The sequence below is a fragment of the Hyla sarda genome, unplaced genomic scaffold (assembly GCF_029499605.1).
Source record: "Hyla sarda isolate aHylSar1 unplaced genomic scaffold, aHylSar1.hap1 scaffold_1832, whole genome shotgun sequence".
Classification (NCBI taxonomy): domain Eukaryota; kingdom Metazoa; phylum Chordata; class Amphibia; order Anura; family Hylidae; genus Hyla; species Hyla sarda.
This window is the reverse complement of record NW_026608480.1, coordinates 6093-67145: the sequence shown is the minus strand read 5'-3', so window position 1 is coordinate 67145 and position 61053 is coordinate 6093. Positions and strand designations below refer to the sequence as shown.

Genomic DNA, 61053 nt, shown 5'->3' with positions numbered 1-61053 from the left:
TATGTATTGGGGGTCTCCTGGGTCCTCGTCCTCTCATATATTGGGGGTCTCCTGGGTCCCGTTCTCTCATGTATAGGGGGGTCTCCTGGGTCCCCTTCCTCTCATGTATTGGGGGTCTCCTGGGTCCCCGTCCTCTCATGTATTGGGGGTCTCCTGGGTCCCCGTCCTCTCATGTATTGGGGGTCTCTGGTCCCGTCCTCTCATGTATTGGGGGTCTCCTGGGTCCCCGTCCTCTCATGTATTGGGGTCTCCTGGTCCCCGTCCTCTCATGTATTGGGGGTCTCCTGGGTCCCCGTCCTCTCATGTATTGGGGGTCTCCTGGGTCCCCGTCCTCTCATGTATAGGGGTCTCCTGGGTCCCCGTCCTCTCATGTATTGGGGTCTCCTGTGTCCCCCCTCCCCTCATGTATTGGGGGTCTACTGTGTCCCCCCTCCCCTTATGTATTGGGGGTCTCCTGTGTCCCTCTCCCCTCATGTATTGGGTTCTCCTGTGTCCCCCTCCCCTCATGTATTGGGGTCTCCTGTGTCCCTCTCCCCTCATGTATTGGGGGCTCCTGGTTCCCTTCCTGTATTGGGGGTCTTCTATGTTAGCTCTGGATGTGTATTTCCTCAGCGTGGCTCAGACTTTCAGCAGGTTTTCCTGGATCGGTTGGATGTGGACCTCGGGGGACATTACAGGGCAGTCCAGCTGTGTATGAGCTGCAGGAGCGGATCCAGCAAGTGAGCGCAGGACAGCACGAGCAGAGTAAGTTTGAGGGGGAGTGGCTGTATATTAGGGGAGGGGGGGGGAGCGGTGGTCGGAGCGGCTGTGCCTGGTGTATACTGGGGGAGCGCTGTGCCTGGTGTATACTGGGGGAGCGGCTGTGCCTGGTGTATGCTGGGGGAGCGGCTGTTCCTGGTGTATACTGGGGGAGCGGCTGTACCTGTTGTATGTAGTGGCGGGTAGCGTCTGTACCTGGTGTATGTAGGGTGGGTAGCGGCTGTATCTGGTGTATGTAGGGGTGGGTAGCGGCTGTATCTGGTGTATGTAGGGGGCGGGTAGCGGCTGTATCTGGTGTATGTAGGGGGCGGGTAGCGGCTGTATCTGGAGTATGTGGGGGCGGGTAGTGGCTGTAGCTGGTGTATGTAGGGGTGGGTAGCGGCTGTATCTGGTGTATGTAGGGGTGGGTAGCGGCTGTATCTGGTGTATGTAGGGGGCGGGTAGCGGCTGTATCTGGTGTATGTAGGGGGCGGGTAGCGGCTGTATCTGGAGTATGTGGGGGCGGGTAGTGGCTGTAGCTGGTGTATGTAGGGGTGGGTAGCGGCTGTATCTGGTGTATGTAGGAGGTGGGTAACGGCTGTAGCTGGTGTATGTAGGAGGTGGGTAGTGGCTGTATCTGGAGTATGTAGGGGGCAGCAGCGGCTGTATCTGGTGTATGTAGGAGGTGGGTAGTGGCTGTATCTGGAGTATGTAGGGGGCAGGCAGCGGCTGTAGCTGGTGTATGTAGGGGGCGGGTAATGGCTGTAGCTGGTGTATGTAGGGGTGGGCAGCGGCTGTATCTGGAGTATGTAGGGGGCAGGCAGCGGCTGTAGCTGGTGTATGTAGGGGTGGGTAGCATCTGTATCTGGTGTATGTAGGTGGCGGGTAGCGGCTGTACCTGGTGTTATGTAGGTGGCGGGTAGTGGCTGTACCTGGTGTATGTAGGTGGCGGGTAGCGGCTGTACCTGGTGTATGTAGGTGGCGGGTAGCGGCTGTACCTGGTGTATGTAGGTGGCGGGTAGCGGCTGTACCTGGTGTATGTAGGAGTGGGTAGCGGCTGTACCTGGTGTATGTAGGGGTGGTAGTGGCTGTACCTGGTGTATGTAGGGGTGGGTAGCGGCTGTACCTGGTGTATGTAGGTGGCGGGTAGCGGCTGTACCTGGTGTATGTAGGGGTGGGTAGCGGCTGTACCTGGTGTATGTAGGGGGTGGTAGCGGCTGTACCTGGTGTATGTAGGGGTGGGTAGCGGCTGTATCTGGTGTATGTAGAGGAGGGTAGCGGCTGTATCTGGTGTATGTAGGTGGCGGGTAGCGGCTGTATCTGGTGTATGTAGGTGGCGGGTAGCGGCTGTACCTGGTGTATGTAGGGGTGGGTAGCGGCTGTACCTGTGAATGTAGGGGTGGGTAGCGGCTGTACCTGGTGTATGTAGGGGTGGGTAGCGGCTGTACTTGGTGTATGTAGGGGTGGGTAGCGGCTGTATCTGGTGTATGTAGAGGTGAGGTAGCGGCTTTATCTGGTGTATGTAGGTGGCGGGTAGCGGCTGTACCTGGTGTATGTAGGTGGCGAGTAGCGGCTGTACCTGGTGTATGTAGGGATGGGTAGCGGCTGTACCTGGTGAATGTAGGGGGTGGGTAGCGGCTGTACCTGGTGTATGTAGGGGGTGGGTAGCAGCTTTATATGAATCTTTTCTCTCCTCCGCAGCTCTGGTCGGGGTTCGCTCCTCTTTTCATTTATCCTCCTGGAGATTCTCCCCTCAGGATCCCCCCAAACCTCTGAGTATCCTGAAGACGAGGACCCCAGCACCTGCATCAGCACCAGGTACATTACACAGTGTGACGGGAGGGGCGCTCTGCAGCGTGACGGGAGGGGGGGCGCTCTGCAGCGTGACGGGAGGGGGGGCGCTCTGCAGCGTGACGGGAGGGGGGGGGGCGCTCTGCAGCGTGACGGGAGGGGGGGGGCGCTCTGCAGCGTGACGGGAGGGGGGGGCGCTCTGCAGCGTGACGGGAGGGGGGGCGCTCTGCAGCGTGACGGGAGGGGGGGGGCGCTCTGCAGCGTGACGGGAGGGGGGGGCGCTCTGCAGCGTGACGGGAGGGGGGGCGCTCTGCAGCGTGACGGGAGGGGGGGCGCTCTGCAGCGTGACGGGAGGGGGGGCTCTGCAGCGTGACGGGAGGGGCGCTCTGCAGCGTGACGGGAGGGGGGGCGCTCTGCAGCGTGACGGGAGGGGGGGCGCTCTGCAGCGTGACGGGAGGGGGGGCGCTCTGCAGCGTGACGGGAGGGGGGGGCGCTCTGCAGCGTGACGGGAGGGGGGGGCGCTCTGTAGCGTGACGGGAGGGGGGGCGCTCTGCAGCGTGACGGGAGGGGGGGATGCTCTGCAGTGTGATGGTTCCGTCCCCTATATATACACGTTCTGCTCTTCTCTTACAGTCCCCACATGGAGGCGGAGTTCTCTGTGTGCACGCGGAGCGGTTCTCTGTACCTGTGGGACGTGGAGAGTGGGTAGGTAGGGTGGTGCGGTTTTCTGATGTGGGGGGGGGGGTCTCATCTTGTGGCCCTCATTGTACAGGATTCCATTGTGTTCCGCAGGTTACAGCGCGTGCGGCAGGATGCAGAGAACCTGATATTCCGTGATGACTCTGGGTGGTGGTGGAGCGACTTCACATCTCACCCTCGGGTGCTGACCTTCGCGGACAGGACGGGGTACAACTGGTGGATGTCAGGGTGAGGGTTGGCTGTCCTACAGGGGGTGCAGCTGGCTGACTTCATGGTGAGGGGCGGGTGTCCTGCAGGGGGTGCAGCTGGTGGACATCAGGGTGAGGGGCGGCTGTCCTACAGGGGTGCAGCTGGGGGACATCAGGGTGAGGGGCGGCTGTCCTTCAGGGGGTGCAGCTGGGAGACATCAGGGTGAGGGCGGCTGTCCTACAGGGGTGCAGCTGGCAAACTTCAGGGTGAGGGGTGGCTGTCCTACAGGGGTGCAGCCAGCGGACTTCAGGGTGAGGGGCGGCTGTCCTACAGGGGGTGCAGCTGGTGGACATCAGGGTGGGGTGTGGCTGGTGGACATCCGGGTGAGGGGCGGTTGTCCTACAGGGGGTGCAACCGGCGGACTTCAGGGTGAGGAGTGGCTGTCCTTCAGGGGTGCAGCTGGTGGACATCAGGGTGAGGAGTGGCTGTCCTTCAGGGGGTGCAGCAGTGGACATCCGGGTGAGGGGCGGTGTCTTAAAAGGGGTGCAGCTGGCAGACTTCAGGGTGATGGGTGGCTGTCCTACAGGGGTGCAGCTGGTGGACATCAGGGTGAGGGGTGGTTGTCCTACAGGGGGTTTAGCTGGCGGACTTCATGGTGAGGGCGGCTGTCCTACAGGGGGTGCCGCTTGCGGACTTCAGGGTAAGGGGCGGCTGCCCTACAGGGGTGCAGCTGGCAGACTTCAGGGTGAGGGTCGGCTGTCCTACCCCCTGTAGGACAGCCGCCACTCACCCTGAGTCCGCCAACTGCACCCCCTGTAGGGCAGCCGCCCCTCACCCTGAAGTCTGCAGCTGGCGGACTTCAGGTTGAGGGCGGCTGTCCTACAGGGATGCAGCTGATGGACGTCAGGGTAAGGGGGTGGCTACCCTACAGGGGGTGCAGCTGGCGGACTTCAGGGTGAGGGCGGCTGTCCTACAGGGGGTGCAGCTGGCGGATAACAGGGTGAGGGTCGGCTGTCCTACAGGGGGTGTAGCTGACGGACATCAGGATGAGGGCGGCTGTCCTAAAGGGGTGCAGCTGACGGACATCAGGATGAGGGGCGGCTGTCCTACAGGGGGTGCAGCTGGCGGATAGCAGGGTGAGGGTCGGCTGTCCTACAGTGGGTGTAGCTGGCGGACATCAGGGTGAGGGCGGCTGTCCTACAGGGGGTGCAGCTGGCGGATAGCAGGGTGAGGGTCGGCTGTCCTACAGTGGGTGTAGCTGGTGGACATCAGGTGAGGGTCAGCTGTCCTTCAGGGGGTGCTCTGTCCTATGTGCGCTGCACAAGATTAACCCTTTATCTCTCCAGGTTCCCAATTCAGAGGGACGGGACCTTTTCCGCATTGGGCAGGAGAGTAAATATCAGTGCGGAGAACGAGTGATGATAACACGGAGCCTGCGGGAGACCGATCCGGCGCACTGCCTGGTGACCACTCAGGTACAGAGCCCCCCCTTATTATATAGCCCCTGTATTATCTCCCCCCAGTATAATAACCAGTGTACTGCCCCCCCCAGTATTATAACCAGTATTATAACCAGTGTACTGACCCCCCCCCCAGTATAATAACAAGTGTACTGACCCCCCCCCAGTATAATAGACGAGTGTACTGACCCCCCCAGTATAATAACGAGTGTACTGACCCCCCAGTATAATAACGAGTGTACTGACCCCCCCCAGTATAATAACCAGTGTACTGACCCCCCCCAGTATAATAACAAGTGTACTGACCCCCCAGTATAATAACCAGTGTACTGACCCCCCCAGTATAATAACCAGTGTACTGACCCCCCCAGTATAATAACCAGTGTACTGACCCCCCCAGTATAATAACCAGTGTACTGACCCCCCAGTATAATAACCAGTGTACTGACCCCCAGTATAATAACCAGTGTACTAACCCCCCCAGTGTAATAACCAGTGTACTGACCCCCCCAGTATAATAACCAGTGTACTGACCCCCCAGTATAATAACCAGTGTACTGACCCCCCCAGTATAATAACCAGTGTACTGACCCCCAGTATAATAACCAGTGTACTAACCCCCCAGTGTAATAACCAGTGTACTGACCCCCCCAGTATAATAACCAGTGTACTAACCCCCCAGTATAATAACCAGTGTACTGACCCCCCCCCCCAGTATAATAACAAGTGTACTGACCCCCCCCAGTATAATAACGAGTGTACTGACCCCCCCCCAGTATAATAACGAGTGTACTGACCCCCCAGTATAATAACAGTGTACTGACCCCCCCCCCCAGTATAATAACAAGTGTACTGACCCCCCCCAGTATAATAACGAGTGTACTGACCCCCCCAGTATAATAACAAGTGTACTGACCCCCCCCAGTATAATAACGAGTGTACTGACCCCCCCCCAGTATAATAACAAGTGTACTGACCCCCCCCAGTATAATAACGAGTGTACTGACCCCCCCCCAGTATAATAACGAGTGTACTGACCCCCCAGTGTAATAACCAGTGTACTGACCCCCCCCCCAGTATAATAACAAGTGTACTGACCCCCCCAGTATAATACGAGTGTACTGACCCCCCCCAGTATAATAACGAGTGTACTGACCCCCCAGTATAATAACCAGTGTACTGACCCCCCCCAGTATAATAACCAGTGTACTGACCCCCCCAGTATAATAACCAGTGTACTGACCCCCCCAGTATAATAACCAGTGTACTGACCCCCCCAGTATAATAACCAGTGTACTGACCCCCCCAGTATAATAACCAGTGTACTGACCCCCCCCAGTATAATAACCAGTGTACTGACCCCAGTATAATAACCAGTGTACTGACCCCCCAGTATAATAACCAGTGTACTGACCCCCCAGTATAATAGTGTACTGACCCCCAGTATAATAGCCAGTGTACTGACCCCCCCAGTATAATAACCAGTGTACTGACCCCCCCAGTATAATAACCAGTGTACTGACCCCCCCAGTATAATAACCAGTGTACTGACCCCCAGTATAATAACCAGTGTACTAACCCCCCCAGTATAATAACCAGTGTACTGACCCCCAGTATAATAACCAGTGTACTAACCCCCCCCCAGTATAATAACCAGTGTACTGACCCCCCCAGTATAATAACCAGTGTACTGACCCCCCCAGTATAATAACCAGTGTACTGACCCCCCCAGTATAATAACCAGTGTACTGACCCCCAGTATAATAACAAGTGTACTGACCCCCCAGTATAATAAGTGTACTGACCCCCCCAGTATAATAACCAGTGTACTGACCCCCCCAGTATAATAACCAGTGTACTGACCCCCCAGTATAATAAGTGTACTGACCCCCCCAGTATAATAACAAGTGTACTGACCCCCCCCCCCCCCGCCCCCGTGTATGTAATAAGCACTAACTATATAATAAACCGCCCAAAAAAGCACCAGAGCAACTGAAGGTTTTCTTACCTTTTGTGACGGAAAAGACAGGAAGCGTCACATTATGCTAAAACCTTCTTCACTGTTCTCCATAGCAGCAAAGTTTTTAATATAATAACAGAAAAAACATGAAAAAACTTGATAAGTACAACCAAGAGTGCTGTATAATGCTCAGCCAATCAGAGCGTAGTCCAGGGAATATGTCACTTCCTGGTACACTACAACTGTACACAATGGTAAACGTGAAAAAAGTCCTAAAACATAGATAATAATATAAAAGTCCTATAATGGAAGGGAAGGGTTAAAGGGCGGGATAGTGTTCGCCTCCGGTCTTTCATGAAATCTATATTTTCCATCCACATTTTATATCAAGACAGGAGGCGAACACTTTGTTTAAAGCTAAACCATAAATACACTAATATAATACAACAAAGAAATAATCCGAAACAATTAAAGGGGCACTCCGCTTGGAGTAAATCAACTGGTGCCAGAAAGTTAAACAGATTTGTAAATTAAAATACAATTCTGTGCGCAGTTCACACCCGGTCCCCACCGGCCCAAAAAAACAAATCTAAAGAAGAAATGTCACCCACCCCTGAAGAATACCCCCCTGCTGGGTACACAGTAAGTGAAGGGTTTAGGAAACAGTTAGTTTGAAAAAAACACTAAAGATTTTTATTAAAACACAATGGATAAAAAAGGTAATTTTATCCAATAAAAAACATAAGTGACCGAGCAACGATATAAATAGAATATTTTACCATTGGGCCCTAATGGTATATAGATGGATATAGCACTGCTAATGTTGGCCGGCTATCCGGAAGAGACTATTAATCCGGCATGAAGATGTTTGAAATATTGGAACAGTCTTTGAAATGAAGAGACTGAGCTGTTCATAGTCATTTAAGGGTTAAATGTTTCTCACCCTGTCCGCTGGTCCCCGTACTGCGATGGGCTGAAGATAATGTAGGTTACACTTGGTATATTGTAACTGAAGGCTTGGCTGCTGTGCGTTAGTTGGAGTCCGTCTGGAAGTGGGGGCTCTGGCAAGTGACTCCCCCGTCGGAGGTCCGCAGCAGCGGCGTGTGGCTGCGATGGTATCGGAACCTCTGCTGGATTCGTCAGGGCGGAGCACTCGTGGAGATGGCAGAAGTAAATCAATGCGGCAGGTAGGTGAGGTCCCCGGCTAGGGCAGCAGGTGAGTAGACGGCTTCTTCCAATTATGGTGCCGGCTGCGTCTCTATATTCCTCTGTTCAGACAGAGTAAAGCCTAGACGCGTTTCAGGGAGCTCAACACAACCCCTTCTTCAGTAGGCAAAATTGTATAAGAGATGGTACAAGCTGGAGCTCTATATATGGCGGCTTCTCATGTGTTTTATATTAGGGACATCAGATGGACCAGAACTGTGGAACGGACGAGGTCATCAAAACCTGGTTCAGAGGAATCATCATTTCTTATTTTTTATATTTCTTTTAATCTTTTTTATTATTTTCTACCATTCATTCTCCCATTGATTTATATTCCTATTTCTTTCACACTATCCTTAATTTCATCCTATTCCCTACATTTCCCTACGTCTATCATCTGAATCCATGACATTTCTCTATGCGTTCTGTTCCCCACTCCTGACTCTTCCTATGACTCTGTTCACACTCGCGCACTATTTCGGTCTGCATTTATATACATTATTACTACATCATTGAACAACGCGTAACATCAAAGTTGCGCTACACGGGGACAATGTGATGTAAATTAGATGTCGAGAATATCTGGACCCCACATTCACCCACAATGAGCATTAATGGATCTAACATTTCTCACTTGCAACAATATATGACTTTTATGTATCTATTTTGTATATGTCGTCATTCTTTATGTATTTATGCTTTTAAGTGATTCCTCGTCCGTTCCACAGTTCTGGTCCATCTGATGTCCCTAATATAAAACACATGAGAAGCCGCCATATATAGAGCTCCAGCTTGTACCATCTCTTATACAATTTTGCCTACTGAAGAAGGGGTTGTGTTGAGCTCCCTGAAACGCGTCTAGGCTTTAACTCTGTCTGAACAGAGGAATATAGAGACGCAGCCGGCACCATAATTGGAAGAAGCCGTCTACTCACCTGCTGCCCTAGCCGGGGACCTCACCTACCTGCCGCATTGATTTACTTCTGCCATCTCCACGAGTGCTCCGCCCTGACGAATCCAGCAGAGGTTCCGATACCATCGCAGCCACACGCCGCTGCTGCGGACCTCCGACGGGGGAGTCACTTGCCAGAGCCCCCACTTCCAGACGGACTCCAACTAACGCACAGCAGCCAAGCCTTCAGTTACAATATACCAAGTGTAACCTACATTATCTTCAGCCCATCGCAGTACGGGGACCAGCGGACAGGGTGAGAAACATTTAACCCTTAAATGACTATGAACAGCTCAGTCTCTTCATTTCAAAGACTGTTCCAATATTTCAAACATCTTCATGCCGGATTAATAGTCTCTTCCGGATAGCCGGCCAACATTAGCAGTGCTATATCCATCTATATACCATTAGGGCCCAATGGTAAAATATTCTATTTATATCGTTGCTCGGTCACTTATGTTTTTTATTGGATAAAATTACCTTTTTTATCCATTGTGTTTTAATAAAAATCTTTAGTGTTTTTTTCAAACTAACTGTTTCCTAAACCCTTCACTTACTGTGTACCCAGCAGGGGGGTATTCTTCAGGGGTGGGTGACATTTCTTCTTTAGATTTGTAAATCACTTCTATTAAAAAAAAATCTTAATCCTTCCAGTACTTAATAGCTGCTGAATACTACAAAGGAAATTCTGTTCTTTTTAGAACACAGAGCTCTCTGCTGACATCTCTGTCCATTTTGGGAACTGTCCAGAGTAGGAAAAAATCCCCATAGCAAACATATGCTGCTCTGGCCAGTTCCAAAAATGGACAGAGATGTCAGCAGAGAGCACTGTGGTCGTGATGGCAGCAGAGAGCACTGGGTTTAAAAAAGAAAAGAATTTTTGCTGTAGTATTCAGCAGCTATTAAGTACTGGAAGGAAGCATGGAAAAAAGAAATATCAGATCTATAAAGATTAAGGGTCCGATAGGCTTTACCCAAATCTAAAGAAGCTGAAAGAAAGTTTAAGATGTGAGGAGCAGATGCGTGTATGGGATCCAAATCCCGTTGTGTGCACCAATCGGACCAACGTTTCCAGGCTGATCGGTAAGAAGTCCTGGTACCGGAAGCCCTGGCGTCACGGAGGATGTTTCTAATGGAGGATGACCCGATATTAAGCAGCAGAGGAAGCTGATTGGACAAGATTAGAGGGTGAGGATTGCCTGATGGATCTAGAGTAGGATCATTTGTAAATTTGGGGAAATTTGTCGGCCACCAAGGATCAACACAATGGTCGCCTTTTGAATAGAGACCTATAAGAGGACTCTAGGAATTAGGTTAAAAGGAGGAAAAGTGTATAGGACGTCTGGAGGCCATGTCTGAAGAAGGGGATCCACTACTGACGACCCCAAAGAAGATTGTAGGGTCCAATGGCTGTAATCGCTTAGGTAACGAGAATTCCAATCCGCTATTGGAGAGACCAGTGTCTGTCCAGGCAGAAGTGCCAGAGGTCTTTAGTCAGATTGGCAGCATTTCCGATTTCGTGTCACCTAAACGGTTGATGTATTGAACCGCAGAAATATTGTCCATCCGAAGAAGGAAACAACAATGGGATTTGTGTTAAAGCAAAAGGCGAACAGCTCCAACCAATTGATGTGAAGGAGGTATATAGGCAACACGGCTCACCACATGCAGTCTATATACCCCCTGATGACTGTGAGGATTCAGAGGGGGCACTATATACGTGTAGTCTATATACCTCCTGATGACTGTGAGGATTCAGAGGGGGCACTATATACGTGTAGTCTATATACCTCCTGATGACTGTGAGGATTCAGAGGGGGCACTATATATGTGCAGTCTATATACCTCCTGATGACTGTGAGGATTCAGAGGGGGCACTATATATGTGCAGTCTATATACCTCCTGATGACTGTGAGGATTCAGAGGGGGCACTATATATGTGCAGTCTATATACCTCCTGATGACGGTGAGGATTCAGAGGGGGCACTATATATGTGCAGTCTATATACCCCCTGATGACGGTGAGGATTCAGAGGGGGCACTATATATGTGCAGTCTATATACCTCCTGATGACGGTGAGGATTCAGAGGGGGCACTATATATGTGCAGTCTATATACCCCCTGATGACTGTGAGGATTCAGAGGGGGCACTATATATGTGCAGTCTATATACCTCCTGATGACGGTGAGGATTCAGAGGGGGCACTATATATGTGCAGTCTATATACCTCCTGATGACGGTGAGGATTCAGAGGGGGCACTATATATGTGCAGTCTATATACCTCCTGATGACTGTGAGGATTCAGAGGGGGCACTATATATGTGCAGTCTATATACCTCCTGATGACGGTGAGGATTCAGAGGGGGCACTATATATGTGCAGTCTATATACCCCCTGATGACTGTGAGGATTCAGAGGGGGCACTATATATGTGCAGTCTATATACCTCCTGATGACTGTGAGGATTCAGAGGGGGCACTATATATGTGCAGTCTATATACCTCCTGATGACTGTGAGGATTCAGAGGGGGCACTATATATGTGCAGTCTATATACCTCCTGATGACTGAGGATTCAGAGGGGGCACTATATATGTGCAGTCTATATACCTCCTGATGACGGTGAGGATTCAGAGGGGGCACTATATATGTGCTGTCTATATACCTCCTGATGACGGTGAGGATTCAGAGGGGGCACTATATATGTGCAGTCTATATACCTCCTGATGACTGTGAGGATTCAGAGGGGGCACTATATATGTGCAGTCTATATACCTCCTGATGACTGTGAGGATTCAGAGGGGGCACTATATATGTGCAGTCTATATACCTCCTGATGACTGTGAGGATTCAGAGGGGGCACTATATATGTGCAGTCTATATACCTCCTGATGACGGTGAGGATTCAGAGGGGGCACTATATATGTGCAGTCTATATACCTCCTGATGACTGTGAGGATTCAGAGGGGGCACTATATATGTGCAGTCTATATACCTCCTGATGACTGTGAGGATTCAGAGGGGGCACTATATATGTGCAGTCTATATACCTCCTGATGACTGTGAGGATTCAGAGGGGGCACTATATATGTGCAGTCTATATACCTCCTGATGACGGTGAGGATTCAGAGGGGGCACTATATATGTGCAGTCTATATACCTCCTGATGACGGTGAGGATTCAGAGGGGGCACTATATATGTGCAGTCTATATACCTCCTGATGACTGTGAGGATTCAGAGGGGGCACTATATATGTGCAGTCTATATACCTCCTGATGACGGTGAGGATTCAGAGGGAGCACTATATATGTGCAGTCTATATACCTCCTGATGACGGTGAGGATTCAGAGGAGGCACTATATATGTGCAGTCTATATACCTCCTGATGACTGTGAGGATTCAGAGGGGGCACTATATATGTGCAGTCTATATACCTCCTGATGACGGTGAGGATTCAGAGGGGGCACTATATATGTGCAGTCTATATACCTCCTGATGACGGTGAGGATTCAGAGGGGGCACTATATATGTGCAGTCTATATACCTCCTGATGACTGTGAGGATTCAGAGGGGGCACTATATATGTGCAGTCTATATACCCCCTGATGACGGTGAGGATTCAGAGGGGGCACTATATATGTGCAGTCTATATACCTCCTGATGACGGTGAGGATTCAGAGGGGGCACTATATATGTGCAGTCTATATACCCCCTGATGACTGTGAGGATTCAGAGGGGGCACTATATATGTGCAGTCTATATACCCCCTGATGACTGTGAGGATTCAGAGGGGGCACTATATATGTGCAGTCTATATACCCCCTGATGACTGTGAGGATTCAGAGGAGGCACTATATATGTGCAGTCTATATACCTCCTGATGACTGTGAGGATTCAGAGGGGGCACTATATATGTGCAGTCTATATACCTCCTGATGACGGTGAGGATTCAGAGGGGGCACTATATATGTGCAGTCTATATACCTCCTGATGACGGTGAGGATTCAGAGGGGGCACTATATATGTGCAGTCTATATACCTCCTGATGACTGTGAGGATTCAGAGGGGGCACTATATATGTGCAGTCTATATACCCCCTGATGACTGTGAGGATTCAGAGGGGGCACTATATATGTGCAGTCTATATACCTCCTGATGACTGTGAGGATTCAGAGGGGGCACTATATATGTGCAGTCTATATACCCCCTGATGACTGTGAGGATTCAGAGGGGGCACTATATATGTGCAGTCTATATACCTCCTGATGACGGTGAGGATTCAGAGGGGGGCACTATATATGTGCAGTCTATATACCTCCTGATGACTGTGAGGATTCAGAGGGGGCACTATATATGTGCAGTCTATATACCTCCTGATGACTGAGGATTCAGAGGGGGCACTATATATGTGCAGTCTATATACCTCCTGATGACGGTGAGGATTCAGAGGGGGCACTATATATGTGCAGTCTATATACCCCCTGATGACTGTGAGGATTCAGAGGGGGCACTATATATGTGCAGTCTATATACCCCCTGATGACTGTGAGGATTCAGAGGGGGCACTATATATGTGCAGTCTATATACCTCCTGATGACGGTGAGGATTCAGAGGGGGCACTATATATGTGCAGTCTATATACCTCCTGATGACTGTGAGGATTCAGAGGGGGCACTATATATGTGCAGTCTATATACCCCCTGATGACTGTGAGGATTCAGAGGGGGCACTATATATGTGCAGTCTATATACCTCCTGATGACTGTGAGGATTCAGAGGGGGCACTATATATGTGCAGTCTATATACCTCCTGATGACGGTGAGGATTCAGAGGGGGCACTATATATGTGCAGTCTATATACCTCCTGATGACGGTGAGGATTCAGAGGGGGCACTATATATGTGCAGTCTATATACCTCCTGATGACTGTGAGGATTCAGAGGGGGCACTATATATGTGCAGTCTATATACCTCCTGATGACGGTGAGGATTCAGAGGGGGCACTATATATGTGCAGTCTATATACCTCCTGATGACTGTGAGGATTCAGAGGGGGCACTATATATGTGCAGTCTATATACCTCCTGATGACGGTGAGGATTCAGAGGGGGCACTATATATGTGCAGTCTATATACCTCCTGATGACGGTGAGGATTCAGAGGGGGCACTATATATGTGCAGTCTATATACCCCCTGATGACTGTGAGGATTCAGAGGGGGCACTATATATGTGCAGTCTATATACCTCCTGATGACTGTGAGGATTCAGAGGGGGCACTATATATGTGCAGTCTATATACCTCCTGATGACGGTGAGGATTCAGAGCGGGCACTATATATGTGCAGTCTATATACCTCCTGATGACGGTGAGGATTCAGAGGGGGCACTATATATGTGCAGTCTATATACCTCCTGATGACGGTGAGGATTCAGAGGGGGCACTATATATGTGCAGTCTATATACCTCCTGATGACGGTGAGGATTCAGAGGGGGCACTATATATGTGCAGTCTATATACCTCCTGATGACTGTGAGGATTCAGAGGGGGCACTATATATGTGCAGTCTATATACCTCCTGATGACTGTGAGGATTCAGAGGGGGCACTATATATGTGCAGTCTATATACCTCCTGATGACGGTGAGGATTCAGAGGGGGCACTATATATGTGCAGTCTATATACCCCCTGATGACTGTGAGGATTCAGAGGGGGCACTATATATGTGCAGTCTATATACCCCCTGATGACTGTGAGGATTCAGAGGGGGCACTATATATGTGCAGTCTATATACCTCCTGATGACGGTGAGGATTCAGAGGGGGCACTATATATGTGCAGTCTATATACCCCCTGATGACTGTGAGGATTCAGAGGGGGCACTATATATGTGCAGTCTATATACCCCCTGATGACTGTGAGGATTCAGAGGGGGCACTATATATGTGCAGTCTATATACCTCCTGATGACTGTGAGGATTCAGAGGGGGCACTATATATGTGTTTTTAGGATGGGGTCAGGATTATGTCCTAGTAGTTGTGGGATTGTTGTCCACATTCCCAATAACCTGTGATAAGTGGTTTGTCCACTCGCTGATTGATCACTTTGGCCATAGTATCATTTCACTTCTCATTTTATTTCATTATCAAATAAAAGTTATAGGTTATAGATCTATCTTCATATAGGGATTTCTGTACCCCGGGCATTGTGCTCTGGGGTAATGGTAAATAAAGCCTATAATAACGGAGATAATTACACGGTAATGTGATCTGTGTATAATGTATGGTAATATATATTTGGATATATATGTGTGTGTATATATATATATATATATATATATATATATATATATATATATAATCTAAAGAGTATTAGCAGCAGTACCTCAGTATTAGACGTCAGCGCTCCAGACCCAACCAATTTCCAACCATATAGAAAAACAAGAGTGCGGCCCTCAAATGCTGAAAAGATATAGTGAATTTATTGTCTCACATCAGAGCAGCAACGTTTCAAGCTTGAAAAAGGTTCCATTGTGGGACTGAAACGTTGCTGCTCTGATATGAGACAATAAATTCACTATATCTTTTCGGCATTTGAGGGCCGCACTCTTGTTTTTCTATATGGTTGGAAATTGGTTGGGTCTGGAGCGCTGACGTCTAATACTGAGGTACTGCTGCTAATACTCTTTACTACTTTTACTTTTAATACTATATATATTTATTATACTGTAATGTGATCACTATATAATGTATGGTAATATATATATATATACTGTAATGTGATCACTATATAATGTATGGTAATATATATATACTGTAATGTGATCACTATATAATGTATGGTAATATATATATACTGTAATGTGATCACTATATAATGTATGGTAATATATATATACTGTAATGTGATCACTATATAATGTATGGTAATATATATATATATACTGTAATGTGATCACTATATAATGTATGGTAATATATATATACTGTAATGTGATCACTATATAATGTATGGTAATATATATATACTGTAATGTGATCACTATATAATGTATGGTAATATATATATATATACTGTAATGTGATCACTATATAATGTATGGTAATATATATATATATACTGTAATGTGATCACTATATAATGTATGGTAATATATATATACTGTAATGTGATCGCTATATAATGTATGGTAATATATATATATACTGTAATGTGATCACTATATAATGTATGGTAATATATATATATATATATATACTGTAATGTGATCACTATATAATGTATGGGAATATATATATATATACTGTAATGTGATCACTATATAATGTATGGTAATATATATATATACTGTAATGTGATCACTATATAATGTATGGTAATATATATATATATACTGTAATGTGATCACTATATAATGTATGGTAATATATATATATATACTGTAATGTGATCACTATATAATGTATGGTAATATATATATATATATATACTGTAATGTGATCACTATATAATGTATGGTAATATATATATATATATACTGTAATGTGATCACTATATAATGTATGGTAATATATATATATATACTGTAATGTGATCACTATATAATGTATGGTAATATATATATATATATACTGTAATGTGATCACTATATAATGTATGGTAATATATATATATATACTGTAATGTGATCACTATATAATGTATGGTAATATATATATATATATACTGTAATGTGATCACTATATAATGTATGGTAATATATATATATATACTGTAATGTGATCACTATATAATGTATGGTAATATATATATATATATACTGTAATGTGATCACTATATAATGTATGGTAATATATATATATACTGTAATGTGATCACTATATAATGTATGGTAATATATATATATACTGTAATGTGATCACTATATAATGTATGGTAATATATATATATATATATACTGTAATGTGATCACTATATAATGTATGGTAATATATATATATACTGTAATGTGATCACTATATAATGTATGGTAATATATATATATATACTGTAATGTGATCACTATATAATGTATGGTAATATATATATATATATATACTGTAATGTGATCACTATATAATGTATGGTAATATATATATATACTGTAATGTGATCACTATATAATGTATGGTAATATATATATATACTGTAATGTGATCACTATATAATGTATGGTAATATATATATATATATATACTGTAATGTGATCACTATATAATGTATGGTAATATATATATATACTGTAATGTGATCACTATATAATGTATGGTAATATATATATATATACTGTAATGTGATCACTATATAATGTATGGTAATATATATATATATACTGTAATGTGATCACTATATAATGTATGGTAATATATATATATATACTGTAATGTGATCACTATATAATGTATGGTAATATATATATATATACTGTAATGTGATCACTATATAATGTATGGTAATATATATATATATATATACTGTAATGTGATCACTATATAATGTATGGTAATATATATATATATACTGTAATGTGATCACTATATAATGTATGGTAATATATATATATATACTGTAATGTGATCACTATATAATGTATGGTAATATATATATATATACTGTAATGTGATCACTATATAATGTATGGTAATATATATATATATATACTGTAATGTGATCACTATATAATGTATGGTAATATATATATATATACTGTAATGTGATCACTATATAATGTATGGTAATATATATATATACTGTAATGTGATCACTATATAATGTATGGTAATATATATATATATATATATATATATATATATACTGTAATGTGATCACTATATAATGTATGGTAATATATATATATATACTGTAATGTGATCACTATATAATGTATGGTAATATATATATATATATACTGTAATGTGATCACTATATAATGTATGGTAATATATATATATATACTGTAATGTGATCACTATATAATGTATGGTAATATATATATATACTGTAATGTGATCACTATATAATGTATGGTAATATATATATATACTGTAATGTGATCACTATATAATGTATGGTAATATATATATATACTGTAATGTGATCACTATATAATGTATGGTAATATATATATATACTGTAATGTGATCACTATATAATGTATGGTAATATATATATATACTGTAATGTGATCACTATATAATGTATGGTAATATATATATATATACTGTAATGTGATCACTATATAATGTATGGTAATATATATATATATATACTGTAATGTGATCACTATATAATGTATGGTAATATATATATATACTGTAATGTGATCACTATATAATGTATGGTAATATATATATATACTGTAATGTGATCACTATATAATGTATGGTAATATATATATATATATACTGTAATGTGATCACTATATAATGTATGGTAATATATATATATATATACTGTAATGTGATCACTATATAATGTATGGGAATATATATATATATACTGTAATGTGATCACTATATAATGTATGGTAATATATATATATATACTGTAATGTGATCACTATATAATGTATGGTAATATATATATATATACTGTAATGTGATCACTATATAATGTATGGTAATATATATATATATATACTGTAATGTGATCACTATATAATGTATGGTAATATATATATATATATACTGTAATGTGATCACTATATAATGTATGGTAATATATATATATATATACTGTAATGTGATCACTATATAATGTATGGGAATATATATATATATACTGTAATGTGATCACTATATAATGTATGGTAATATATATATATACTGTAATGTGATCACTATATAATGTATGGTAATATATATATATATACTGTAATGTGATCACTATATAATGTATGGTAATATATATATATATATATATACTGTAATGTGATCACTATATAATGTATGGTAATATATATATATATATACTGTAATGTGATCACTATATAATGTATGGTAATATATATATATATATATATACTGTAATGTGATCACTATATAATGTATGGTAATATATATATATATATACTGTAATGTGATCACTATATAATGTATGGTAATATATATATATACTGTAATGTGATCACTATATAATGTATGGTAATATATATATATATGTACTGTAATGTGATCACTATATAATGTATGGTAATATATATATATATATATACTGTAATGTGATCACTATATAATGTATGGTAATATATATATATATATACTGTAATGTGATCACTATATAATGTATGGTAATATATATATATATGTACTGTAATGTGATCACTATATAATGTATGGTAATATATATATATACTGTAATGTGATCACTATATAATGTATGGTAATATATATATATACTGTAATGTGATCACTATATAATGTATGGTAATATATATATATATATATACTGTAATGTGATCACTATATAATGTATGGTAATATATATATATATGTACTGTAATGTGATCACTATATAATGTATGGTAATATATATATATACTGTAATGTGATCACTATATAATGTATGGTAATATATATATATACTGTAATGTGATCACTATATAATGTATGGTAATATATATATATATATATACTGTAATGTGATCACTATATAATGTATGGTAATATATATATATACTGTAATGTGATCACTATATAATGTATGGTAATATATATATATACTGTAATGTGATCACTATATAATGTATGGTAATATATATATACTGTAATGTGATCACTATATAATGTATGGATATATATATATATACTGTAATGTGATCACTATATAATGTATGGTAATATATATATATACTGTAATGTGATCACTATATAATGTATGGTAATATATATATATATATATATATACTGTAATGTGATCACTATATAATGTATGGTAATATATATATATATACTGTAATGTGATCACTATATAATGTATGGTAATATATATATACTGTAATGTGATCACTATATAATGTATGGATAGATATATATATATATATATACTGTAATGTGATCACTATATAATGTATGGTAATATATATATATACTGTAATGTGATCACTATATAATGTATGGTAATATATATATATACTGTAATGTGATCACTATATAATATATGGTAATATATATATATATATACTGTAATGTGATCACTATATAATGTATGGTAATATATATATATATACTGTAATGTGATCACTATATAATGTATGGTAATATATATATATATATACTGTAATGTGATCACTATATAATGTATGGTAATATATATATATATACTGTAATGTGATCACTATATAATGTATGGGAATATATATATATATACTGTAATGTGATCACTATATAATGTATGGGAATATATATATATATACTGTAATGTGATCACTATATAATGTATGGTAATATATATATATACTGTAATGTGATCACTATATAATGTATGGTAATATATATATATATATATACTGTAATGTGATCACTATATAATGTATGGTAATATATATATATATATACTGTAATGTGATCACTATATAATGTATGGTAATATATATATATACTGTAATGTGATCACTATATAATGTATGGGAATATATATATATATACTGTAATGTGATCACTATATAATGTATGGTAATATATATATATATACTGTAATGTGATCACTATATAATGTATGGTAATATATATATATATGTACTGTAATGTGATCACTATATAATGTATGGTAATATATATATATACTGTAATGTGATCACTATATAATGTATGGTAATATATATATACTGTAATGTGATCACTATATAATGTATGGATATATATATATATACTGTAATGTGATCACTATATAATGTATGGTAATATATATATATACTGTAATGTGATCACTATATAATGTATGGTAATATATATATATACTGTAATGTGATCACTATATAATGTATGGTAATATATATATATATATACTGTAATGTGATCACTATATAATGTATGGTAATATATATATATATACTGTAATGTGATCACTATATAATGTATGGTAATATATATATATATATACTGTAATGTGATCACTATATAATGTATGGTAATATATATATATATACTGTAATGTGATCACTATATAATGTATGGTAATATATATATATACTGTAATGTGATCACTATATAATGTATGGTAATATATATATATATACTGTAATGTGATCACTATATAATGTATGGTAATATATATATATATACTGTAATGTGATCACTATATAATGTATGGTAATATATATATATATATACTGTAATGTGATCACTATATAATGTATGGTAATATATATATATATACTGTAATGTGATCACTATATAATGTATGGTAATATATATATATACTGTAATGTGATCACTATATAATGTATGGTAATATATATATATATACTGTAATGTGATCACTATATAATGTATGGTAATATATATATACTGTAATGTGATCACTATATAATGTATGGTAATATATATATATATATATACTGTAATGTGATCACTATATAATGTATGGTAATATATATATATATATACTGTAATGTGATCACTATATAATGTATGGTAATATATATATATATACTGTAATGTGATCACTATATAATGTATGGTAATATATATATACTGTAATGTGATCACTATATAATGTATGGATATATATATATATACTGTAATGTGATCACTATATAATGTATGGTAATATATATATATACTGTAATGTGATCACTATATAATGTATGGTAATATATATATATATATACTGTAATGTGATCACTATATAATGTATGGTAATATATATATATATACTGTAATGTGATCACTATATAATGTATGGTAATATATATATATATATACTGTAATGTGATCACTATATAATGTATGGTAATATATATATATACTGTAATGTGATCACTATATAATGTATGGTAATATATATATATATACTGTAATGTGATCACTATATAATGTATGGTAATATATATATATATATACTGTAATGTGATCACTATATAATGTATGGTAATATATATATATATATACTGTAATGTGATCACTATATAATGTATGGTAATATATATATATATATAAATACTGTAATGTGATCACTATATAATGTATGGGAATATATATATATATATATATATATATACTGTAATGTGATCACTATATAATGTATGGTAATATATATATATATACTGTAATGTGATCACTATATAATGTATGGATATATATATATATATATACTGTAATGTGATCACTATATAATGTATGGGAATATATATATATATACTGTAATGTGATCACTATATAATGTATGGTAATATATATATATATACTGTAATGTGATCACTATATAATGTATGGTAATATATATATATATATATACTGTAATGTGATCACTATATAATGTATGGTAATATATATATATATATATATATACTGTAATGTGATCACTATATAATGTATGGTAATATATATATATATATACTGTAATGTGATCACTATATAATGTATGGTAATATATATATATATACTGTAATGTGATCACTATATAATGTATGGTAATATATATATATATATATACTGTAATGTGATCACTATATAATGTATGGTAATATATATATATATGTACTGTAATGTGATCACTATATAATGTATGGTAATATATATATATACTGTAATGTGATCACTATATAATGTATGGTAATATATATATATATACTGTAATGTGATCACTATATAATGTATGGTAATATATATATATATACTGTAATGTGATCACTATATAATGTATGGTAATATATATATACTGTAATGTGATCACTATATAATGTATGGTAATATATATATACTGTAATGTGATCACTATATAATGTATGGTAATATATATATATATGTACTGTAATGTGATCACTATATAATGTATGGTAATATATATATATATACTGTAATGTGATCACTATATAATGTATGGTAATATATATATATATATACTGTAATGTGATCACTATATAATGTATGGTAATATATATATATATATATATATACTGTAATGTGATCACTATATAATGTATGGTAATATATATATATATATACTGTAATGTGATCACTATATAATGTATGGTAATATATATATATATACTGTAATGTGATCACTATATAATGTATGGTAATATATATATATATATATACTGTAATGTGATCACTATATAATGTATGGTAATATATATATATATGTACTGTAATGTGATCACTATATAATGTATGGTAATATATATATATACTGTAATGTGATCACTATATAATGTATGGTAATATATATATATATACTGTAATGTGATCACTATATAATGTATGGTAATATATATATATATACTGTAATGTGATCACTATATAATGTATGGTAATATATATATATATGTACTGTAATGTGATCACTATATAATGTATGGTAATATATATATATATACTGTAATGTGATCACTATATAATGTATGGTAATATATATATATACTGTAATGTGATCACTATATAATGTATGGTAATATATATATATATATACTGTAATGTGATCACTATATAATGTATGGTAATATATATATATATGTACTGTAATGTGATCACTATATAATGTATGGTAATATATATATATACTGTAATGTGATCACTATATAATGTATGGTAATATATATATATACTGTAATGTGATCACTATATAATGTATGGTAATATATATATATATACTGTAATGTGATCACTATATAATGTATGGTAATATATATATATATATACTGTAATGTGATCACTATATAATGTATGGTAATATATATATATATACTGTAATGTGATCACTATATAATGTATGGTAATATATATATATATACTGTAATGTGATCACTATATAATGTATGGTAATATATATATATACTGTAATGTGATCACTATATAATGTATGGTAATATATATATATATACTGTAATGTGATCACTATATAATGTATGGTAATATATATATATACTGTAATGTGATCACTATATAATGTATGGTAATATATATATATATATACTGTAATGTGATCACTATATAATGTATGGTAATATATATATATATATACTGTAATGTGATCACTATATAATGTATGGATATATATATATAATACACACACACACTGTGGAGTGAACACTCTCTTATTCCTTTCCTCTTCAGTTCTCTCTATACATCATGGATGAGCGCTTTCCTTTGGTGCCCGTGACTAAATGGGATCACATGCTGGAGGAACCTCCCACGTATGTCTGCGCCATTCCTGGAGACACCATTGACCGCCCCAACAACAAGATCCTGCTCGGCACTCAGCACAGTCAGGAGACGCTCATGGTGCAATACTCGGGTACGTCACCGGTCTGGTCTGTGATCTGGTCTGTTACCTGGTCTGTGGTCTAGTCTGTCACCAGTCTGGTCTATGATCTGGTCTATGATCTGGTCTGTTACCTGGTCTGTGGTCTAGTCTGTCACCAGTCTGGTCTATGATCTGGTCTATGATCTGGTCTGTTACCTGGTCTGTGGTCTAGTCTTTCACCAGTCTGGTCTATGATCTGGTCTGTTACCTGGTCTGTGGTCTGGTCTGTCACCAGTCTGGTCTATGATCTGGTCTATGATCTGGTCTGTTACCTGGTCTGTGGTCTAGTCTTTCACCAGTCTGGTCTATGATCTGGTCTGTTACCTGGTCTGTGGTCTGGTCTGTCACCAGTCTGGTCTATGATCTGGTCTGTTACCTGGTCTGTGGTCTGGTCTGTCACCGGTCTGGTCTATGATCTGGTCTGTTACCTGGTCTGTGGTCTGGTCTGTCACCGGTCTGGTCTATGATCTGGTCTGTTACCTGGTGTGTGGTCTAGTCTGTCACCAGTCTGGTCTATGATCTGGTCTGTTACCTGGTCTGTGGTCTGGTCTGTCACCGGTCTGGTCTATGATCTGGTCTGTTACCTGGTCTGTGGTCTGGTCTGTCACCGGTCTGGTCTATGATCTGGTCTGTTACCTGGTCTGTGGTCTGGTCTGTCACCGGTCTGGTCTATGATCTGGTCTGTTACCTGGTGTGTGGTCTAGTCTGTCACCGGTCTGGTCTATGATCTGGTCTGTTACCTGGTCTGTGGTCTGGTCTGTCACCGGTCTGGTCTATGATGTGGTCTAGTCTGTCACCGGTCTTGTCTGTTACCTGGTCTGTGGTCTGGTCTGTCATCGGTCTGGTCTGTCATCGGTCTGGTCCCTGGTGTGTGGTCTATGATCCGGTCTGTTACCTGGATTGTGGTATAGTCTGTCACTTGGTCTAGTCGGTCACCGGTCTGGTCTATGATCTTGTCTGTCACCTGGTCTGGTCTATGACCTGGTCTGTGGTCTGGTCTGTCACCTGGTCTGTGGTCTTGACTGCAGAACCACAGACAATACTACGGACATCTCCCCGGTCTGTGGTCTTGTCCCCTGTCTGCGGTGTCGTCTGCGGTCTTGTCCCCTGTCTGCGGTGTCGTCTGCGGTCTTGTCCCCTGTCTGCGGTGTAGTCTGCGGTCTTGTCCCCTGTCTGCGGTGCAGTCTGCGGTCTTGTCTCCTGTCTGCGGTGTCGTCTGCGGTCTTGTCCCCTGTCTGCGGTGTCGTCTGCGGTCTTGTCCCCTGTCTGCGGTGCAGTCTGCGGTCTTGTCCCCTGTCTGCGGTGTAGTCTGTGGTCTTGTCCCCTGTCTGCGGTGTCGTCTGCGGTCTTGTCCCCTGTCTGCGGTGTCGTCTGCGGTCTTGTCCCCTGTCTGCGGTGTCGTCTGCGGTCTTGTCCCCTGTCTGCGGTGTCGTCTGCGGTCTTGTCCCCTGTCTGCGGTGTCGTCTGCGGTCTTGTCCCCTGTCTGCGGTGTCGTCTGCGGTCTTGTCCCCTGTCTGCGGTGTCGTCTGCGGTCTTGTCCCCTGTCTGCGGTGTCGTCTGCGGTCTTGTCCCCTGTCTGCGGTGTAGTCTGCGGTCTTGTCCCCTGTCTGCGGTGTAGTCTGTGGTCTTGTCCCCTGTCTGCGGTGTAGTCTGTGGTCTTGTCCCTGGTCCCCGGTCTGTGGTCTTGTCCCTGGTCCCCGGTCTGTGGTCTTGTCCCTGGTCCCCGGTCTGTGGTCTTGTCCCTGGTCCCCGGTCTGTGGTCTTGTCCCTGGTCCCCGGTCTGTGGTCTTGTCCCTGGTCCCCGGTCTGTGGTCTTGTCCCTGGTCCCCGGTCTGTGGTCTTGTCCCTGGTCCCCGGTCTGTGGTCTTGTCCCTGGTCCCCGGTCTGTGGTCTTGTCCCTGGTCCCCGGTCTGTGGTCTTGTCCCTGGTCCCCGGTCTGTGGTCTTGTCCCTGGTCCCCTGTCTGCAGTCATCTCCCCGGTCTGTGGTCTTGTCCCCTGTCTGCGGTCTTGTCCCCTGTCTGCAGTGTAGTCTGGGGTCTTGTCCCCGGTCTGGGGTCTTGTCCCCCTGTCTGCGGTCGTCTCCCCGGTCTGGGGTGGTGTTCCTGGTCTGGGGTCGTGTCCGCAGTCTTGTCCCGTCTGCGGTGTAGTCTGCGGTCTTGTCCCCTGTCTGCAGTGTAGTCTGGGGTGGTGTTCCTGGTCTTGGGTCATGTCCGCAGTCTTGTCCCGTCTGCGGTGTAGTCTGGGGTCTTGGGTCTGGTCTGGGGTCTTGTCCCCAGTTGTGTTCTCTGTCCCCGGTCTGTCTCCTCACACTTCTGGTGGTGTGTTGCAGGTGGTGGCTCCAGCTCCTGTCGACTGCACTTACCGGCTCTATATCTGCCACGGCTTTGCAAGTCTCTGGATCATCTGGCTCCGCTGCTGCCTCATCACCAGGACACAGTGCTCCCGAGGCTGCAGTCCCCGCTGGCCGGTCAGTATAGTCCCTGCTCCATCACACTCAAAGTAGCCACGTATTGGTGGGAAGGCCTCTGCCTCATGGAACCTCTGGAGGTCTCCTGCCCAGATTATGATTAAGAGGCCGAAACGTCATGTCTAATACTACTGTGCAGTCTGCTGTCCTGTGGAGGTTTTACTGTACTCTGGTTCCTCTGGTGCTTGTACTGTGCTCTGTCCAGAGGAGGTTGTACTGTGCCTTCTCTGTCTGCTCTATCCAGTGGCGGTTGTACTGTGCGTTCATTGTCTGCTCTCTCCCTTGGCAGGTTTGGCGTCTGCTTCCTTGGGATCGGACAGAGATCTCTTGCTGGTTTTCCAGTTGACTGCCGCCGGTGATCTTTTCATCCAGAGACTCTTACAGAAGGCGGCCAACACACCAGATGACATTACAGTACAGTCCCCTGTGTCTGACTCCGCCCCTGAGGAGCCAGTTGCTAGCACCTCCCACCAGTCAGCCCCTGAGGATGAGGCTGTAAGCTGCAGTGCTATGTCTAGTCACCTGGTTTCTCCCGGCACTTTCCCCTCACCCCTGCGGTCTAATAGTAGCTTCTGCAGGTGGCTCCATGATTTGTACAGAGCCCGCCCCCAAGGAGGGCCTGCCCCCCGCCCACGATGCTCACTACAACAACGTTCCCTTTCAGAGAAGATGAGGGACAACACCCCAGAAGTGTCCAGACTGAGGGAGCATCTACGGCAGACTATGAGGAGGGGAGTGCTCGTCCCCCCAGAGGCCACATCCCCCAGGTTAGAGGCCGTCCATACAGATGGCTGGAAGGATCCACTGAGCGAGCGTCTGACAGCGTCCTGGGAGGGGGCACTGGGGCTGTGGTGGGAGGATCTACTGGGGACAAACAAGGAGAAGAAGATCCGGGCGCTGAGAGAAAAACGACTAAGACTGAAACGGGCCCGGACCCGAAGCGCGCTGTCCGGGAGCTTCACCTCAATCGCCTCCGAACCTTATGAGAGAGAGGCCGCCTCTCCGTGGTCAGGGGACAGTGCCCCAGGGTTAGACTCATCTGCTGACCTCATAGCAGTGCCCTCCACCAGTGAGGACCCTGCAGGAGACTCCTCAGCCATCACAGTCCTCTCCTCACAGTCTCTACAGGTCAAAGGAATCCCGCACGAGAAGAGACTGGTGCTGCGAGAGTTCCTCTCCTCCACTGTGACCGCTCCCGCACCTCTGCCCACGGCCTCCCAGCCACACTCTCAGTCCCAGCCACACTCCCAGTCCCAGCCACACTCCCAGTCCCAGCCACACTCTCAGTCCCAGGCTGTGTCCCAGCCACACGCTCAGTTGGAGCCATTCCCCCAGTCACTCTTCCAGCCACTCTCTGAATCGCAGTCACTCTTCCAGTCCCAGCCCCTCTCTCAGTCCCAGCCCCTCTCTCAGTCGCAGTCACTTTCCCAATCTCGGTCCTTGCAGTCTCAGGCCTCGAGGAAGAGATTTCGGATGGGATTTTAAGGAAGTGCGCCTGTCCACACCACACTATGATGCACATTATGACTGCAGCTCTGGATGTGACTGGAGCACTAGACCGTGCAGCCGCTCACACATTTCTGTATACATAAAGCTTGTATAAAGAAGAGCTCTAACATCAGCTGATTTGTTTGGGAGCCCTAAAAATAAAGAAGAAATACAATTCTGCACCAAAACTGCTGCTTGTGAGCGAGACCCTGACATTGTACACATGGGGGAGATTTATCTAGAAATTTCTAGTTTAGATCAAATTTCCACCTTTTTTTTTTGTCTATACTAAACTAGCGTGCGTCTTATTCATGAATAAGGGTAACGGTGAATAAGGCGCAGGGTAATGGCCAAGTCTGCGGTCTTGTCTCCTGTCTGCGGTGTCGTCTGCGGTCTTGTCCCCTGTCTGCGGTGTCGTCTGCGGTCTTGTCCCCTGTCTGCGGTGTCGTCTGCGGTCTTGTCCCCTGTCTGCGGTGTCGTCTGCGGTCTTGTCCCCTGTCTGCGGTGTCGTCTGCGGTCTTGTCCCCTGTCTGCGTGTCGTCTGCGGTCTTGTCCCCTGTCTGCGGTGTAGTCTGCGGTCTTGTCCCTGTCTGCGGTGTAGTCTGTGGTCTTGTCCCCTGTCTGCGGTGTAGTCTGTGGTCTTGTCCCTGGTCCCCGGTCTGTGGTCTTGTCCCTGGTCCCCGGTCTGTGGTCTTGTCCCTGGTCCCCGGTCTGTGGTCTTGTCCCTGGTCCCCGGTCTGTGGTCTTGTCCCTGGTCCCCGGTCTGTGGTCTTGTCCCTGGTCCCCTGTCTGCAGTCATCTCCCCGGTCTGTGGTCTTGTCCCCTGTCTGCAGTGTAGTCTGGGGTCTTGTCCCCCGGTCTGGGGTCTTGTCCCCCTGTCTGCGGTCGTCTCCCCGGTCTGGGGTGGTGTTCCTGGTCTGGGGTCGTGTCCGCAGTCTTGTCCCGTCTGCGGTGTAGTCTGCGGTCTTGTCCCCTGTCTGCAGTGTAGTCTTGGGTCATGTCCGCAGTCTTGTCCCGTCTGCGGTGTAGTCTGGGGTCTTGGGTCTGGTCTGGGGTCTTGTCCCCAGTTGTGTTCTCTGTCCCCGGTCTGTCTCCTCACACTTCTGGTGGTGTGTTGCAGGTGGTGGCTCCAGCTCCTGTCGACTGCACTTACCGGCTCTATATCTGCCACGGCTTTGCAAGTCTCTGGATCATCTGGCTCCGCTGCTGCCTCATCACCAGGACACAGTGCTCCCGAGGCTGCAGTCCCCGCTGGCCGGTCAGTATAGTCCCTGCTCCATCACACTCAAAGTAGCCACGTATTGGTGGGAAGGCCTCTGCCTCATGGAACCTCTGGAGGTCTCCTGCCCAGATTATGATTAAGAGGCCGAAACGTCATGTCTAATACTACTGTGCAGTCTGCTGTCCTGTGGAGGTTTTACTGTACTCTGGTTCCTCTGGTGCTTGTACTGTGCTCTGTCCAGAGGAGGTTGTACTGTGCCTTCTCTGTCTGCTCTATCCAGTGGCGGTTGTACTGTGCGTTCATTGTCTGCTCTCTCCCTTGGCAGGTTTGGCGTCTGCTTCCTTGGGATCGGACAGAGATCTCTTGCTGGTTTTCCAGTTGACTGCCGCCGGTGATCTTTTCATCCAGAGACTCTTACAGAAGGCGGCCAACACACCAGATGACATTACAGTACAGTCCCCTGTGTCTGACTCCGCCCCTGAGGAGCCAGTTGCTAGCACCTCCCACCAGTCAGCCCCTGAGGATGAGGCTGTAAGCTGCAGTGCTATGTCTAGTCACCTGGTTTCTCCCGGCACTTTCCCCTCACCCCTGCGGTCTAATAGTAGCTTCTGCAGGTGGCTCCATGATTTGTACAGAGCCCGCCCCCAAGGAGGGCCTGCCCCCCGCCCACGATGCTCACTACAACAACGTTCCCTTTCAGAGAAGATGAGGGACAACACCCCAGAAGTGTCCAGACTGAGGGAGCATCTACGGCAGACTATGAGGAGGGGAGTGCTCGTCCCCCCAGAGGCCACATCCCCCAGGTTAGAGGCCGTCCATACAGATGGCTGGAAGGATCCACTGAGCGAGCGTCTGACAGCGTCCTGGGAGGGGGCACTGGGGCTGTGGTGGGAGGATCTACTGGGGACAAACAAGGAGAAGAAGATCCGGGCGCTGAGAGAAAAACGACTAAGACTGAAACGGGCCCGGACCCGAAGCGCGCTGTCCGGGAGCTTCACCTCAATCGCCTCCGAACCTTATGAGAGAGAGGCCGCCTCTCCGTGGTCAGGGGACAGTGCCCCAGGGTTAGACTCATCTGCTGACCTCATAGCAGTGCCCTCCACCAGTGAGGACCCTGCAGGAGACTCCTCAGCCATCACAGTCCTCTCCTCACAGTCTCTACAGGTCAAAGGAATCCCGCACGAGAAGAGACTGGTGCTGCGAGAGTTCCTCTCCTCCACTGTGACCGCTCCCGCACCTCTGCCCACGGCCTCCCAGCCACACTCTCAGTCCCAGCCACACTCCCAGTCCCAGCCACACTCCCAGTCCCAGCCACACTCTCAGTCCCAGGCTGTGTCCCAGCCACACGCTCAGTTGGAGCCATTCCCCCAGTCACTCTTCCAGCCACTCTCTGAATCGCAGTCACTCTTCCAGTCCCAGCCCCTCTCTCAGTCCCAGCCCCTCTCTCAGTCGCAGTCACTTTCCCAATCTCGGTCCTTGCAGTCTCAGGCCTCGAGGAAGAGATTTCGGATGGGATTTTAAGGAAGTGCGCCTGTCCACACCACACTATGATGCACATTATGACTGCAGCTCTGGATGTGACTGGAGCACTAGACCGTGCAGCCGCTCACACATTTCTGTATACATAAAGCTTGTATAAAGAAGAGCTCTAACATCAGCTGATTTGTTTGGGAGCCCTAAAAATAAAGAAGAAATACAATTCTGCACCAAAACTGCTGCTTGTGAGCGAGACCCTGACATTGTACACATGGGGGAGATTTATCTAGAAATTTCTAGTTTAGATCAAATTTCCACCTTTTTTTTTTGTCTATACTAAACTAGCGTGCGTCTTATTCATGAATAAGGGTAACGGTGAATAAGGCGCAGGGTAATGGCGAATAAGGCGCAGCTTAATGGTGAATAAGGAGCAGGGTAATGGTGAATAAGGGGCAGGGTAATGGCGAATAAGGAGCAGGGTAACGGTGAATAAGGCGCAGGGTAAGGGTGAATAAGGCGCAGGGTAATGGTGAATAAGGCGCAGGGTAATGGTGAATAAGGCGCAGGGTAATGGTGAATAAGGCGCAGGGTAACGGTGAATAAGGCGCAGGGTAAGGGTGAATAAGGCGCAGGGTAATGGTGAATAAGGCGCAGGGTAATGGTGAATAAGGCGCAGGGTAATGGTGAATAAGGCGCAGGGTAACGGTGAATAAGGCGCAGGGTAAGGGTGAATAAGGCGCAGGGTAATGGTGAATAAGGCGCAGGGTAATGGTGAATAAGGCGCAGGGTAAGGGTGAATAAGGCGCAGGGTAATGGCGAATAAGGTGCAGGGTAATGGTGAATAAGGCGCAGGGTAATGGTGAATAAGGGGCAGGGTAATGGTGAATAAGGGGCAGGGTGACGGTGAATAAGGCGCAGGGTAATGGTGAATAAGGGGCAGGGTAATGGCGAATAAGGCGCAGCTTAATGGTGAATAAGGAGCAGGGTAATGGTGAATAAGGGGCGGGGTGACGGTGAATAAGGCGCAGGGTAATGGTGAATAAGGCGCAGGGTAATGGTGAATAAGGCGCAGGGTAATGGTGAATAAGGGGCAGGGTAATGGTGAATAAGGGGCAGGGTGACGGTGAATAAGGCGCAGGGTAATGGTGAATAAGGGGCAGGGTAATGGTGAATAAGGCGCAGGGTAACGGTGAATAAGGGGCAGGGTGACGGTGAATAAGGCGCAGGGTAATGGCGAATAAGGCGCAGAGTAATGGTGAATAAGGCGCAGCGTAATGGTGAATAAGGCGCAGCGTAATGGTGAATAAGGCGCAGGGTAACGGTGAATAAGGCGCAGGGTAACGGTGAATAAGGCGCAGGGTAATGGTGAATAAGGCGCAGCGTAATGGTGAATAAGGCGCAGCGTAATGGTGAATAAGGCGCAGGGTAACGGTGAATAAGGCGCAGCGTAATGGTGAATAAGGCGCAGGGTAACGGTGAATAAGGCGCAGGGTAATGGTGAATAAGGCGCAGCGTAATGGTGAATAAGGCGCAGCGTAATGGTGAATAAGGCGCAGGGTAACGGTGAATAAGGCGCAGCGTAATGGTGAATAAGGCGCAGGGTAACGGTGAATAAGGCGCAGGGTAATGGTGAATAAGGCGCAGGGTAACGGTGAATAAGGCGCAGCGTAATGGTGAATAAGGCGCAGGGTAACGGTGAATAAGGCGCAGCGTAATGGTGAATAAGGCGCAGGGTAACGGTGAATAAGGCGCAGCGTAATGGTGAATAAGGCGCAGCGTAATGGTGAATAAGGCGCAGCGTAATGGTGAATAAGGCGCAGGGTAACGGTGAATAAGGCGCAGCGTAATGGTGAATAAGGCGCAGGGTAACGGTGAATAAGGCGCAGGGTAATGGTGAATAAGGCGCAGAGTAACGGTGAATAAGGCGCAGCGTAACGGTGAATAAGGCGCAGGGTAATGGTGAATAAGGCGCAGGGTAATGGCAGCGTAACAGTGAATAAGGCGCAGCGTAATGGTGAATAAGGCGCAGGGTAACGGTGAATAAGGGGCAGGGTAATGGCGAATAAGGCGCAGAGTAATGGCGAATAAGGCGCAGGGTGACGGTGAATAAGGCGCAGGGTGACGGTGAATAAGGCGCAGCGTAATGGTGAATAAAGGGCAGCGTAATGGTGAATAAGGAGCAGGGTAATGGTGAATAAGGAGCAGGGTAATGGTGAATAAGGCGCAGGGTAATGGCGAATAAGGCGCAGGGTGACGGTGAATAAGGCGCAGGGTAATGGCGATTAAGGCGCAGGGTAATGGCGAATAAGGCGCAGGGTAATGGCGAATAAGGCGCAGGGTAATGGCGAATAAGGCGCAGGGTAATGGTGAATAAGGCGCAGGGTAATGGTGAATAAGGCGCAGGGTAATGGTGAATAAGGCGCAGGGTAATGGTGAATAAGGCGCAGGGTAATGGTGAATAAGGCGCAGAGTAATGGTGAATAAGGCGCAGGGTAAGGGTGAATAAGGCGCAGCGTAATGGTGAATAAGGCGCAGGGTAATGGTGAATAAGGCGCAGGGTAATGGTGAATAAGGCGCAGGGTAATGGTGAATAAGGCGAATAAGGCGCAGGGTAAGGGTGAATAAGGCGCAGGGTAATGGTGAATAAGGCGCAGGGTAACGGTGAATAAGGCGCAGGGTAATGGTGAATAAGGCGCAGGGTAACGGTGAATAAGGCGCAGCGTAATGGTGAATAAGGCGCAGGGTAACGGTGAATAAGGCGCAGCGTAATGGTGAATAAGGCGCAGGGTAACGGTGAATAAGGCGCAGCGTAATGGTGAATAAGGCGCAGCGTAATGGTGAATAAGGCGCAGCGTAATGGTGAATAAGGCGCAGGGTAACGGTGAATAAGGCGCAGCGTAATGGTGAATAAGGCGCAGGGTAACGGTGAATAAGGCGCAGGGTAACGGTGAATAAGGCGCAGGGTAATGGTGAATAAGGCGCAGAGTAACGGTGAATAAGGCGCAGCGTAACGGTGAATGGTGAATAAGGCGCAGAGTAACGGTGAATAAGGCGCAGCGTAACGGTGAATAAGGCGCAGGGTAATGGTGAATAAGGCGCAGGGTAATGGCAGCGTAACAGTGAATAAGGCGCAGCGTAATGGTGAATAAGGCGCAGGGTAACGGTGAATAAGGGGCAGGGTAATGGCGAATAAGGCGCAGAGTAATGGCGAATAAGGCGCAGGGTGACGGTGAATAAGGCGCAGGGTGACGGTGAATAAGGCGCAGCGTAATGGTGAATAAAGGGCAGCGTAATGGTGAATAAGGAGCAGGGTAATGGTGAATAAGGAGCAGGGTAATGGTGAATAAGGCGCAGGGTAATGGCGAATAAGGCGCAGGGTGACGGTGAATAAGGCGCAGGGTAATGGCGATTAAGGCGCAGGGTAATGGCGAATAAGGCGCAGGGTAATGGTGAATAAGGCGCAGGGTAATGGTGAATAAGGCGCAGGGTAATGGTGAATAAGGCGCAGGGTAAGGGTGAATAAGGCGCAGGGTAATGGTGAATAAGGCGCAGGGTAATGGTGAATAAGGCGCAGGGTAATGGTGAATAAGGCACAGAGTAATGGTGAATAAGGCGCAGGGTAATGGTGAATAAGGCGCAGAGTAATGGTGAATAAGGCGCAGGGTAAGGGTGAATAAGGCGCAGGGTAATGGCGAATAAGGCGCAGGGTAATGGTGAATAAGGCGCAGGGTAATGGTGAATAAGGCGCAGGGTAATGGTGAATAAGGCGCAGGGTAAGGGTGAATAAGGCGCAGCGTAATGGTGAATAAAGGGCAGGGTAAGGGTGAATAAGGCGCAGGGTAATGGTGAATAAGGCGCAGGGTAATGGTGAATAAGGCGCAGGGTAGCGGTGAATAAGGCGCAGGGTAAGGGTGAATAAGGCTTAGGGTAGCGGTGAATAAGGCGCAGGGTAACGGTGAATAAGGCGCAGGGTAACGATGAATAAGGTGCAGGGTAACGGTAATGGTGAATAAGGCGCAGGGTAATGGTGAATAAAGGGCAGGGTAAGGGTGAATAAGGCGCAGGGTAATGGTGAATAAGGCGCAGGGTAATGGTGAATAAGGCGCAGGGTAATGGTGAATAAGGCGCAGGGTAATGGTGAATAAGGCGCAGGGTAATGGTGAATAAGGCGCAGGGTAGCGGTGAATAAGGCGCAGGGTAAGGGTGAAAAAGGCGCAGGGTAACGATGAATAAGGTGCAGGGTAACGGTAATGGTGAATAAGGCGCAGCGTAATGGTGAATAAGGCGCAGGGTAGCGGTGAATAAGGCGCAGGGTAACTGTGAATAAGGCGCAGGGTAACGATGAATAAGGTGCAGGGTAACGGTAATGGTGAATAAGGCGCAGGGTAATGGTGAATAAGGCGCAGGGTAGCGGTGAATAAGGCGCAGGGTAATGGTGAATAAGGCGCAGGGTAACGATGAATAAGGTGCTGGGTAACGGTAATGGTGAATAAGGCGCAGCGTAATGGTGAATAAGGCGCAGGGTAACGGTGAATAAGGCGCAGGGTAACGATGAATAAGGTGCAGGGTAACGGTAATGGTGAATAAGGCGCAGGGTAATGGTGAATAAGGCGCAGGGTAATGGTGAATAAGGCGCAGGGTAATGGCAGCGTAACGGTGAATAAGGCGCAGCGTAATGGTGAATAAGGTGCAACGTAATGGTGAATAAGGCGCAGCTCTCCTTTAGCGTGGAAAGTTGTCTAGCGTTCACCATTTCTAAAAAAAACAGTCCGACCAACAACCAGAGGCCGGGGTTCTCATAGGGGTGCGCCACGGGTTGAGCATTGGTATGCGAAAGCGCCGACAAATACTGGCCATGCAGTGGTGAGTACTTGTCAGCAGATAGCCGGGCAAACCTCCAGCTGTTGCAAAACTACAATTCTCAGCATGCAGTGACAGAAGGGCATGCTGGGACTTGTAGTAATGCAACAGCTGGAGGCACTCTGGTTGCACAACAGTTATATAACTCAGTGTTTCCCAACCCGTGTGCCTCCAGCATGCATGGTCTGTCAATGGATGCTGGGAGTTAAAGTTTTGCAGCAGCTGGAGGCACACGGGTTGGGAAACACTGAGTTAGAAAACAGATAATGTTTCCCAGACAGGCTGCCTCCAGTTGTTGCAAAACTACAACTCCCAGCATGCCCAGACAGCCGAAGGACATGCTTTGAGCACAGTTCTGCATCTGGGCACTAATAACCTGCAGCGTCGTATGTCTTGGGGGGGCTGTGTATATAGAGGGGGGGGGGCTGTGTATATAGGGGGGGGGGCTGTGTATATAGAGGGGGGGCTGTGTATATAGAGGGGGGGGGGCTGTGTATATAGAGGGGGGGGGGGCTGTGTATATAGAGGGGGGGGGGGGCTGTGTATATAGAGGGGGGGGCTGTGTATATAGAGGGGGGGCTGAGTATATAGAGGGGGGGCTGAGTATATAGAGGGGGGGCTGTGTATATAGAGGGGGGCTGTGTATATAGAGGAATGGCTGTGTATTTAGAGGGGGGGCTGTGTATATAGAGGGGGGCTGTGTATATAGAGGGGGGGCTGTGTATATAGAGGGGGGGGCTGTGTATGTAGAGGGGGCTGTGTATATAGAGGGGGGGCTGTGTATATAGAGGGGGGGCTGTGTATATAGAGGGGGGGGCTGTGTATATAGAGAGGGGGGCTGTGTATATAGAGGGGGGGCTGTGTGTATAGAGGGGGGGGCTGTGTATAGAGGGGGGGCTGTGTATAGAGAGGGGGGCTGTGTATATAGAGGGGGGCTGTGTATAGAGGGGGGGGGCTGTGTATATAGAGGAATGGCTGTGTATATAGAGGGGGGGGCTGTGTATATATAGAGGGGGGGGCTGTGTGTATATAGAGGGGGGGCTGTGTGTATATAGAGGGGGGTTCTGTGTGTATATAGAGGGGGGTTCTGTGTATATAGAGGGGGGGCTGTGTATATATAGAGGGGGTTCTGTGTATATAGAGGGGGGTTCTGTGTATATAGAGAGGGGGGGCTGTGTATAGAGGGGGGGGCTGTGTATATATAGAGGGGGGGCTGTGTATATATAGAGGGGGGTTCTGTGTATATAGAGGGGGGTTCTGTGTATATAGAGGGGGGTTCTGTGTATATAGAGGGGGGGCTGTGTATATAGAGGGGGGTTCTGTATATATATAGAGGGGGCTGTGTATATAGAGGGGGGGGCTGTGTATATAGAGGGGGGTTCTGTGTATATAGAGGGGGGCTGTGTATATATAGAGGGGGGTTCTGTGTATATAGGGGGGGCTGTGTATATAGAGGGGGGCTGTGTATATAGAGGGGGGCTGTGTATATAGAGGGGGGGCTGTGTATATAGAGGGGGAGCTGTGTATATAGAGGGGGGCTGTGTATATAGAGGAGGGGGCTGTGTATATAGAGGGGGGCTGTGTATATAGAGGGGGGCTGGGTATATAGAGGGGGGGCTGGGTATATAGAGGGGGGGCTGGGTATATAGAGGGGGCTGTGTATATAAAGGGGGCTGTGTATATATAGAGGGGGGGCTGTGTATATATAGAGGGGGGCTGTGTATATATAGAGGGGGGCTGTGTATATAGAGGGGGGGCTGTGTGTATATAGAGGGGGGCTGTGTGTATATAGAGGGGGGGCTGTGTGTATATAGAGGGGGGCTGTGTATATAGAGGGGGGGCTGTGTGTATATAGAGGGGGGCTGTGTGTATATAGAGGGGGGGCTGTGTGTATATAGAGGGGGGCTGTGTATATAGAGGGGGGCTGTGTATATAGAGGATGTGTATATAGAGGGGGGCTGTGTATATAGAGGGGGGCTGTGTATATAGAGGGAGGATGTGTATATAGAGGGGGGCTGTGTATATAGAGGGGGGGCTGTGTATATAGAGGGGGCTGTGTATATAGGGGAATGGCTGTGTATATAGAGGGGGAGCTGTGTATATAGACAGGGGGGGGCTGTGTATATAGAGGGGGGCTGTGTATATAGAGGGGGGCTGTGTATATAGAGGGGGGCTGTGTATATATAGAGGGGGGGCTGTGTATATAGAGGGGGGCTGTGTATATATAGAGGGGGGGCTGTGTATATAGAGGGGCGGCTGTGTATATAGAGGGGGAGCTGTGTATATAGAGGGGGGCTGTGTATATAGAGGAATGGCTGTGTATATAGAGGGGGAGCTGTGTATATAGAGGGGGGCTGTGTATATAGAGGGGGGCTGTGTATTTAGAGGGGGGGCTGTGTATATAGAGGGGGTGCTGTGTATATAGAGGAATGGCTGTGTATATAGAGGGGGGCTGTGTATATAGAGGATGTGTATATAGAGGGGGGCTGTGTATATAGAGGAATGGCTGTGTATATAGAGGGGGGGCTGTGTATATAGAGGAATGGCTGTGTATATAGAGGGGGGGCTGTGTATATAGAGGGGGGGCTGTGTATATAGAGGGGGGCTGTGTATATAGAGGGGGAGCTGTGTATATAGAGGGGGGGCTGTGTATATAGAGGGGGGCTGTGTATATAGGAGGGGGGCTGTGTATATAGGAGGGGGGCTGTGTATATAGGAGGGGGGCTGTGTATATAGAGGGGGGCTGTGTATATAGAGGGGGGGCTGTGTATATAGAGGGGGGGCTGAGTATATAGAGGGGGCTGTGTATATATAGAGGGGGGGGCTGTGTGTATATAGAGGGGGGGCTGTGTATATAGAGGGGGGCTGTGTATATAGAGGGGGGGCTGTGTATATAGAGGGGGGCTGTGTATATAGAGGGGGGGCTGTGTATATAGAGGGGGGGCTGTGTACATAGAGGGGGGGCTGTGTATATAGAGGGGGCTGTGTATATAGAGGGGGGCTGTGTATATAGAGGATGTGTATATAGAGGGGGGCTGTGTATATAGAGGGGGGCTGTGTATATAGAGGATGTGTATATAGAGGGAGGATGTGTATATAGAGGGGGGCTGTGTATATAGAGGGGGGCTGTGTATATAGGGGAATGGCTGTGTATATAGAGGGGGAGCTGTGTATATAGACAGGGGGGGCTGTGTATATAGAGGGGGCTGTGTATATAGAGGGGGGCTGTGTATATATAGAGGGGGGGCTGTGTATATAGAGGGGGGCTGTGTATATATAGAGGGGGGCTGTGTATATAGAGGGGCGGCTGTGTATATAGAGGGGGAGCTGTGTATATAGAGGGGGGCTGTGTATATAGAGGAATGGCTGTGTATATAGAGGGGGAGCTGTGTATATAGAGGGGGGCTGTGTATATAGAGGGGGGCTGTGTATTTAGAGGGGGGGCTGTGTATATAGAGGGGGGGCTGTGTATACAGAGGGGGGGCTGTGTATACAGAGGGGGGGCTGTGTATGTAGAGGGGGCTGTGTATATAGAGGAATGGCTGTGTATATAGAGGGGGGCTGTGTATATAGAGGATGTGTATATAGAGGGGGGCTGTGTATATAGAGGAATGGCTGTGTATATAGAGGGGGGGCTGTGTATATAGAGGAATGGCTGTGTATATAGAGGAATGGCTGTGTATATAGAGGAATGGCTGTGTATATAGAGGGGGGGCTGAGTATATAGAGGGGGCTGTGTATATATAGAGGGGGGGCTGTGTATATAGAGGGGGGCTGTGTATATAGAGGGGGGGCTGTGTATATAGAGGGGGGCTGTGTATATAGAGGGGGGGCTGTGTATATAGAGGGGGGGCTGTGTACATAGAGGGGGGGCTGTGTATATAGAGGGGGGCTGTGTATATAGAGGGGGGGCTGTGTATATAGAGGGGGGCTGTGTATATAGAGGGGGGGCTGTGTATATAGAGGGGGGGCTGTGTACATAGAGGGGGGGCTGTGTATATAGAGGGGGCTGTGTATATAGAGGGGGGGGGCTGTGTATATAGAGGGGGGGCTGTGTATATAGAGGGGGGGCTGTGTACATAGAGGGGGGGCTGTGTATATAGAGGGGGCTGTGTATATAGAGGGGGGGGCTGTGTATATAGAGGGGGGCTGTGTATATAGAGGGGGCTGTGTATATAGGGGAATGGCTGTGTATATAGAGGGGCGGCTGTGTATATAGAGGATGTGTATATAGAGGGAGGATGTGTATATAGTGGGGGCTGTGTATATAGAGGGGGCGGTGTATATAGAGGGGGCTGTGTCTATAGAGGGGGGCTGTGTATATAGAGGGGGCTGTGTATATAGAGGGGGGGCTGTGTATATAGAGGGGGGCTGTGTATATAGAGGGGGGGCTGTGTATATAGAGGGGGCTGTGTATATAGAGGGGGGGGCTGTGTATATAGAGGGGGGGCTGTGTATATAGAGGGGGGCTGTGTATATAGAGGGGGGCTGTGTATATAGAGGGGGGCTGTGTATATAGAGGGGGGCTGTGTATATAGAGGGGGGCTGTGTATATAGGGGAATGGCTGTGTATATAGAGAGGCGGCTGTGTATATAGAGGAATGGCTGTGTATATAGAGGGGGACTGTGTATATAGAGGGGGGCTGTGTATATAGAGGGGGGCTGTGTACATATAGAGGGGGGCTGTGTATATAGAGGAATGGCTGTGTATATAGAGGAGGGGCTGTGTATATAGAGGAATGGCTGTGTATATAGAGGGGGGGGGCTGTGTATATAGAGGGGGGCTGTGTATATAGAGGGGGGGCTGTGTATATAGTGGGGGGCTGTGTATATAGAGGGGGGCTGGGTATATAGAGGGGGGGCTGTGTATATAGAGGGGGGCTGTGTATATAGAGGGGGGCTGTGTATATATAGAGGGGGGGCTGTGTATATATAGAGGGGGGGCTGTGTATATAGGGGGGGGCTGTGTATATAGGGGGGGGCTGTGTATGTAGAGGGGGGGCTGTGTATGTAGAGGGGGGGCTGTATATATAGAGGGGGGCTTTGTATATATAGGGGGGGGCTGTGTATATATAGAGGGGGGGCTGTGTATATAGAGGGGGGCTGTGTATATAGAGGGGGGGCTGTGTATATAGTGGGGGGCTGTGTATATAGAGGGGGGGCTGTGTATATAGAGGGGGGGCTGTGTATATAGAGGAATGGCTGTGTATATAGAGGGGGACTGTGTATATAGAGGGGGGCTGTGTATATAGAGGGGGGCTGTGTACATATAGAGGGGGGCTGTGTATATAGAGGGGGGGCTGTGTATATAGAGGAATGGCTGTGTATATAGAGGGGGGCTGTGTATATAGAGGGGGGGCTGTGTATATAGTGGGGGGCTGTGTATATAGAGGGGGGCTGGGTATATAGAGGGGGGGCTGTGTATATAGAGGGGGGCTGTGTATATATAGAGGGGGGGCTGTGTATATATAGAGGGGGGCTGTGTATATATAGAGGGGGGGGCTGTGTATGTAGAGGGGGGGCTGTGTATGTAGAGGGGGGGCTGTATATATAGAGGGGGGCTTTGTATATATAGAGGGGGGCTGTGTATATAGAGGGGGGGCTGTGTATATATAGAGGGGGGGCTGTGTATATAGAGGGGGAGCTGTGTATATAGAGGGGGGGCTGTGTATATAGAGGAGGGGCTGTGTATATAGAGGGGGGGGCTGTGTATATAGAGGGGCTGTGTATATAGAGGGGGGGCTGTGTATATAGAGGGGAGCTGGGTATATAGAGGGGGCTGTGTATATATAGAGGGGGGCTGTGTTTATAGAGGGGGGGCTGTGTATGTAGAGGGGGGCTGTGTATATAGAGGGGGGGCTGTGTATATAGAGGGGGGCTGTGTATATAGAGGGGGCTGTGTATATATAGAGGGAGCTGTGTATATATAGAGGGGGCTGTGTATATAGAGGGGGGCTGTGTATATAGAGGAATGGCTGTGTATATAGAGGAATGGCTGTATATATAGAGGGGGCTGTGTATATAGAGGGGGGCTGTGTATATAGAGGGGGGCTGTGTATATAGAGGGGGGCTGTGTATATAGAGGGGGCTGTGTATATAGAGGGGGGCTGTGTATATAGAGGGGGCTGTGTATATATAGAGGGAGCTGTGTATATATAGAGGGGGCTGTGTATATAGAGGGGGGCTGTGTATATAGAGGAATGGCTGTATATATAGAGGGGGGCTGTGTATATAGAGGGGGGCTGTGTATATAGAGGGGGGCTGTGTATATAGAGGGGGGGCTGTGTATATAGAGGGGGCTGTGTATATAGAGGGGGACTGTGTATATAGAGGGGGCTGTGTATATATAGAGGGAGCTGTGTATATATAGAGGGGGCTGTGTATATAGAGGAATGGCTGTGTATATAGAGGGGGGCTGTGTATATAGAGGGGGGCTGTGTATATAGAGGGGGGCTGTGTATATAGAGGGGGGCTGTGTATATAGAGGATGTGTATATAGAGGGAGGATGTGTATATAGAGGGGGGCTGTGTATATAGAGGGGGGGCTGTGTATATAGAGGGGGGCTGTGTATATAGAGGGGGGCTGTGTATATAGAGGAGGGGGCTGTGTATATAGAGGGGGGCTGTGTATATAGAGGATGTGTATATAGAGGGGGAGCTGTGTATATAGAGGGGGGGCTGTGTATATATAGAGGGGGGGCTGTGTATATATAGAGCGGGGCTGTGTATATATAGAGGGGGGCTGTGTATTTATAGAGGGGGGCTGTGTATATAGAGGGGGGGCTGTGTATATATAGAGGGGGGCTGTGTATATAGGGGGGGGCTGTGTATATATAGAGGGGGGCTGTGTATATATAGAGGGGGGCTGTGTATATATATAGAGGGGGCTGTGTATATAGAGGGGGGCTGTGTATATAGAGGGGGCTGTGTATATAAGGGGGGCAGTGTATATAGAGAGGGGGGCTGTGTATATAGAGAGGGGGGCTGTGTATATAGAGGGGGGCTGTGTATATAGAGGGGGGCTGTGTATATAGAGGGGGCTGTGTATATATAGAGGGGGCTGTATATAGAGGGGGCTGTATATAGAGGGGGGCTGTGTATAGAGAGGAGGGGCTGTGTATAGAGAGGGGGGCTGGGTATATATAGAGGGGGCTGTGTATATATATAGAGGGGGGGCTGTGTATATAGAGGATGTGTATATAGAGGGAGGATGTGTATATAGAGGGGGGGGCTGTGTATATAGAGGGGGGCTGTGTATATAGAGGATGTGTATATAGAGGATGTGTATATAGAGGGGGGGCTGTGTATATAGAGGGGGGGCTGTGTATATAGAGGGGGGCTGTGGATATAGAGGGGGGGCTGTGGATATAGAGGGGGGGCTGTGGATATAGAGGGGGGGCTGTGTATATAGAGGGGGGGCTGTGTATATAGAGGGGGGGCTGTGTATATAGAGGGGGGGCTGTGTATATAGAGGGGGGGGCTGTGTATATAGAGGGGTGGCTGTGTATATATAGAGGGGGGCAGTGTATATATATAGAGGGGGGCAGTGTATATAGAGAGGGGGGCAGTGTATATAGAGAGGGGGGCTGTGTATATAGAGAGGGGGGCTGTGTATATAGAGAGGGGGGCTGTGTATATAGAGAGGGGGGCTGTGTATATAGAGGGGGGGCTTTGTATATAGAGGGGTGGGCTGTGTATATAGAGGGGGCTGTGTATATAGAGGGGGGGGCTGTGTATATAGAGGGGGGCTGTGTATATATAGAGGGGGGGCTGTGTATATAGAGGGGGGGCTGTGTATATAGAGGGGGGCTGTGTATATAGAGGGGGGGCTGTGTATATATAGAGGGGGGCTGTGTATATAGGGGGGGCTGTGTATATAGGGGGGGCTGTGTATATAGAGGGGGCTGTGTATATATAGAGAGGGGGCTGTGTATATAGAGAGGGGGCTGTGTATATAGAGGGGGGGGCTGTGTATATAGAGGGGGGGCTGTGTATATAGAGGGGGGGCTGTGTATATAGAGGGGGCTGTGTATATAGAGGGAGGCTGAGTATAGAGGGGGGGCTGTGTATATAGAGGGGGGCTGTGTGTATAGAGGAGGGGCTGGGTATATAGAGGGGGCTGGGTATATAGAGGGGGCTGTGTATATATAGAGGGGGCTGTGTATATAGAGGGGGCTGTGTATATAGAGGGGGGCTGTGTATATAGAGGAATGGCTGTATATATAGAGGGGGGCTGTGTATATAGAGGGGGGCTGTGTATATAGAGGGGGGCTGTGTATATAGAGGGGGGCTGTGTATATAGAGGGGGGCTGTGTATATAGAGGATGTGTATATAGAGGGGGGCTGTGTATATAGAGGGGGGCTGTGTATATAGAGGGGGGCTGTGTATATAGAGGAGGGGGCTGTGTATATAGAGGATGTGTATATAGAGGGAGGATGTGTATATAGAGGGGGGCTGTGTATATAGAGGGGGGGCTGTGTATATAGAGGGGGGCTGTGTATATAGAGGGGGGCTGTGTATATAGAGGAGGGGGCTGTGTATATAGAGGGGGGCTGTGTATATAGAGGGGGGGCTGTGTATATAGAGGGGGAGCTGTGTATATAGAGGGGGGCTGTGTATATAGAGAGGGGGGCTGTGTATATAGAGGGGGGCTGTGTATATAGAGGGGGCTGTGTATATATAGAGGGAGCTGTGTATATATAGAGGGAGCTGTGTATATATAGAGGGGGCTGTGTATATAGAGGGGGGCTGTGTATATAGAGGAATGGCTGTGTATATAGAGGAATGGCTGTATATATAGAGGGGGCTGTGTATATAGAGGGGGGCTGTGTATATAGAGGGGGGCTGTGTATATAGAGGAGGGGGCTGTGTATATAGAGGAGGGGGCTGTGTATATAGAGGGGGGGCTGTGTATATAGAGGGGGGGCTGTGTATATATAGAGGGGGGCTGTGTATATATAGAGGGGGGCTGTGTATATATAGAGGGGGGCTGTGTATATATAGAGGGGGCTGTGTATATAGAGGGGGGCTGTGTATATAGAGGGGGGGCTGTGTATATAGAGGAGGGGCTGGGTATAGAGGGGGGGCTGTGTATATAGAGGGGGGCTGGGTATATAGAGGGGGCTGTGTATATAGAGGGGGCTGTGTATATAGAGGGGGCTGTGTATATAGAGGGAGGGCTGTGTATATAGAGAGGGGGCTGTGTATATAGAGAGGGGGCTGTGTATATATAGAGAGGGGGCTGTGTATATAGAGGGGTGCTGTGTATATAGAGGGGGGCTGTGTATTTAGAGGGGGGCTGTGTATTTAGAGGGGGGCTGTGTGTATATAGAGGGGGGGGCTGTGTGTATATAGAGGGGGGGCTGTGTGTATATATAGAGGGGGGCTGTGTATATAGAGGGGGGCTGTGTATATAGAGGGGGGGGCTGTGTACATAGAGGGGGCTGTGTATATAGAGGGGGCTGTGTATATATAGAGGGGGCTGTGTATATAGAGGGGGGCTGTGTATATAGAGGGGGGGGCTGTGTGTATATAGAGGGGGGCTGTGTGTATATAGAGGGGGGCTGTGTATATAGAGGATGTGTATATAGAGGATGTGTATATAGAGGGGGGGCTGTGTATATAGAGGGGGGGCTGTGTATATAGAGGGGGGCTGTGTATATAGAGGGGGGCTGTGTATATAGGGGAATGGCTGTGTATATAGGGGAATGGCTGTGTATATAGAGGGGCGGCTGTGTATATAGAGGAATGGCTGTGTATATAGAGGGGGCGGCTGTGTATATAGAGGGGGGCTGTGTATATAGAGGGGGGCTGTGTATATAGAGGGGGGGCTGTGTATATAGAGGGGGGCTGTGTATATAGAGGGGGGCTGTGTATATAGAGGGGGGCTGTGTATATAGAGGGGCGGCTGTGTATATAGAGGGGGGCTGTGTATATAGAGGGGGGCTGTGTATATAGAGGAATGGCTGTGTATATAGAGGGGGGGCTGTGTATATAGAGGAATGGCTGTGTATATAGAGGGGCGGCTGTGTATATAGAGGAATGGCTGTGTATATAGAGGGGGAGCTGTGTATATAGAGGGGGCGGCTGTGTATATAGAGGGGGGCTGTGTATATAGAGGGGGGCTGTGTATATAGAGGGGGGGCTGTGTATATAGAGGGGGGGCTGTGTATATAGAGGGGGGCTGTGTATATAGAGGGGGGCTGTGTATATAGAGGGGGGCTGTGTATATAGAGGGGCGGCTGTGTATATAGAGGGGGGCTGTGTATATAGAGGGGGGCTGTGTATATAGAGGAATGGCTGTGTATATAGAGGGGGGGCTGTGTATATAGAGGAATGGCTGTGTATATAGAGGGGGAGCTGTGTATATAGAGAGGGGGGGCTGTGTATATAGAGGGGGGGGCTGTGTATATAGAGGGGGGGCTGTGTATATAGAGGGGGGCTGTGTATATAGAGGGGGGCTGTGTATATAGAGGGGAGCTGGGTATATAGAGGGGGGCTTTGTATATATAGAGGGGGGCTGTGTATATGAGGGGGGCTGTGTATATGGGGGGGGCTGTGTATATAGAGAGGGGCTGTGTATATAGAGGGGGGCTGTGTATATAGAGGGGGGGGCTGTGTATATAGAGGGGGGCTGTGTATATAGAGCGGGGCTGTGTATATAGAGCGGGGCTGTGTATATAGAGGGGGGGGCTGTGTATATAGAGGGGGGGCTGTGTATATAGAGGGGGGCTGTGTATATAGAGGGGGGCTGTGTATATAGAGGGGGGCTGTGTATATATAGAGGGGGGCTCTGTATATAGAGGAGGGGCTGTGTATATAGAGGAGGGGCTGTGTATATAGGGGGGGGCTGTGTATATAGAGAGGGGCTGTGTATATAGAGGGGGAGCTGTGTATATAGAGGGGGGGCTGTGTATATAGAGGGGGGGCTGTGTATATAGAGGGGGCTGTGTATATAGAGGGGGCTGTGTATATATAGAGGGAGCTGTGTATATATAGAGGGGCTGTGTATATAGAGGGGGCTGTGTATATATAGAGGGAGCTGTGTATATATAGAGGGGCTGTGTATATAGAGGGGGCTGTGTATATAGAGGGGGGCTGTGTATATAGAGGAATGGCTGTGTATATAGAGGGGGCTGTGTATATAGAGGGGGGCTGTGTATATAGAGGGGGGCTGTGTATATAGAGGAGGGGGCTGTGTATATAGAGGGGGGCTGTGTATATAGAGGGGGGCTGTGTATATAGAGGGGGGCTGTGTATATAGAGGAATGGCTGTGTATATAGAGGGGGGCTGTGTATATAGAGGGGGGCTGTGTATATAGAGGGGGGCTGTGTATATAGAGGGGGGCTCTGTATATAGAGGGGGGGCTGTGTATATAGAGGGGGGCTGTGTATATAGAGGGGGGCTGTGTATATAGGGGGGGCTCTGTATATAAAGGGGGGCTGTGTATATAAAGGGGGGGCTGTGTATATAGAGGGGGGCTGTGTATATAGAGGGGGGCTGTGTATATAGAGGAATGGCTGTGTATATAGAGGAGGAGCTGTGTATATAGAGGGGGCGGCTGTGTATATAGAGGGGGGCTGTGTATATAGAGGGGGGCTGTGTATATAGAGGAATGGCTGTGTATATAGAGGGGGAGCTGTGTATATAGAGGGGGGCTGTGTATATAGAGGGGGGCTGTGTATATAGAGGAATGGCTGTGTATATAGAGGGGGAGCTGTGTATATAGAGGGGGCGGCTGTGTATATAGAGGGGGGCTGTGTATATAGAGGGGGGCTGTGTATATAGAGGAATGGCTGTGTATATAGAGGGGGAGCTGTGTATATAGAGGGGGAGCTGTGTATATAGAGGGGGGGCTGTGTATATAGAGGGGGGCTGTGTATATATAGAGGGGTGGCTGTGTATATAGAGGGGGGCTGTGTATATAGAGGAATGGCTGTGTATATAGAGGGGGGGCTGTGTATATAGAGGAATGGCTGTGTATATATAGAGGGGGGCTGTGTATATAGAGGGGGGCTGTGTATATAGAGGGGGGGCTGTGTATATAGAGGAATGGCTGTGTATATAGAGGGGGAGCTGTGTATATAGAGGGGGAGCTGTGTATATAGAGGGGGGGCTGTGTATATAGAGGGGGGGCTGTGTATATAGAGGGGGGGCTGTGTATATATAGAGGGGGGCTGTGTATATAGAGGGGGGCTGTGTATATAGAGGGGGGGGCTGTGTATATAGAGGGGGCTGTGTATATAGAGGGGGGGCTGTGTATATAGAGGGGGGGCTGTGTATATAGAGGGGGGGCTGTGTATATATAGAGGGGGGCTGTGTATATAGAGGAGGGGCTGTGTATATAGAGGGGGGGCTGTGTATATATAGAGGGGGGCTGTGTATATAGAGGGGGGGCTGTGTATATAGAGGGGGGCTGTGTATATAGAGGGGGGGCTGTGTATATAAAGGGGGGCTGTGTATATAGAGGGGGCTGTGTATGTAGAGGGGACCTGGGTATCTAGAGGGGGGCTTTGTATATATAGAGGGGGGCTGTGTATATAGAGGAGGGGCTGTGTATATAGAGGGGGGCTGTGTATATAGAGGGGACCTGGGTATCTAGAGGGGGGCTTTGTATATATAGAGGGGGGCTGTGTATATAGAGGAGGGGCTGTGTATATAGAGGGGGGCTGTGTATATAGAGGGGGGCTGTGTATATAGAGGGGGGGCTGTGTATATAGAGGGGGGGGCTGTGTATATAGAGGGGGGGCTGTGTATATAGAGGGGGGGGCTGTGTATATAGAGGGGGGGCTGTGTATATAGAGGGGGGGCTGTGTATATAGAGGGGGGCTGTGTATATATAGAGGGGGGCTGTGTATATATAGAGGAGGGGCTGTGTATATAGAGGGGGGGCTGTGTATATAGAGGGAGGGGCTGTGTATATAGGGGGGGGCTGTGTATATAGAGAGGGGCTGTGTATATAGAGGGGGGGCTGTGTATATAGAGGGGGGGCTGTGTATATAGAGGGGGGGCTGTGTATATAGAGGGGGGGGCTGTGTATATAGAGGGGGGCTGTGTATATATAGAGGGAGCTGTGTATATATAGAGGGAGCTGTGTATATATAGAGGGGCTGTGTATATAGAGGGGGCTGTGTATATAGAGGAATGGCTGTGTATATAGAGGGGGCTGTGTATATAGAGGGGGGCTGTGTATATAGAGGGGGGCTGTGTATATAGAGGAGGGGGCTGTGTATATAGAGGAGGGGGCTGTGTATATAGAGGGGGGCTGTGTATATAGAGGGGGCTGTGTATATAGAGGGGGCTGTGTATATAGAGGGGGGCTGTGTATATAGAGGAGGGGGCTGTGTATATATATAGAGGGGGCTGTGTATATATAGGGGGGCTGTGTATATAGAGGAATGGCTGTGTATATAGAGGGGGCTGTGTATATAGAGGGGGGCTGTGTATATAGAGGGGGGCTGTGTATATAGAGGAGGGGGCTGTGTATATAGAGGAGGGGGCTGTGTATATAGAGGAATGGCTGTGTATATAGAGGAATGGCTGTGTATATAGAGGAGGGGCTGTGTATATAGAGGGGGGCTGTGTATATAGAGGGGGGCAGTGTATATAGAGGGGGGCAGTGTATACAGAGGGGGGCAGTGTATACAGAGGGGGGCAGTGTATATAGAGGGGGGGCTGTGTATATAGAGGGGGGGGCTGTGTATATAGAGCGGGGCTGTGTATATAGAGGAGGGGGCTGTGTATATAGAGGATGTGTATATAGAGGGAGGATGTGTATATAGAGGGGGGCTGTGTATATAGAGGGGGGGCTGTGTATATAGAGGGGGGCTGTGTATATAGAGGGGGGCTGTGTATATAGAGGAGGGGGCTGTGTATATAGAGGGGGGCTGTGTATATAGAGGGGGGGCTGTGTATATAGAGGGGGAGCTGTGTATATAGAGGGGGGCTGTGTATATAGAGAGGGGGGCTGTGTATATAGAGGGGGGCTGTGTATATAGAGGGGGCTGTGTATATATAGAGGGAGCTGTGTATATATAGAGGGAGCTGTGTATATATAGAGGGGGCTGTGTATATAGAGGGGGGCTGTGTATATAGAGGAATGGCTGTGTATATAGAGGAATGGCTGTATATATAGAGGGGGCTGTGTATATAGAGGGGGGCTGTGTATATAGAGGAGGGGGCTGTGTATATAGAGGGGGGGCTGTGTATATAGAGGGGGGGCTGTGTATATATAGAGGGGGGCTGTGTATATATAGAGGGGGGCTGTGTATATATAGAGGGGGGCTGTGTATATATAGAGGGGGCTGTGTATATAGAGGGGGGCTGTGTATATAGAGGGGGGGCTGTGTATATAGAGGAGGGGCTGGGTATAGAGGGGGGGCTGTGTATATAGAGGGGGGCTGGGTATATAGAGGGGGCTGTGTATATAGAGGGGGCTGTGTATATAGAGGGGGCTGTGTATATAGAGGGAGGGCTGTGTATATAGAGAGGGGGCTGTGTATATAGAGAGGGGGCTGTGTATATATAGAGAGGGGGCTGTGTATATAGAGGGGTGCTGTGTATATAGAGGGGGGCTGTGTATTTAGAGGGGGGCTGTGTATTTAGAGGGGGGCTGTGTGTATATAGAGGGGGGGGCTGTGTGTATATAGAGGGGGGCTGTGTATATAGAGGGGGGCTGTGTATATAGAAGGGGGGCTGTGTATATAGAGGGGGGGGCTGTGTACATAGAGGGGGCTGTGTATATAGAGGGGGCTGTGTATATAGAGGGGGGCTGTGTATATAGAGGGGGGGGCTGTGTGTATATAGAGGGGGGCTGTGTGTATATAGAGGGGGGCTGTGTATATAGAGGATGTGTATATAGAGGGGGGGCTGTGTATATAGAGGGGGGGCTGTGTATATAGAGGGGGGCTGTGTATATAGAGGGGGGCTGTGTATATAGGGGAATGGCTGTGTATATAGGGGAATGGCTGTGTATATAGAGGGGCGGCTGTGTATATAGAGGAATGGCTGTGTATATAAAGGGGGTCTGTGTATATAGAGGAGGGCTGTGTATATAGAGGGGGGCTGTGTATATAGAGGGGGGCTGTGTATATAGAGGGGGCGGCTGTGTATATAGAGGGGGGCTGTGTATATAGAGGGGGGCTGTGTATATAGAGGGGGGGCTGTGTATATAGAGGGGGGCTGTGTATATAGAGGGGGGCTGTGTATATAGAGGGGGGCTGTGTATATAGAGGGGCGGCTGTGTATATAGAGGGGGGCTGTGTATATAGAGGGGGGCTGTGTATATAGAGGAATGGCTGTGTATATAGAGGGGGGGCTGTGTATATAGAGGAATGGCTGTGTATATAGAGGGGCGGCTGTGTATATAGAGGAATGGCTGTGTATATAGAGGGGGAGCTGTGTATATAGAGGGGGCGGCTGTGTATATAGAGGGGGGCTGTGTATATAGAGGGGGGCTGTGTATATAGAGGGGGGGCTGTGTATATAGAGGGGGGCTGTGTATATAGAGGGGGGCTGTGTATATAGAGGGGGGCTGTGTATATAGAGGGGCGGCTGTGTATATAGAGGGGGGCTGTGTATATAGAGGGGGGCTGTGTATATAGAGGAATGGCTGTGTATATAGAGGGGGGGCTGTGTATATAGAGGAATGGCTGTGTATATAGAGGGGGAGCTGTGTATATAGAGAGGGGGGGCTGTGTATATAGAGGGGGGGGCTGTGTATATAGAGGGGGGGCTGTGTATATAGAGGGGGGCTGTGTATATGGAGGGGGGCTGTGTATATAGAGGGGAGCTGGGTATATAGAGGGGGGCTTTGTATATATAGAGGGGGGCTGTGTATATGAGGGGGGCTGTGTATATGGGGGGGGCTGTGTATATAGAGAGGGGCTGTGTATATAGAGGGGGGCTGTGTATATAGAGGGGGGGGCTGTGTATATAGAGGGGGGCTGTGTATATAGAGCGGGGCTGTGTATATAGAGGGGGGGGCTGTGTATATAGAGGGGGGGCTGTGTATATAGAGGGGGGCTGTGTATATAGAGGGGGGCTGTGTATATAGAGGGGGGCTGTGTATATATAGAGGGGGGCTCTGTATATAGAGGAGGGGCTGTGTATATAGAGGAGGGGCTGTGTATATAGGGGGGGGCTGTGTATATAGAGAGGGGCTGTGTATATAGAGGGGGAGCTGTGTATATAGAGGGGGGGCTGTGTATATAGAGGGGGGGCTGTGTATATAGAGGGGGCTGTGTATATAGAGGGGGCTGTGTATATATAGAGGGAGCTGTGTATATATAGAGGGGCTGTGTATATAGAGGGGGCTGTGTATATAGAGGGGGGCTGTGTATATAGAGGAATGGCTGTGTATATAGAGGGGGGCTGTGTATATAGAGGGGGGCTGTGTATATAGAGGGGGGCTGTGTATATAGAGGAGGGGGCTGTGTATATAGAGGGGGGCTGTGTATATAGAGGGGGGCTGTGTATATAGAGGGGGGCTGTGTATATAGAGGAATGGCTGTGTATATAGAGGGGGGCTGTGTATATAGAGGGGGGCTGTGTATATAGAGGGGTGCTGTGTATATAGAGGGGGGCTCTGTATATAAAGGGGGGGCTGTGTATATAGAGGGGGGCTGTGTATATAGAGGGGGGCTGTGTATATAGGGGGGGCTCTGTATATAAAGGGGGGCTGTGTATATAAAGGGGGGGCTGTGTATATAGAGGGGGGGCTGTGTATATAGAGGGGGCTGTGTATATAGAGGGGGGCTGTGTATATATAGAGGGGGGCTGTGTATATATAGAGGGGGGCTGTGTATATAGAGGAGGGCTGTGTATATATAGAGGGGGGCTGTGTATATATAGAGGGGGGCTGTGTATATAGAGGAGGGCTGTGTATATAGAGGGGGCTGTGTATATAGAGGGGGGCTGTGTATATAGAGGGGGGGCTGTGTATATAGAGGGGGGCTGTGTATATAGAGGGGGGCTGTGTATATAGAGGGGGGGCTGTGTATATAGAGGGGGGGGGCTGTGTATATAGAGGGGGGCTGTGTATATAGAGGAATGGCTGTGTATATAGAGGAGGAGCTGTGTATATAGAGGGGGCGGCTGTGTATATAGAGGGGGGCTGTGTATATAGAGGGGGGCTGTGTATATAGAGGAATGGCTGTGTATATAGAGGGGGAGCTGTGTATATAGAGGGGGGCTGTGTATATAGAGGGGGGCTGTGTATATAGAGGAATGGCTGTGTATATAGAGGGGGAGCTGTGTATATAGAGGGGGCGGCTGTGTATATAGAGGGGGGCTGTGTATATAGAGGGGGGCTGTGTATATAGAGGAATGGCTGTGTATATAGAGGGGGAGCTGTGTATATAGAGGGGGAGCTGTGTATATAGAGGGGGGGCTGTGTATATAGAGGGGGGCTGTGTATATATAGAGGGGTGGCTGTGTATATAGAGGGGGGGCTGTGTATATAGAGGGGGGCTGTGTATATAGAGGGGTGGCTGTGTATATATAGAGGGGGGCAGTGTATATATATAGAGGGGGGCAGTGTATATAGAGAGGGGGGCTGTGTATATAGAGAGGGGGGCTGTGTATATAGAGAGGGGGGCTGTGTATATAGAGAGGGGGGCTGTGTATATAGAGGGGGGGCTTTGTATATAGAGGGGTGGGCTGTGTATATAGAGGGGGCTGTGTATATAGAGGGGGGGGCTGTGTATATAGAGGGGGGCTGTGTATATATAGAGGGGGGGCTGTGTATATAGAGGGGGGGCTGTGTATATAGAGGGGGGCTGTGTATATAGAGGGGGCTGTGTATATAGAGGGGGGGCTGTGTATATATAGAGGGGGGCTGTGTATATAGGGGGGGCTGTGTATATAGAGGGGGCTGTGTATATAGAGGGGGCTGTGTATATATAGAGAGGGGGCTGTGTATATAGAGAGGGGGCTGTGTATATAGAGGGGGGGGGCTGTGTATATAGAGGGGGGGCTGTGTATATAGAGGGGGGGCTGTGTATATAGAGGGGGGGCTGTGTATATAGAGGGGGCTGTGTATATAGAGGGAGGCTGAGTATAGAGGGGGGGCTGTGTATATAGAGGGGGGCTGTGTGTATAGAGGAGGGGCTGGGTATATAGAGGGGGCTGGGTATATAGAGGGGGCTGTGTATATATAGAGGGAGCTGTGTATATATAGAGGGGGCTGTGTATATAGAGGGGGGCTGTGTATATAGAGGAATGGCTGTATATATAGAGGGGGGCTGTGTATATAGAGGGGGGCTGTGTATATAGAGGGGGGCTGTGTATATAGAGGGGGGCTGTGTATATAGAGGGGGGCTGTGTATATAGAGGATGTGTATATAGAGGGGGGCTGTGTATATAGAGGGGGGCTGTGTATATAGAGGAGGGGGCTGTGTATATAGAGGATGTGTATATAGAGGGAGGATGTGTATATAGAGGGGGGCTGTGTATATAGAGGGGGGGCTGTGTATATAGAGGGGGGCTGTGTATATAGAGGGGGGCTGTGTATATAGAGGAGGGGGCTGTGTATATAGAGGGGGGCTGTGTATATAGAGGGGGAGCTGTGTATATAGAGGGGGGCTGTGTATATAGAGAGGGGGGCTGTGTATATAGAGGGGGGCTGTGTATATAGAGGGGGCTGTGTATATATAGAGGGAGCTGTGTATATATAGAGGGAGCTGTGTATATATAGAGGGGGCTGTGTATATAGAGGGGGGCTGTGTATATAGAGGAATGGCTGTGTATATAGAGGAATGGCTGTATATATAGAGGGGGCTGTGTATATAGAGGGGGGCTGTGTATATAGAGGGGGGCTGTGTATATAGAGGAGGGGGCTGTGTATATAGAGGGGGGGCTGTGTATATATAGAGGGGGGCTGTGTATATATAGAGGGGGGCTGTGTATATATAGAGGGGGGCTGTGTATATAGAGGGGGGCTGTGTATATAGAGGGGGGCTGTGTATATAGAGGGGGGGCTGTGTATATAGAGGAGGGGCTGTGTATATAGAGGGGGGCTGGGTATATAGAGGGGGCTGTGTATATAGAGGGGGCTGTGTATATAGAGGGGGCTGTGTATATAGAGGGAGGGCTGTGTATATAGAGAGGGGGCTGTGTATATAGAGAGGGGGCTGTGTATATATAGAGAGGGGGCTGTGTATATAGAGGGGTGCTGTGTATATAGAGGGGGGCTGTGTATTTAGAGGGGGGCTGTGTATTTAGAGGGGGGCTGTGTGTATATAGAGGGGGGGGGCTGTGTGTATATAGAGGGGGGGGCTGTGTGTATATATAGAGGGGGGCTGTGTATATAGAGGGGGGCTGTGTATATAGAAGGGGGGCTGTGTATATAGAGGGGGGGGCTGTGTACATAGAGGGGGCTGTGTATATAGAGGGGGCTGTGTATATATAGAGGGGGCTGTGTATATAGAGGGGGGCTGTGTATATAGAGGGGGGGGCTGTGTGTATATAGAGGGGGGCTGTGTGTATATAGAGGGGGGCTGTGTATATAGAGGATGTGTATATAGAGGATGTGTATATAGAGGGGGGGCTGTGTATATAGAGGGGGGGCTGTGTATATAGAGGGGGGCTGTGTATATAGAGGGGGGCTGTGTATATAGGGGAATGGCTGTGTATATAGGGGAATGGCTGTGTATATAGAGGGGCGGCTGTGTATATAGAGGAATGGCTGTGTATATAAAGGAATGGCTGTGTATATAGAGGGGGCGGCTGTGTATATAGAGGGGGGCTGTGTATATAGAGGGGGGCTGTGTATATAGAGGGGGGGCTGTGTATATAGAGGGGGGCTGTGTATATAGAGGGGGGCTGTGTATATAGAGGGGGGCTGTGTATATAGAGGGGCGGCTGTGTATATAGAGGGGGGCTGTGTATATAGAGGGGGGCTGTGTATATAGAGGGGGGGCTGTGTATATAGAGGAATGGCTGTGTATATAGAGGGGCGGCTGTGTATATAGAGGAATGGCTGTGTATATAGAGGGGGAGCTGTGTATATAGAGGGGGAGCTGTGTATATAGAGGGGGCGGCTGTGTATATAGAGGGGGGCTGTGTATATAGAGGGGGGCTGTGTATATAGAGGGGGGGCTGTGTATATAGAGGGGGGGCTGTGTATATAGAGGGGGGCTGTGTATATAGAGGGGGGCTGTGTATATAGAGGGGCGGCTGTGTATATAGAGGGGGGCTGTGTATATAGAGGGGGGCTGTGTATATAGAGGAATGGCTGTGTATATAGAGGGGGGGCTGTGTATATAGAGGAATGGCTGTGTATATAGAGAGGGGGGGCTGTGTATATAGAGGGGGGGGCTGTGTATATAGAGGGGGGGCTGTGTATATAGAGGGGGGCTGTGTATATAGAGGGGGGCTGTGTATATAGAGGGGAGCTGGGTATATAGAGGGGGGCTTTGTATATATAGAGGGGGGCTGTGTATATGAGGGGGGCTGTGTATATGGGGGGGGCTGTGTATATAGAGAGGGGCTGTGTATATAGAGGGGGGCTGTGTATATAGAGGGGGGGGCTGTGTATATAGAGGGGGGCTGTGTATATAGAGCGGGGCTGTGTATATAGAGGGGGGGGCTGTGTATATAGAGGGGGGGCTGTGTATATAGAGGGGGGCTGTGTATATAGAGGGGGGCTGTGTATATAGAGGGGGGCTGTGTATATATAGAGGGGGGCTCTGTATATAGAGGAGGGGCTGTGTATATAGAGGAGGGGCTGTGTATATAGGGGGGGGCTGTGTATATAGAGAGGGGCTGTGTATATAGAGGGGGAGCTGTGTATATAGAGGGGGGGCTGTGTATATAGAGGGGGGGCTGTGTATATAGAGGGGGCTGTGTATATAGAGGGGGCTGTGTATATATAGAGGGAGCTGTGTATATATAGAGGGGCTGTGTATATAGAGGGGGCTGTGTATATAGAGGGGGGCTGTGTATATAGAGGAATGGCTGTGTATATAGAGGGGGCTGTGTATATAGAGGGGGCTGTGTATATAGAGGGGGGCTGTGTATATAGAGGGGGGCTGTGTATATAGAGGAATGGCTGTGTATATAGAGGGGGCTGTGTATATAGAGGGGGGCTGTGTATATAGAGGGGGGCTGTGTATATAGAGGAGGGGGCTGTGTATATAGAGGGGGGCTGTGTATATAGAGGGGGGCTGTGTATATAGAGGGGGGCTGTGTATATAGAGGAATGGCTGTGTATATAGAGGGGGGCTGTGTATATAGAGGGGGGCTGTGTATATAGAGGGGTGCTGTGTATATAGAGGGGGGCTCTGTATATAAAGGGGGGGCTGTGTATATAGAGGGGGGCTGTGTATATAGAGGGGGGCTGTGTATATAGGGGGGGCTCTGTATATAAAGGGGGGCTGTGTATATAAAGGGGGGGCTGTGTATATAGAGGGGGGCTGTGTATATAGAGGGGGGCTGTGTATATAGAGGAATGGCTGTGTATATAGAGGAGGAGCTGTGTATATAGAGGGGGCGGCTGTGTATATAGAGGGGGGCTGTGTATATAGAGGGGGGCTGTGTATATAGAGGAATGGCTGTGTATATAGAGGGGGAGCTGTGTATATAGAGGGGGGCTGTGTATATAGAGGGGGGCTGTGTATATAGAGGAATGGCTGTGTATATAGAGGGGGAGCTGTGTATATAGAGGGGGCGGCTGTGTATATAGAGGGGGGCTGTGTATATAGAGGGGGGCTGTGTATATAGAGGAATGGCTGTGTATATAGAGGGGGAGCTGTGTATATAGAGGGGGGGCTGTGTATATAGAGGGGGGCTGTGTATATATAGAGGGGTGGCTGTGTATATAGAGGGGGGCTGTGTATATAGAGGAATGGCTGTGTATATAGAGGGGGGCTGTGTATATAGAGGGGGGCTGTGTATATAGAGGGGGGCTGTGTATATAGAGGGGGGCTGTGTATATAGAGGGGGGCTGTGTATATAGGAGGGGGGCTGTGTATATAGAGGGGGGGCTGTGTATATAGAGGGGGGCTGTGTATATAGAGGGGGGCTGTGTATATAGAGGAGGGGGCTGTGTATATAGAGGGGGGCTGTGTATATAGAGGGGGGCTGTGTATATAGAGGGGGGCTGTGTATATAGAGGAATGGCTGTGTATATAGAGGGGGGCTGTGTATATAGAGGGGGGGCTGTGTATATAGAGGGGTGCTGTGTATATAGAGGGGGGCTCTGTATATAAAGGGGGGGCTGTGTATATAGAGGGGGGCTGTGTATATAGAGGGGGGCTGTGTATATAGGGGGGGCTCTGTATATAAAGGGGGGCTGTGTATATAAAGGGGGGGCTGTGTATATAGAGGGGGGCTGTGTATATAGAGGGGGGCTGTGTATATAGAGGAATGGCTGTGTATATAGAGGAGGAGCTGTGTATATAGAGGGGGCGGCTGTGTATATAGAGGGGGGCTGTGTATATAGAGGGGGGCTGTGTATATAGAGGAATGGCTGTGTATATAGAGGGGGAGCTGTGTATATAGAGGGGGGCTGTGTATATAGAGGGGGGCTGTGTATATAGAGGAATGGCTGTGTATATAGAGGGGGAGCTGTGTATATAGAGGGGGCGGCTGTGTATATAGAGGGGGGCTGTGTATATAGAGGGGGGCTGTGTATATAGAGGAATGGCTGTGTATATAGAGGGGGAGCTGTGTATATAGAGGGGGAGCTGTGTATATAGAGGGGGGGCTGTGTATATAGAGGGGGGCTGTGTATATATAGAGGGGTGGCTGTGTATATAGAGGGGGGCTGTGTATATAGAGGAATGGCTGTGTATATAGAGGGGGCTGTGTATATAGAGGGGGGCTGTGTATATAGAGGGGGGCTGTGTATATAGAGGGGGGCTGTGTATATAGAGGGGGGCTGTGTATATAGGAGGGGGGCTGTGTATATAGAGGGGGGGCTGTGTATATAGAGGGGGGCTGTGTATATAGAGGGGGGCTGTGTATATAGAGGGGCGGCTGTGTATATAGAGGGGGGCTGTGTATATAGAGGGGGGCTGTGTATATAGAGGGGGGCTGTGTATATAGAGGGGGGCTGTGTATATAGAGGAATGGCTGTGTATATAGAGGAATGGCTGTGTATATAGAGGGGGGGCTGTGTATATAGAGGAATGGCTGTGTATATATAGAGGGGGGCTGTGTATATAGAGGGGGGCTGTGTATATAGAGGGGGGGCTGTGTATATAGAGGAATGGCTGTGTATATAGAGGGGGAGCTGTGTATATAGAGGGGGAGCTGTGTATATAGAGGGGGGGCTGTGTATATAGAGGGGGGGCTGTGTATATAGAGGGGGGGCTGTGTGTATATAGAGGGGGGCTGTGTATATAGAGGGGGGCTGTGTATATAGAGGGGGGCTGTGTATATAGAGGGGGGCTGTGTATATAGAGGGGGGCTGTGTATATAGAGGGGGGGCTGTGTATATAGAGGGGGGGCTGTGTATATAGAGGGGGGGCTGTGTATATATAGAGGGGGGCTGTGTATATAGAGGAGGGGCTGTGTATATAGAGGGGGGGCTGTGTATATATAGAGGGGGGCTGTGTATATAGAGGGGGGGCTGTGTATATAGAGGGGGGCTGTGTATATAGAGGGGGGGCTGTGTATATAAAGGGGGGCTGTGTATATAGAGGGGGCTGTGTATGTAGAGGGGACCTGGGTATCTAGAGGGGGGCTTTGTATATATAGAGGGGGGCTGTGTATATAGAGGAGGGGCTGTGTATATAGAGGGGGGCTGTGTATATAGAGGGGGGGCTGTGTATATAGAGGGGGGGGCTGTGTATATAGAGGGGGGGCTGTGTATATAGAGGGGGGGCTGTGTATATAGAGGGGGGGCTGTGTATATAGAGGGGGGGCTGTGTATATAGAGGGGGGCTGTGTATATATAGAGGGGGGCTGTGTATATATAGAGGAGGGGCTGTGTATATAGAGGGGGGGGCTGTGTATATAGAGGGAGGGGCTGTGTATATAGGGGGGGGCTGTGTATATAGAGAGGGGCTGTGTATATAGAGGGGGGGCTGTGTATATAGAGGGGGGGCTGTGTATATAGAGGGGGGGGCTGTGTATATAGAGGGAGCTGTGTATATATAGAGGGAGCTGTGTATATATAGAGGGGCTGTGTATATAGAGGGGGCTGTGTATATAGAGGAATGGCTGTGTATATAGAGGGGGCTGTGTATATAGAGGGGGGCTGTGTATATAGAGGGGGGCTGTGTATATAGAGGAGGGGGCTGTGTATATAGAGGAGGGGGCTGTGTATATAGAGGGGGGCTGTGTATATAGAGGGGGCTGTGTATATAGAGGGGGCTGTGTATATAGAGGGGGGCTGTGTATATAGAGGAGGGGGCTGTGTATATATATAGAGGGGGCTGTGTATATATAGGGGGGCTGTGTATATAGAGGAATGGCTGTGTATATAGAGGGGGCTGTGTATATAGAGGGGGGCTGTGTATATAGAGGGGGGCTGTGTATATAGAGGAGGGGGCTGTGTATATAGAGGAGGGGGCTGTGTATATAGAGGGGGGCTGTGTATATAGAGGGGGCTGTGTATATAGAGGGGGCTGTGTATATAGAGGGGGGCTGTGTATATAGAGGAATGGCTGTGTATATAGAGGAATGGCTGTGTATATAGAGGAGGGGCTGTGTATATAGAGGGGGGCTGTGTATATAGAGGGGGGCAGTGTATATAGAGGGGGGCAGTGTATACAGAGGGGGGCAGTGTATACAGAGGGGGGCAGTGTATACAGAGGGGGGGCAGTGTATATAGAGGGGGGGCTGTGTATATAGAGGGGGGGGGCTGTGTATATAGAGCGGGGCTGTGTATATAGAGGGGGGCTGTGTATATAGAGGGGGGGCTGTGTATATAGAGGGGGGCTGTGTATATAGAGGAAGGCTGTGTATATAGAGGGGGCTGTGTATACAGAGGGGGGCAGTGTATATAGAGGGGGGCAGTGTATATAGAGGGGGGTTGTGTATATATAGAGGGGGGAGGCTGTGTATATATAGAGGGGGGCTGTGT

General features: G+C 47.0%; 2 protein-coding genes across 4 annotated transcripts; both read left to right on the top strand.

The window, feature by feature from the left end:
* Positions 1-666: 666 nt before the first annotated feature.
* LOC130314544 (TATA box-binding protein-associated factor, RNA polymerase I, subunit C-like) lies at positions 667-28638 on the top strand. Of its 3 annotated transcripts, none has more exons than XM_056552734.1 (9): positions 667-744; positions 2440-2556; positions 3163-3234; positions 3322-3436; positions 3871-3891; positions 4764-4892; positions 24318-24498; positions 26838-26975; positions 27265-28638. In XM_056552734.1, exons 3-9 carry the CDS (start codon positions 3170-3172, stop codon positions 28458-28460), a joined length of 1845 nt encoding a protein of 614 aa, XP_056408709.1. In that variant the 5' UTR covers positions 667-744; positions 2440-2556; positions 3163-3169; the 3' UTR covers positions 28461-28638. The 3 variants fall into 3 exon arrangements, with proteins under 3 accessions (XP_056408709.1, XP_056408710.1, XP_056408711.1); XM_056552735.1 differs by lacking the exon at positions 3871-3891 and adding an exon at positions 3528-3548; XM_056552736.1 differs by lacking the exons at positions 667-744; positions 2440-2556; positions 3163-3234; positions 3871-3891 and having other exon boundaries at positions 3322-3456.
* An 826-nt stretch (positions 28639-29464) lies between these two features.
* LOC130314546 (uro-adherence factor A-like) lies at positions 29465-31384 on the top strand. The gene is made up of 2 exons (XM_056552737.1): positions 29465-29721; positions 30011-31384. Exon 2 carries the CDS (start codon positions 30232-30234, stop codon positions 31204-31206), a length of 975 nt encoding a protein of 324 aa, XP_056408712.1. The 5' UTR covers positions 29465-29721; positions 30011-30231; the 3' UTR covers positions 31207-31384.
* The last annotated feature ends 29669 nt before the right edge of the window (positions 31385-61053 follow it).

Bases quoted from the DNA above. Each gene is read 5' to 3' on its own strand.
- LOC130314544 (XM_056552734.1), top strand. From the start codon at position 3,170: ATGGAGGCGGAGTTCTCTGTGTGCACGCGGAGCGGTTCTCTGTACCTG. The intron at 3,892-4,763 runs GTGAGGAGTGGC...TTATCTCTCCAG, and splicing joins TGCAGCTGGTGGACATCAGG to GTTCCCAATTCAGAGGGACG. The intron at 4,893-24,317 runs GTACAGAGCCCC...TTTCCTCTTCAG, and splicing joins ACTGCCTGGTGACCACTCAG to TTCTCTCTATACATCATGGA.
- LOC130314546 (XM_056552737.1), top strand. From the start codon at position 30,232: ATGTCTAGTCACCTGGTTTCTCCCGGCACTTTCCCCTCACCCCTGCGG.